Raw genomic sequence first — 72,089 nt, 5'->3', positions numbered from 1 at the left:
CCTCCTGCTCTACACACTCCCGAATGAACCCTGCCGCACTTTCAACATGTGTGGCTCTTCTGACCCCCAGACCGTGTATCAGTGGTCTTAGACCACCTGGGCGCCGGCTGAGACTGTATCGGTGCCTGACGCTGCTCCTTCAGCTGCAGCTCTATCTCCAACTCACGCCGTCTTGCGGCTTCCTGAAGATCCAAAAGAGTATCACAACGTTGTGTAGCCACAAATTGTCGAATGTCCGTCTTGAGGATACTCAGATAACGATTCATCTGAGATTGCTCCGACGCAAACTCCGGGCAAAACATAGCCCTCTCCGTGAACATCCGGGTAATCTACATCACAGAATCCCCATCATGTCTCAAAGTCAAGAACTCCTGAGCAAGCTTCTCTTGTTCCACGCGCGGAACGTAGCAGGTGCGAAACATATCCTGGAACTTCTCCCAGTAATAGCAGCCCGCTGATCATCAGTATACAACCCAATCGTCAGCCTCCACCAGTCCTTTGCCCCAAGCCTCAGCAGGTTCAGGGCACATCTGACCTTCTGGTCAGCAGGACATGAACACGTGAAGAAACATCCCTCCACGTCAGATAACCACCTCATAGCTCTAATCGCATCCTATGTACCATCAAACGTCGGGGGCATCGTATTATCGAAGTCCCAGTACTGGAAAGCCCTGCCGGCTCCTCCTCCAAACCCTGCCGCAGTTACAGCTGAAGTGGCTGCAGCGGCAGCTATCTCTGCTGGAGTGGCATATCGCTCGTCAAAATACTCAACCATCGCGGTCTTAATCGACCCAAACATCTCTTGAAGCTGCGCTCGGAATGCAGCAGCAATCTCATCGTGCATGATCTCCCGAATTCTGGCCTCCAACTCTTCGGTCCCTATCTGTACCACGGGTTTAGGTGCTACCGGCACCTCCAATCCTTCGTCTCTCGACCCTGATCCTGATCCTGATCCTTATCCGGATCCCGAAGCAACACGTCTCGTCACCACCATACTGCAAATACACTCAATATATCAGATAAATCATATAATGACGGAAGACCAATACCCTCAATCCCTAGGGGTTGTGACTGTTGGATTAATGTCTAAGTCCATAACTATAATTAGTAAGACTTGACCCAACCCGGCATGGTCCATTTGGGTTGCATGACATCATGCGCTTGGATAGACTATAATAAGAGAAATAACACTTAAGGTTGATTAATATATTATAAGTTCTAATATATTAACAGGATTATTTAATTAGTATTGATCAAGAATTAATCTAGAATTAATTAAGTGATCAAAAGAAGACTAATTAAATATATGGGTTGATTGTGTAAATCACCCATACTTGTATAGTGGGCTAATGCTCCATGGATAATCAAGTTGGGCTAAAACCCATAGGATGGTCCATGGATGCTCCGTGGTGTATTTGAACCCATGGATCCAAGGAAATGGAAGGCCATGACAATTAGGGTTTACCCTAATTGTAACAACTATATAAGATCATATTCTTTAGGAAAAATCGGCCACTATGAGGAATAAGAAAGGGCTAGCCGATTTTAGGAGTGTTTAAGTTTCTCTCAAGTTATTCCAAGTGTATTGGGTGTTGTGTGAACCATTTGAGGTGTCACACTTGAGGCACTAGGCACTCAAGCTTCATGAAGACATTCGACATAAAAGAGGTATGTATTCTGTCTTGTTATATTCATTATTTTGTATGCTAGATTAGGATAATACCTTGGATGTTCATAATTGCAAGTATAATAGAGAAAACATAGATCCAAGGTATTTAGGGTTGCATATACACTTAGGAGTGTTAGAATGTTCAAAACCCAACAGTGGTTTCAGAGCCTAGGCTTGTTTTCTTGTTATACTTGCAAAAGTAGCTGAAAAATCGAGTTTTGATGTTGTCTGCACAGCAGACTCGCCGAGTCCAAGCCAAAATGCATCCAACTCGGTTGGTTCATGCACTCGACGAGTTGGACCCCTAACAACATATATTCAATTGTTTTGGCTGGAATTGGAGTAGGAACATTACCCCAAGATGTTTTTGGACTTATAAACTTGTTTTTGATGTGGTAATGTTCATGCTAATCCAATTTCAAAGATAATTGTCAATAGATTCATGTTTTGTATTAGTTTAAAAGTTATGCTAATTACATGAAAAAGTTTGATTTGAATTATCTTGTTCTTATGAGTTGCTTAGATTAATAGGAAAGTTATGTGAAATTGTTGTTTTCAATCCAAATTAATCTAAGAGTTGATTCTAAAATGTGTTTTTGTAACTTTTCCTCAAGTTATATGAAAAGTCACATTTAAGTTTCATAAAACTCATAAAAGTTGGCAATTGTTACAAAAAATGAAGAGTCTTGTCTCATTGAGTGGTTTTATGACTCCATAACTTGTCCTCAAGTTATGCAAGTTCAAGAGTCACTTCATTAAGTAATAAAATGTGTAACCTTAATTAATTTCATAAGTTATAAAATAAAGAAAAGTAAATTCTTTTATTAGTTTAAAGTCTTCCATAACTTGTCCTCAAGTTATGGAACTTGAAAAGTTTTTGGATTAAAACTACTTTAAACACATAGGTTATGGAATTAATTAGTTTTGAATAGTTTCAAAACTTGCCCTGAAGTTTTGGAATTTGAAAAGTTTCACTTATGAATACTTTAATTCCAAGTTAGCCCTTAGAATTTTAAAAGTTAAAATTCAACCCTTATACTTTATATGTTATAAGTTAATAATATTTATATATATGTATAAGAGTAAAGTCAGTCTTACCGTTAGTAGGCCTCATTCACGAAGCCGGTCTATAAGGGGGGTATAAGGTTACTGCCTATAAAATGGCAGTTTAATGGGTGTCCACTCTCACCCACCGCTTCTGATGCAGCGCAAAAAAAACAACACAAAGATAACCAAGAATGAACCTGTTGATTCTAAAAGAATAGCCAGGACAATCTCTTCAAAACCACGTTGATTCTACGAATACCGTGGGATTGGCTTCAAAATCTGGGTTAACACACAGAATTTGGGAGAAAATCGAATGTTCATAAAATTGATGACTGACCATCCAAATTACATCAAAAACAGTTAAATAAGAAGCAGAAATTAAAATGAAACCCTAAAAGTCCATGGGCCAAATACAAACCCAAAAACAAAACCCAAAAATTAAGGAAAAATAACAAAAATTGCTCATAACTCCATTTAGAAAGCGATTTATGGACTCAAAAAAGGGTAAGTCCCCTTCGGGAACTTATCTAGACGTGCTCCTTGCTCCAAGCTTCGATTTGACTGGTCGTAGGCCCAAAACGGAGATTCGTAGCCAAAGTTATGGCCATTTTCGTGAAGCCCCTTTAGTCACACGATCGTGGGCCTCTAGGAACGCAAGGGCCCGATCCTCCACACTAGGGCCCGCATCATCCCCTCCCGGGTAGACAAAATTCGACCTCGAATGTGCACCATGGTCATCATCAGAAGAATCCCCATAATAAGGAAGCAAATGCTTTACATTGAATACATCGGAACAACGAATGTGGCTTGGCAACTGTAGACGGTAAGCATTGGAATTAATCTTCTCCACAATCTCCACTGGTCCAATCTTCTTAGCTGATAGCTTGTTGTACTCACCAACCGAAAAACGATCTTTAGTCAAAACAGCCCAAACAAAATCACCTACTTCAAAATCAACTTGTCTGCGTTTTTTATCTGCATCTTGCTTGTACTTGGAGTTAGCTCGGACCAAGTTGTCATGAACAGCCCTATGAACATCATGTAGTCCTCCAACAAAATCCTGCACTTTCTTTGGAACTACCCTAGAAACAGGCAGTGACATCAAATCAAGTGGTCCCCGTGGCTGAACAGAATAGACCACCTGGAATGGACTATATCCAGTACTTCGGTTGATAGCATGATTATGAGCAAACTCAGCTTGACAAAGCTTCTGATCCCAGGTCTTCACATGATCACCCACTAAACACCGCAAAATATTACCAAGGGATCGATTGACAACCTCTGTTTGGCCATCCGTTTGAGGATGATATGCACTACTAAAATTGAGCTGAGTGTTCACCATTTTCCATAGGCTACGCCAAAAATGACTCAAAAACCTAGTGTCTCGATCTGATACAATAGAAGACGGTAATCCATGCAAACGGTAGACGTCTCGAAAGAATAATTGGGCTACATTAACTGCATCTGTCGTCTTTTTGCATGGAATAAAGTGCACCATCTTAGAAAAACGATCAACAACCACAAATATTGAATCATTTCCCCGTTGAGTATGTGGTAAACCCAACACAAAATCCATACTGATGTCTACCCAAGGTTGTGATGGAACAGGCAAAGGCATATAGAGTCCTGCATTGGTAGATGTGCCCTTTGACACCTGACAGATTCGACACCGTTTAACATATCTATCCACCTCCTTGCGCATTGTAGGCCAAAAATAAGATGATTGTACCAACTGTAAAGTGCGATCTCGGCCGACATGCCCTTCACCATGCAGCTCCCTAATGATTTGAAGGCGGAGACTTGAATCAGGGATGCACAATTGATTGCCTTTGAAAAGAAAACCTTCATGCAGTAGAAAATCAGACATCTGTCCAGATTGTATACCCTGCAGAACAACAGAAAAATAAGGATCAACCGTTAGCTGCTCCATGAGGACATCCATCCCCGGCACACCAACCCTCATGGAAACTAGCAAATTACTCCTCCGACTCAATGCATCAGCCACCCGATTTGACATCCCAGACTTGTGTTTAACCACGAAAGTGAATTTTTCCAAGAACGACATCCACCTCCCATGTTTGTGTGACACCTTATCTTGACTGCGAATATGTCTTAATGAATCATGATCTGTGAACAAAACAAATTCCTTATGAAATAGATAATGGCGCCAATGCTTTACAGCTTGGACCACTGCATAGAACTCAACATCATAAGTGCTATAACGCAACTTTGGCCCCGTCAACTTCTCACTAAAATAGGCAACCGGTCGTCCTCCTTGACTTAGAACTGCTCCAATCCCAACCTTGGAAGCATCCGTGTGTAATTCAAACACTTGAGAAAAGTCTGGCAATACAAGAATCGGTGATGTAGTAAGCTTCTCTTTTACTAATTGGAAAGCTGATTCTGCTGCTTCGTTCCAAGTAAAGGTCTTCCCTTTCATACAATCAGTCACCGGTGCCATAATAGAACTAAAGTTTGGAATAAACCTCCTATAGAATGAAGCAAGGCCATGAAAGCTTCGAACTTCAGTGATGGTAGTTGGACTTGGCCATTGTCTGACAGCTGCTACTTTAGACTCGTCCACCTGTATTCCTTCCCCAGAAACAACGTACCCCAAGAACAAGACTTTAGGAACCATAAACACACATTTCTTCATAGCTGCGTACAAACTATCCCGTCGAAGTACAGTCAAAACCTGCCTCACATGGTTGACATGCTCACCAAAAGTAGCACTGTAAATAAGTATGTCATCAAAATAAACGACTACAAATTTACCAATAAAGGGCCTGAACAACTGGTTCATCACACGCATAAATGTACTAGGAGCGTTTGATAAACCAAAAGGCATCACCAACCACTCATACAATCCTTCACGAGTCTTGAAGGCAGTCTTCCACTCATCCCCAGGCCTAAGTCGAATCTGATAGTACCCGCTCTTCAAGTCCAGTTTCGTAAAGATAGAGGCACCACTAATCTGGTCAAGTAGGTCATCAAGTCGAGGAATTGGAAATCTATACCTCACCGTGATCTTGTTGATGGCGCGACTATCAACACACATACGCCAAGTACCATCCTTTTTAGGAGTCAACAAAGCAGGAACAGCACACGGGCTCATGCTCTCTCGAACATGACCTTTTGAAATCAAATCCTCCACCTGTCGTCGCAACTCCTCATGCTCTCCGGGACTCATTCTGTAATGTGGCCTATTAGGCAACTGAGCTCCTGGTTGTAAATCAATATGATGTTGGATGTCACGTAAAGGTGGCAAACCATCAGGTAATTCATTAGGGAAAACATCAGCGAATTCCTTGAGCAGAGGGACCATAGCCTCAGGAATTTCAACCTCCTTAGCGACTTCCTTCCCGAGCAATACAAAAATTTCACCTTCCGCCTCCAACTCGTCTTCAAACTGATTAAGGGTTAGTAGAGTACCCGAAGTTCTCGAAACTGGCTCATTTGGCTTACTGGGAACCAATGTTATCTTCACACCACCAAACAAGAAACTGTAAGTGTTAGTCCGCCCGTTATGATCTATGTTACGATCATACTCCCAAGGTCTGCCTAACAACAAATGACATGCATCCATAGAAACCACATCACACCACACATCATCTTTATACGTGGTACCAACAGAAAAATGAACAAGGGCTCGTTTAGATACAGTGACCTCGCCACCCTTCTTAAGCCACTGTAGCTTGTAAGGCTTAGGGTGATTTTCTGTTTTCAAAGCCAACTTTTGAACTGCTTCTTCAGATATAAGGTTATCACAACTTCCTGAATCAATAACAAAAGTACAAACCTTTCCCAAAATAGTACATGTCGACTGAAAGATGTTGTGTTTGAGCCAATCATCACCAACAACTTTTGGTGTAAAACAAGAGCGCCTTACCACCAAATTTACCCCCACATCTCCAGTTACAACTTCCTCCTCGCATTGATGCTCTTCGTCATACACAGGGGGATCTTCGTAATTTTCACCGACATCATCATTTTGCCAATCATCTTGCTCAGCAAACAAATGACGTTTTCCGACCTTCTTGCACTCTGATTGTCGGTGACCTGTCTCCCCACAACTAAAACACTTCAAGCTGCTACTAACAGTTGTCCTAGGGTTTGGTCCAACACTGTTAGATGTTGGTCTTTGTTGATTAGGCACAACACGGGGCACCATACCACCCGTCCCGGGACTTCCTCCAATATTGGCAGTTGAAGACGAACCGCCCACCCGACGACTTTGTTTCTCAAAAGCCAACGCCCGTTGGTGCGCTTCAGAAATAGATACCGGATCAAACATATTTACAGAGTCCATGATTTGGACCCTTAGACCCCCAATATATCGAGCAACGAGTTGTTCCTCTGTCTCCTGGATATCGTTTCGGGCAATCAATTGGTAGAACTCAGTTGTGTAATCGTCAACTGATTTGGCACCCTGCTTCAGATTTTGCAACCGTTGGTACATCAACCTTTGAAAATTATGGGGTAGGAAGTTGGATCGTAAACACTTCTTCATCTTCCTCCAAGTCACGACCTTTGACTTTCCGAGCCTGTCTCGTGTCAGTTTCAATTGTTGCCACCATGCAGATGCCCTACCACGTAGCCTGGTAGCAATCAATGACACTCTTTTGTTTTCAAGGACTTCTTTGAACTCAAAAACTTCCTCAACAGTAGCCAACCAGTCGATGAACCCCTCTGGATTCAAACTGACCCCATCAAATTCTGGGATATCAATTCTCATTCCGGCCTCCCAACGCCTATTGTCACCTCTATGATCACGCCTTGGCCGCCTTTCTAGATCATCTTCAGAATATGAACCATCACTGCCGCCGAACGGGTTCCCAAATTCACCATCTTCTACTTGAGAATGTGTTCGAGACCTTTGCCCTCCTCGATTCATCAGTTCGACCATCCTATCAGTCAGTTGGTCAACCATTTGATCCATCCTCTCCTCCATTCGTGCCATAATACGTTCTTCTAGTTCTTGCTCATGAACATTAGCGGGCGTCCTGTTTCTCCTCGGAGGCATTTTGAACCAGGAATTCGGCTCTGATACCAACTGATGCAGCGCAGAAAAAAACAACACAAAGATAACCAAGAATGAACCTGTTGATTCTAAAAGAATAGCCAGGACAATCTCTTCAAAACCACGTTGATTCTACGAATACCGTGGGATTGGCTTCAAAATCTGGGTTAACACACAGAATTTGGGAGAAAATCGAAAGTTCATAAAATTGATGACTGACCATCCAAATTACATCAAAAACAGTTAAATAAGAAGCAGAAATTAAAATGAAACCCTAAAAGTCCATGGGCCAAATACAAACCCAAAAACAAAACCCAAAAATTAAGGAAAAATAACAAAAATTGCTCATAACTCCATTTAGAAAGCGATTTATGGACTCAAAAAAGGGTAAGTCCCCTTCGGGAACTTATCTAGACGTGCTCCTTGCTCCAAGCTTCGATTTGACTGGTCGTAGGCCCAAAACGGAGATTCGTAGCCAAAGTTATGGCCATTTTCGTGAAGCCCCTTTAGTCACACGATCGTGGGCCTCTAGGAACGCAAGGGCCCGATCCTCCACACTAGGGCCCGCATCAGCTTCCTTGACTGGTGGAGGGTCGTTAGCCTAATGCGTAGGACAAGGACTATAATTCTCCCTTCATTAAAAGTATTAATGATAAATACTAAGTAACTAAACTCTTATTAATACCCAATCTTAGTTACTTAGGAAAATGTGAATAAGGTGCTAATCTATGAAATTACACTTTGCACTTTGCTTAATTCGTTAGTGGAGCGTGTGTGGTTAACCGGCACACTAACCTGGACTTAACAAGGTAGGCAAAGGGTAACTTAATATTTATCATAGTACCGGTGGAGCGTGTGTGGTTAACCGGCACATCAATTAAGGGGTAAACATTAAGGGTACCAAGTATATTTGCATGTTTATTCACACCTTGTTTTGTGATCCTTGGCATCTTAGTCACAAAACCCGAAGGGTACACTCGATATTGAAACATGCCATTGAACAGTTCAATGAATCTCAAAGATCTAGGAGTTTCAAATCCAATTAAAACCGAATAAATTATTTTGTTTTCATGGTGGAAATTGGTGAATCGTCATTCACCTACCTTCAAATATTTTATAGCTTGGATTACGGAATCCATCTTGTAAGTTATAAAATAGTTTGTTGGGTCATAGCCTTAATATTTCATATTGGGTGTCATATTAAGGACGTTAAATCAACTATCTTGAATATCTCCCAAAAAGATGTCTAGTCTAGACATTTATGATCTTCCCAAATCTCTTGAAACAAGTTTTCCTAAATGAAGATGATGTCCCATGGATAGCATACTTCTTTCATCTCCTCCAATTATTCTCCCTAACCCACAAGTTCCTAAAAAGTTTAAGGTCACTCAAGCCCTATTGGCAAGGCAAGGTCTAGGTGTGATCACATATTGGAGATGTAGTCACATATTGACAAGCCGGGAGAGTTGGTGTCAAAGTCTTGAGAAATTTGGTGGCTCAACTACTTTCTAAGTCATATAGTGAGTTCCTTTGGGACTCCTATGAAATAGACTATGACAACATCCTTAATGATCTTATTTATTTGCTAAGATCAACTTCCCAAAACTTTATGGACAGTGACAATGGTGACACGGGAAATCCAGAAAGAGCATTCTCTTCCCAATGGAAAGGGATCGGCCATAGTCAACCTGGTTGACCAAATGGTAGAGAGAAAGGCTAAGTCTGAGATAGTCCCATGTACCATTACCAAAGGGTTCATATGTTTATATTGCCAAAGGAAGGGTCATTGGTCCCGAAGTTGCCAAATTTACCTAAGGAAGTTAATGTCAATAAGTTTGGCTCTACTTCAGGTAAAGTCCATAGTCTAACTCTATTAAGTACATGTTGATTCTGATCGCGAAGATGGATTTCAATCGCATGGTTTGGTGATCAGAAGTTTGGGATATTACTTAAGAGTTATGATATTTATATTGCTTAGGAATAGATAACAACAAGGTTTTCATATGGATCGAAAGGATATGTTTTTCCGAAAAGTTTTAAAATAGAAGAAAAAGGTTTTGATTTTATTTATTTGAAGTATCCTTACAATGGAATTTGTGAAAAGTTGTTGCTTATAAGATTCCATTGATAGCAATATTGGAAAAATGGATTTGATTCTTTCGTTTGTGGTAGTGTCTAATATTACCAAATAAGGAAAGATTCTCATCACCTAAGGTTCAATTCGACCGAAACTTGGAATCATGCAAGTTGTATAGTATGATGACTGAGAACTTTCAACTTGGAAAATTAATATTAATTCCTTATGTGAATAAGGAAAGGACTATGGGATCGAGTACACATTCTTGTGCACTGGTCAAGTCCACCACAAAAGATCAAGAAGACTATTCGTCATGATTTGCTTAAGTTCAGTAAATATGGTTATACTTATAAGTTTAAGTATAAGTCTGTAGCATTGGAGAAGTTTCAATGTGAGACAGAACGAATAAGAAGAATCAAAGTATGGCAAAAAGATAACAGTTTCTCAAATCTGAAAAGATGGGAGAGTACTTTAGTATCATGTTTATGATCATCTTAATGATTAAGATACCATATCACAATTGATCCTCTAAAGTCATCTTAGTGCATTCTTATGACTAAGAAGAGGAGTCATGAATTGTTGAGATGGTTAAATCAAAAAGACGAGTCATACTTCGTTCCAAAACAATTCTTAGAGTCATACTCCAAGATTGTAACTTGAGTGACATATCTTAAAGGGGGTTTGATAACACTACTCAAATGTAAGAGTAAAAGGTTATCTACTCTTGTACATTTGAAATTGGTAAGTTGTGATGTTTTGGATAAAACAGAGACCAACTTAGGCTAATTGTGTAAAGTGTTAGTCTTGATAAAGAATCCGCACTATCTCTTGAATATTTGACAAGGGAGTCTTATATGTCAAGAGGACAGTGGGAGTCTTAAAGCTCTTGAAAGTTTCAAGACCTAATCAAGAAGAAAACCTAAAGTCCTTCACTAGCACACAACTTGAGGTTTATAACCTATCGTGTTGAAATTTTTGTGCCTATTCAAGTTGGCTTTGAACAGGAGTTCTGAGAGTTCTCAATTGGTTGCACAGCTACTTGGAAGCAATGGCAGGCACCTGAGCTGCCAAATGGCAAGAATTTAAGATTGCACAAGTTTAATCCATATGAGTTTGGATTTGTCACTAACCTTGTCTTGTGATTATGATTTTGACAAATTCATATGGGTAGGAACTCATACACCATAAAAATCTAAGTGTCATAAGGTTTCTCTCCGATTCATGAAAATGATGGTGAGGAAACACTTTCATTAAGTAGATTTTAAGTAGACAGCAATTGTGATATTTTCATTCTCAAAGTCGTTAGTGGAGCATGTGTGGTTTACCGGCACACTAACATGTACTTGTGAGAAGTGGCAAAGGTCTAAACAATCGAGACTATGATTATGGCATCCCTTTTCATGGTTCTTAAAATTGTTTAGACACACCTGTGAGCTATCTAAGATAAAGTGTATGATTTTGATAAAGTTTTATCAAAGCAATCTAGTATCAGAAATCTAAACTTTGGTAAGAAAGTCAGCTGATTTCTGAGTACATGTCAAAGCTAGTGGGAGCATAAGTGTTATGCTAATAATCATCATGTTAGTGGGAGCATGATAATTACGATAAAGGTTGCAAGTTAGCAATGTTAATTATAGAAAACAAAAGTTTCAATTCGTGAGGCTGCAGTGGTTGAAAAAGTTGTTTTGCTATAATTAAGGGAGAGGAAATTATACTTCATCTCAAATCTAAAAGCTTAGATTGAGGTTTTAATCGTATTTAGTCAAGAATATATATATATATATATATATATATATATATATATGAATTTCATGTTGGAATGGCTCAACATAAGGAAATTCTATATATGGGTCCATTATTTGCGTTCTAAAATGCGATTATGATTATGGCATCCCTTTTCATAATCTGAATTATGAGAACTTGGAAAATAGAAATGGAAATATTATAGCAAAAGACTGGTTTAATCTTTATGTGAGACATCATGAATCGTGTCCCATATGCTTCGGATATAGGATCGATTACATGTGATATATTCATTCTTTCTAAAATTTTCCAAATGCGTGGGGCGTTAAGAAGGGAAAAGGTTTAGAACTGGATATAACTAAAAGGATTAAGCAATTGTTGAGGACAATCTAAGGTTTACCAAAGATTGGTGGCTCAAGGACAATTGGAAGTATAATGTTAATTCTGGAAGAACCATATTGACATAATATGTAAGGAGGCAACTCTTGTTCAGAAGTGATAGTCAAAATGGAATATGGAAATGTTTCAAAGTTAGAAATTATTCAATCTGTGTAAGATTAGGAGACTTAATGCAAGAAGGATGTTTCCAAGGAGTTGGTCTCCTTTGGAATGCTCTGTAATGTTTGTTGTCAAGTCCTTGTGACTTTGTGCATAGAGGATCAATGCATATAAGTTTAGAATCTAACAGATTTTAGTAAATAGCATGAATTTGGAATTCTTGCATTTGCAGTAACGAATTGGGAATGTGAAATGAGAATCATTGGATTTATGTTCAATTGATCTATTTCACAAAGTAAAGACCATAGACAAACATAGTATGCATACTTGGTGTATGGCATGACTAGTGTTTAGAAAAACATAGTGTACATGCTTGGAGCATGGGACAACTATTGTTTTAAATTCAAGAATAAAGTTGATAGCTGAAACAGTATACAATGAATAATGTGTAATCATATGGTGATAAATAAAAGGTGTTTTATTTATATTCATAAGTTCTGAGACCATATTGGATTCGATTATTATTGTGTTTCACTTTGCATGTTTTGACTTCCAGAATAACTAGGTCATTGTTCTGATTGACTAAGTTATTCAAACCATCCATAGTCGGTCATATGTTGGAAGTAGATATGAATCAAGAGTGTCATGGGTTGGCTAGTAGAGGTCTAAGTTGTTGGACAAAGGGCTACAACACTCATGAGTGCTCATAAGTTCTGAGTATTGGATTCAACCCGCGCTCATTGGAATCACATCATGGATTTTATCACAAGTGATTATGAGACGATAATATCTTATATTCTTCAAACCTAGAGATATGAGTTGTTACTATGAGTTGATTGTACATTGATTGCACGAAAACGCATTGGTAACTCGATGTTATAAAACGTGCCTTTGTGTATGATTCAACAAGTAGTAGAACAAGCCATATGAGTCGAAGTTTATCCATTCCTTTTACCTTCAGGGATAAAAGCGATAACTGTGGGTCCCTTGATGATTTAATGATGATACAGACTCATTTGATTTGTTCAATCAGTCAGTCATCATGAATCGGAAATCGGGAAACAACAAATGGACAGAGAGAATGATTGATAATCCATGTCTCAGTCCATATGATATCCAGAATGGAGGAATATATGATCACTTATCTAATGGACAAGTCATTGACAAAGGTCAGAGTTCATCGACAAGGTTAGAGTTTGACGGAAGCTTTTGAGAGCTACGATTGCCAGTCGGTTCTTGAAGTCATACTTGCAATAATAGTTTTAGACTTATCCAAGTGGGAGACTGTTGGATTAATGTCTAAGTCCATAACTATAATTGGTAAGACTTGACCCGACTCGGCATGGTCCATTTGGGTTGCATGGCATGATGCACTTGGATAGACTATAATGAGAGAAATAACACTTAAGGTTGATTAATATACTATAAGTTCTAATATATTAACAGGATTATTTAATTAGTATTGATCAAGAATTAATCTAGAATTAATTAAGTGATCAAAAGAAGACAAATTAAATATATGGGTTGATTGTGTAAATCATCCATACTTGTATAGTAAGCTAATGCTCCATGGATAATCAAGTTGGGCTAAAACCCAAAGGATGGTCCATGGATGCTCCGTGGTGTATTTGAACCCATGGATCCAAGGAAATGGAAGGCCATAACAATTAGGGTTTACCCTAATTGTAACAACTATATAAGATCATATTCTTTGGGAAAAATCGGCCACTATGAAGAATAAGAAAGGGCTAGCGGATTTTAGGAGTGTTCAAGTTTCTCTCAAGTTATTCCAAGTGTATTTGGTGTTGTGTGAACCATTTGAGGTGTCACACTTGAGGCACTAGGCACTCAAGCTTCATGAAGACATTCTGCATCAAAGAGGTATGTATTCTATCTTGTTATATTCATTATTTTGTATGCTAGATTAGGATAATACCTTGGATGTTCATAATTGCATGTATAATAGAGAAAACGTAGATCCAAGGTATTTAGGGTTGCATGTACACTTAGGAGTGTTAGAATGCTCAAAACCCAACAGTGACTTCCTTGCTACGCGTATGGTTCATGTGCTTTCAACAGTATGGGCCCCTACTGCCTTCCACACCTACCCCTATTTGTCTCAAGTATCGCCACAATGCCCTAATACTATCCTCAACATAATATGCGCTCAACCCTCACCAACAGGGGACATCGCCTAACTAGCAACTGATCTTGCAGTTCCGTACCACTCCCACATCCATGAAACTTCCATAAACCCATGTAGCGCTAGTGTACACTGGCTGCACATAGCGCTGGACCCGATAGACTTTCGAATATTCGATCCTACACTAAGGTCGAATCAGACATTCTTAGGCTATAAGATCTTGACTACACACAACCGTGGTGCATACACTAAACATCTACAGTTATGATGTCAATTCCATATACAATAACCCTAGGCTAATAGGCATCATATAATCAGGCAATTCTATCATGCGATTCCTGAAGATCCCTAGCCTAGCACTAGCATGTTGTTCTAACATATCAGAATATCAAATAACTGTATGGTATTTTGGGGCTTACTTACAGACTCCGGCTGATCGTACCCCTTGCATCCTCCATCCATATTTTGAAAACCATTTTAAAATTTTATTTTCCGAAAATCTCCTTGATTTGAGACTGGATTCACACAAGTGTTCCTCCAATTCACTCAAACCAAGGCTCTGATATGAACTTGTAACATCCATAAATTTTTCGCCAAATTTAAACTTTTTCAATCATAAATAAAACCAAATAACATTGTTTACAAAATATTTTCAATTCATTTTCCATCAGAGCGTCCCAAAATTCATAACATAAGGATGAGGGGCGGTACGGTCACTCCTTCGCCTTCCATGATCTCCTGAAGTACCTGAAACCATAAACTGGAAACTGTAAGCCCGAGGGCTTAGTGAGCTACCCCCAAAATACCAGTACCATACTGACAGAAACCATATCAATAACAATCAATCAATCAATCAACATGCATACTCGGCCATCGACCTGACTGGTCCGCCCTACTGCGCCTATAGTCTATCTGGATCTATCTCGAGCCTTCGGCATGATTGGTCCGCCACATGGACCTACAGTTTCCCCGGACCGCTCATAGGGTATGTTGGCCTTCAGCACGAAGCAGGACCGCCTCAACCCAACCAACACGCAAATAACCATGTGCGCATAATTATCATATGCGGGCATATACAAATATCAAGCATATCTATCTCGCTGATCATCAATCATGAAATGCTCTAGACACTGACCCAGCAGGTCACTAACCTACTGATCCCTACAGATCATAAAAGCATACGTACTGTCTATCCTGATTCCAGTCAAGCAGATCATAATCACATGTAACATACCATAGCTATAACAACCAAAGGGTCGGCCTTGGTGCCATAGACCCTATCGATATAGTGAGGATAACTCACCTTGCACTGTCGACTCGCAGAAATAAGCTCCAACCCTCGGATCGCTGTCTCGAAATCCTCCACCTATATTTATCACGAACCATACACGTAAATGCCTAATCTTTTCCACTGTTCTCAAAAGTCAACGGGTAAAACCATGATCAGTAGTCAAAGTCAACGGTCTAGGTCAGCAGTCCGTGTTGACCTGACTCGCCGAGTTCCATCAACTACTCGCCGAGTTTCTTGGACTACTTGCCCACTTGCTGAGTCATCGAGTGACTCGTCGAGTTTCCTTCATTTAGCGATCGGACTCTAAATCCACTCGTCGGGTTTCCCAAACAAAACTCGATGGGTTCACACTTAATACGTAACCTTGGGAAAACTCATCCGACTCCCCGATTTGTTCTTCAACTCGTCGAGTTTTATGACCATCATCATCCAATTCGCCGAGTTGTTCATCCAACTCGTCGAGTTCATGGCTTTCTTCATCCGACTCGCCGGGTTTCTCATCCAACTCGTCGAGTTCATCCAGTCCTTTTTCCATACAGACCTTTTTTGAGGCATGCAGCGGGTCAAATTCACAGATCCAGGTTCCTAGAGCATACTTATCACGTAAAGTTGCAAACTTTACGTACATGCATTGCTTTAAAAGCTCTGAATGCCAAAACCAAGCTCTTAATGGGTCTTCATGGACCAAGGGAACCTTAATCTCGACCAAATCTAGAACTTTATGCTTCTATAATCCAAAGAGGGTCCAGATCTGAAGTTACAACTTCAGATCTAGCCCATATCTTGTCATACCAACTTGATATCCTTATAAAAACCCTAAAGCTCACTCAAAAGGGAGGTCTAGACTGAAATAAACAAGGGTAATAGCTTAATACCTTCCCAAGAGATGTCCACAGAAGTAGATTCGGATTTCCTCCCAGCTTCTTGCCTCAATCACTTGCTTCCCCAAACTCCCACACCAAAATCTTCTCTCAAAGCTTCAACACACAATGGGCACACACACATACAAGTTAGAGATGCAAAGGGGGCTGCAATGGGACTGAAAGAGGCTTGAGCTTCTTTAAATAGGGGTGCAAACCCCGTAAATTAGGGCTTTTCCTTCCAGCTCCTACTCACCGAGTCCCACAAAGGACTCGCCGAGTAGATCACTTAATTCGCGATCCCACCCGCTGCTACTCGACGAGTAGGGCAACCAACTCGTCGTGTAGGGCCAAAACCAAGAAGTTTTTATTTAAAATAATACCTGAGAATTGGGGCGTTACAACTCTCCCCCACTTGAACTAGACTTCGCCCTCGAATTCTGCCGGGATAAATAACGACGGATAATGCTCGCGCATCTCCGCCTCCGGCTTCGATTTCCATTCGAATCCCTTTCGATTTTCCCACTGTACCTTTACTAAGGGTATTTCCTTGTTCCGCAAAATCTTCTTCTTCCTTTCGAAAATGGCGACAGGCCTCTCCACATAATTCAGGCGCTCTTCGACCTGAATATCATCCAACGACACCACTGCCTCCAGGTCCATAATGCACTTTCGCAATTGCGAAACATGAAATGTGTTGTGGATCCGGCTAAGATCCTCCGGAAGCTCTAACCTATAAGCCACCTTGCCAACCCTGGCAACAATTCTGAACGGCCCAATATAGCGGGGACCCAGCTTTCCCCTCTTCCTAAAACGGATCACACCCTTCCAAGGTGAGACCTTCAGGAGAACCATGTCACCCTCCTGAAATTCCAACTCAGATCGGCGTCGGTCAGCATAACTCTTCTGCCGACTCTGAGCGGTCTGCAGCCGATGTCTAATATGTTGTATCATCTCGGTAGTTTGTAGAACCACCTCAGTCCGGACCATCACCCTGTGCCCAACCTCACCCTAGCAGACTGGGGTCCTACACCTCCGGCTGTACAACAGCTCGAAAGGCGGAGCACCAATACTAGAATGATAGCTATTGTTTTAGGCCAACTCTGCAAGCGGTAGGTGGGAATCCCAACTCCCACCGAAGTCAATGACACACGCCCTAAACATATCCTCGATGGTCTGAATCGTCCGCTCACTCTGCCCATCAGTCTGCGGATGGAACGTCGTGTTAAAATGCAGTATGGTGCCCAGTTCCTCATGGACCTTGTGCCAGAAACGGGAAGTAAACCTGACATCCCGATCGGAAACAGTGGAAACTGGAACCCCATGGCAAGAGACAATCTCGCTGACGTATAGGTCAGCCAACTTCTCAACTGACGAACTCTCCTGAATGGCTAAGAAGTGGGCACTCTTGGTCAATCGATCCACGATGACCCAGATAGCATCGAACCCCTTTGCCGTCTTCGGCAATTTCATAATGAAATCCATCGTGATCTGTTCCCATTTCCACATAGGAATTTCCAGGGGCTGCAGCTTACCATGCAGCCTCTGATGCTCGGCCTTGTCCATCCTGCAGGTCAGGCACCTCTCAACATACCAAGCGATATCTCGCTTCATACACGGCCACCAATAGCTCACACTAAAGTCGCGGTACATCTTCGTGGCATCTGGGTGAATAGAAAAATGAGACTTATGAGCCTCCTCCATCACCGTCTGCCTGACTCCTCCGATCATCGGAACCCAAACCCGACCGTATCGGGTCAATAGCCCGCGGATATATTGAAGAAACCGCGCGCTTTCGCCCTTAATCCTCTCTAGCTTCCAATTCTCCGATCTCATACCCTCAACTTGGGCGTCCCTGATCAAACTCACGAGCGGGGAATCCACCGCTATCCTCATACACCTTGCTGGGGTAGAAGACCCAGCTGTCTTGCGGCTCAAAGCATCCGCAACTACGTTCGCCTTACCAGGATGGTAAAGAATCTTGCAATCATAGTCCTTGACCACATCCAGCCACCTGTGCTGCCTCATGTTCAGGTTCGGCTGATCTATGATGTTCCTCAAACTCTTGTGATCCGTGTATATAGTACAACGGACCCCATACAGATAGTGCCTCCAAATCTTGAAAGCAAAGACCACCGCCCCCAACTCGATATCATGCGTAGGATATCTCATCTCATGCTGCTTCAGCTGCCGCGATGCATAGGCTACCACTCGTCTCCTATGCATGAGGAAAGCCTCCATGCCTGTGATGGATGCATCACAAATTCCTCTACTCCCTCGGGGAGTATCAACACCGGCGCCTCGCATAAACACTGTCGCAGGGTCTCAAACGCTCTCTGCTGCTCCGGACCCCACCGTAAATCCACCCCTTTCCTCGTAAGGCTAGTAAGGGGTACCCCATTCTTGGAGAAATCATGAATGAATTTCCGATAATACCCTGCTAAACCCAAGAAACTCCTGATGTCCGAGGGAGGTTTCGGAACCTCCCACTGCATAACTGCCTCTACTTTGTCCGGATCGACCAGAATCCCCTCCTGGTTAACGAGATGTCCGAGGAACTGGACCTGTCGTAACCAAAACTCGCATTCCGAGAACTTGGCGTACAACTGTTCTCGCCTCAAAACCTCTAGGAGCTCCTTGAGATGCTCCTCATGTTGCTCTCGGGTCTTGGAATACACCAAGATGTCATCTACGAACACAATGACTGAGCAATCGAGCATCGGTCTGCAGACTCGGTTCATCAAATCCATGAACACTGTCGGCGCGTTGGTGAGCCCAAACGGCATCACCATGAACTCGTAATGACCATAACGAGTCCGAAACGCGGTCTTTTCCATGTCTTCCTCCCTCACTCTAACCTGGTGATATCCGGACCTCAAATCGATCTTGGAAAACCAAGATGCACCCTGCAGCTGATCGAAGAGATCATCTATCCTAGGGAGTGGGTAACGGTTCTTCACCGTTAACTTGTTCAACTCCCTATAGTCAATGCACATCCTGTGCGAACCGTCATTCTTCCTGAGGAAAAGGATCGGCGCTCCCCAGGGTGAACTACTCGGATGAATGAACTGCTTACCCAGTAGCTCCTGCAACTGAGATGATAGCTCTTGCATCTCAGGCGGTGCCAAACGGTATGGCGCCTTAGCGATAAGGGCCGCACCTGGCACTAGATAAATCTTGAACTCAACCTGCCTCTCTGGAGGCACTGCGGGTAACTCCTTCGGAAACACGTCAGCAAATTCCCTCACCATCGAGACCTCAGAAACGGAGAGCTGCACTCCAACCCGCGTATCTACCACATACACCAAATAACCGGCACACCCGTGCTGAATATACTGTCGAGCCCTAGCTGCCGAACAAAACCCTGATCCCAACCTGGTGCCCTCACCATATACTACCAGTTCTCCCCCACATGGGGTTCGAACCACCACCCGCTCTCCCTCACAGTCGACCATGGCGCCAAAACTGCTAAGCCAATCCATCCCTACTATCATGCATACATCTCCAATGGGGATAGGAATCAAATCTATCGGGAAGGACACCCCGAAAATCTCCAACTCTTACCCTCGATAGACCGAAGAAGCAGAAATCTCATGCTCGTTGGCGATCAAAACACGCAACGGACACTCAAGATCATCTATCGGCACACTGAACCCTCTAGAGAAGGTCTGAGATACAAAAGACCGACTCGCCCCCGAGTCAAATAATACCAAAGCGGGCAAAGACTTTACTAAAAACGTACCTAATCACAGGTACGATCAATAAGCATAACACGTATACAATAACTTAGACGGAGAATAGAAACGTACCAGCAACCACATCTAGTGCTGACTTGGCCTCCTCGGCCGTGAGTTGGAAGGCGCGACCCTGAGCCTTCGGAGGCTCCACCTTGACTGGCCTCCCATCTCCAATCCTCGCGGTAACTGGCGCGGAACCCCGCGCCGGCTTGACGGTGAGCTGCGAACAGTTGGTCTTCACATGACCAACCTGATGACAATGGTAACAAATCCTCATTTCTGCGGGAGGGGAGGACTGACGACAGTCCCTGGCATAGTGCCCCTCCTTGCCACATTATGGCACCCACCTCCTGCTCTACACACTCCCGAATGAAACCTACCGCACTTTCCACATGTGCGGCTCTGCTGACCCCCAGACCGTGTATCAGCGGTCTTAGACCACCTGGGCGCCGGCTGAGACTGTGCCGGTGCCTGACGCTGCTCCTTCAGCTGCAGCTCTATCTCCAACTCACGCCGCCTTGCGGCTTCCTGAAGATCCAAAAGAGTATCACAACGCTGTGTAGCCACAAATTGTCGAATGTCCGCCTTGAGGATACTCAAATAACGATTCATCTGAGATTGCTCCGACGCAAACTCCGGGCAAAACATAGCCCTCTCCGTGAACATCCGGGTAATCTCCATCACAGACTCCCCATCTTGTCTCAAAGTCAAGAACTCCTGAGCAAGCTGCTCTCGTTCCACGCGCGGAACGTAGCGGGTGCGAAACATATCCTGGAACTTCTCCCAGGTAATAGCAGCCTGCTGATCATCAGTATACAACCTAGTCTTCAGCCTCCACCAGTCCTTCGCCCCAAGCCTCAGCAGGTTCAGTTCACATCTAACCTTCTGGTCAACAGGACATGAACACGTGAAGAAACAGCCCTCCACGTCAGATAACCACCTCATAGCTCTAATCGCATCCTGTGTACCATCAAACTTCAGGGGCTTCGTATTATCGAAGTCCCGGTACTGGAAAGCCCTTTCGGCTCCTCCTCCAACCCCTTCCGCAGTTACAGCCGAAGTGGTTGCAGCGGCAGTTGTCTCTGCTAGAGCGGCGTATCGCTCGTCAAAATACTCAACCATCGCGGTCTTAATCGACCCAAACATCTCTGGCAGCTGCGTTCGAAATGCAACAGCAATCTCGTCGTACATGATCTCCCGAATTTTGGCGTCCAACTCTTCGATCCTTATCTGTACCATGGGTTCAGGTGCTACCGGCACCTCCAATCCTCCGTCTCCCGACCCTGATCATGATCCTGATCCTGATCCAGATGGACAAAAACCGAATTTTGCAATCAACAAGCAATCAACCAATGCATCAATTCAATAGAAACCAATCAAGGCTCTGATACCACTGATGGGTTTGACCCATAAGAACATTCCTATGTGCACATACAAACCCTAATGCTTGGATCTAGGTTTCTCTAATTGAACATGCAATGTATCCAAGACTTTGATTGATAGATCTTATGAAAACATTCAAATCATAACACACGAAATCAGATCTGATGGATTACCTTGAATTGCTTGCTTGAATCTTCTTGTCCTTGGAGCTTAGAGTCACAATTGTCACTCCTCTAATGGCTTACAAACACCAACTAGAAAGAGGATCATTATTGAGAGAGAGAGAGAGAGGAGGGTAAGAAATCGGCCAGGGTTACTCCAATAACAAGGGTGCCGATTTCCTCAACCCTATGGGTCTATTTATACTAGTGAGCTTCCTAGGGTTTCACCCTTAAAACCCTAATTAGATAACTTAGGCCCTAAGCAATCCAATATCCCTATTGATAAGCCTTTGGACGATTTCTAGGCTCTTCCAAATCCTAAAATCGTCCACCCCTTATCCATAAGGATTCATAGCCCAAAAATATAACTATCATACAATTTACAGTTTATGCCCCTTTATTTAATTAATCTCTTTAAGTCACCAAATTAATTTATGACTTATATTAATCAAATAACAATATTATTATTCCTTATATTATTCTTATAATATTTAATAATATTTCTACTCTCATTATAAATCATCCTGTCAAGTTGCTATGGTGAAGGCAACCCAAAAGGACCATGAACAACCGGGTCAAATACTTGCTAAATATAGTTGCAGCCTTAGACACTATTCCAACAGTCTCCCACTTGGATAAGTCTAGTAACTATATATACAAGCATAATCCGATTAGCAATCGTAGCTCTCAAAGACGCTGTCAAACTCTGATCTTATCAGTCCTGTCCTTTAGATAAGGGATTGTATAGTCCTTTGTTCAGACATCACGCAGACACAATCATTGTCCAGCGTTTAGTTTCTCGATCTCAGATTTATTCGACATAGAACTTAATCGAACACATCAATTTAGTTCTGACCGGGACCGGTACATAAGTCAAATCAAATCATCGAGTGGCCGCGATATCGCTTTTACCCTCTTAGGATAAAAGTAACAGATAAACTTCGACTTATATGCATTTACTTATTCACTAATCAATTATACACAACAATGTGTTTTATAACATCAATTTACTGATGAGGTTTCGCATCATCAATGTACAACCAATTAACAAATAACAAACCATATATCTTGGTTTTTATATCTTGGTTTTTAAGACCATATGATATTATCATCTTGCGATCACTTACAATATATATATATATATATATATATATATATATATATATATATATACCTTAAAGTGGTTCCAGCAAGTGCGGGTTTGTTCCAATGCTCAAAACTAGTTCATAAGCACTCATGAACGTTGCAGCAAACTCTTGCTATGTCTAACACCATTTACACAATCTACACACCAATTCATGACAATCTTCTTTCATATCTATTTCCAACATATGAACGATTGTGGACCATTCGAATAATTCGATTATTCTTAATAACTCAATTATTCAAGAAGTCAAAACATGCAAAGTGAAGCAATAGTTAAACAATTAACATATGACAGTAACTTTACTCACAAATAATACTCCTTTATTTAATCATCAAATGTCAATTACATTTATCTATTACAAGTTTCAACCGGAGTTTCCTCCTCGGGTTGATTGCCAGCGGTAGAGGTTCCTTCATCTATCGATTCTTGAATCTCTTCAAGTTCGATTTACCTCCCACTGTCTCCTTGGCTTATGAGTTCTCGCTCTCGGAAAACTCCTCTCCTCGCAACGAAGACTACATTGTCCTTCGGTATATAGAAGAGATATCAAAAGGATTTATGCGGGTAGCCGATGAAAATACATCGCTCACTACGAGGTTCGAGCTTGTCGTAAGTATCTTGTCTTACGAAAGCCTCGCAACCCCAAACCTTGATATGTGCCAACGAGGGAGCTTTCCCTGTCCACATCTCGTGAGGTGTTTTGGCAACCTTCTTTGTAGGGACTCGGTTAAGGATATGGGCGGCAGTCTCTAAGGCATACCCCCAGAATGAGATAGGTAATAAAGCACGACTCATCATAGAACGAACCTTGTCCAACAAGGTTCGATTACGCCTTTCTGCCACACCATTCAACTGCGGTGTCCTAGGTGGCGTCAATTGCGAAACGATTCCGCATTCTTTGAGATAGTCGTGGAATTCAAGACTTAGGTACTCTCTTCCTCGATCGGATCGAAGCATCTTGATTTTCCTGCCCAATTGATTCTCCACTTCATGTTTGAATTCTTTGAACTTTTCAAACGTTTCTAACTTTTGCTTGATTAAGTAAATATACCCATATATACTATAATCATCGGTGAAAGTCACATAGAAGTGGTTCGCATCCTTTGTGGCGGATCTAAAGGGTCCACATACATCGGTATGTATGAGATCCAACAAACCCTCACCCCTCTCACATGTACCAATGAAGGGTGACTTGGTCATCTTTCCAAGCAAGCAAGACTCCCACGTGTCATCTTCCCTAAGGTCGAATGACTCCAACACTCCATCCTTTTGGAGTTGGGCTATGCGCTTCTTGTTGACATGTCTAAGACGACAATGCCACAAACATGCTTTATCCATACTATTGGAAGAATCCATGTATAAAACATCATTTCCTAGGTTATCTACAATCATAACAGTTTCATAAATTCCATTACATGGCATTGCTTCAAAATATAAGACACCATTTAGATAAGCATAAATTGAACCATTCTCATTATTAAACGAAAATCTAAATCCTTGTCTAAACAAACCATGAAATGAAATGATGTTTCTTACCATATCTGGCGAGTAGCAACAATTATTCAAATCTAAACTTAATCCATTACTAAGCACCAAAGAATACACTCCAATCTTGGTGACAGGCGATGATCTTCTGGGTCCCATGATTAGATTTATTCTTCCATGCTCCACATCCCTATTTCTTCTTAGTCCCTGCAATTCAAAACAAATGTGGTAACCACACCCGGTATCAAGAACCCAAGAAATAGCATGAGATGAATCATTAGATTTAATTGTATAAATACCTGCGAAAGACGGCTTGATCTTTCCTTCCTTGATGGCTTGCAGATATTTTGTGCAGCTTCTCTTCCAATGCCCTGTTTTGTGGCAATGGAGGCACTCTGCTTCCTTTGGGTTAGGGTTGGGTTTAGCAGGATCAACCTTGGTCCCACTAGAAGAGGAACCATCTCGGGACTTTCCCTTGCGGTGGCTCTTTGACGGAGCCTTCCTCTTCTTTCCCCTTCCTTGCCCAATAGCCAAAACAGGAGCAACGGGTGGATTGGGAGTTGGTGCAACAGACTTGTCCTTGAGGTTGCTCTCAGCAACCCTTAGGAGTAAACTTAGGGTGACCTCTTCCTTGTTCATGTGGTAGGTCATCCTAAATTGGTTGTAACACGGAGGCAAAGAATGAAGTACCATGTCGATAGCCAAATCTTCCCCAAAGTCGACATTCAACTTGCGAAGACGATCGACATACCTTTGCATCTTTTGCAAGTGTACGGTTAGAGAATCTCCATGTCCTATTTTAGTAGTGATCATGTTAGTGAAGATCTCGTAACGTTCCTGCCTCGCGTTTTGATGGTATCTCTCCAATAAGTCTTGATGCATCTCGTACGGATACATGTCCTCATAGGACTTTTGGAATTCGGCGTTCATTGTGGCTATCATGATGCAATGAACCTTCGTTGCATCATGTTCATGAGTCTCAAAAGCAGTCATTTCAGCCGGAGTAGCGATTTCTGGATTGATCTTCTCGAGTTTCTCATCAAGGACATACTCCTTGTCCTCGTAGCAATCAATCGTGCGAATGCATCTTATCCATTCGCTAAAGTTCGTTCCATCGAAAGTCACTTTTTGGCAAAGGCTCATTAGCGTGAATGAGCTAGCAGCAGCGTTGTTCACGTTTGACATCTACAAATAGAAAGGACAAAGTTTGATTAGAATTGAATCCCTAATTATCACCCAATATGAAAAATTAGGGCTAGGATCCAACAACATTATTTACACATTAGAAAAGGGATGCCTTAATCCAACATGCAAACAATTTGAAGGTAAGTGAATGACGATTCACTAATTCTCCACCATGAAAACATAACCTTAAGTTCTAAATGTATTGAGAATTCCAAGGTTTCGATGAGATTCATTGAACTTTTCAATGGCATGTTTAAATCTCGATATGCCCCTCTCGTTTGTGACTGGGATGCCGAGGATCACAAAGTGGGTGTGAATAACCATGCAAATCTACACGGTGCCTTCATTGTTACAATCACCTATTCAATGTGCCGGTAAACCACACACGCTCCACCGAACTATGATAAACAATGAATCACCCTTTGCCACCTTTGCTTAGAACCAATTAGTGTGCCGGTAAACCACACACGCTCCACTAACTTCTTAGCAAGGGTGCAAAGTGTAATTTCATGGGATTGCATCAATTCACTTTTCCTAAAGTAACTAGGAATGGGAATTTGAAAAACATGTAGTTACTTTGTATTTTGACATTATACTTTTAATGAGGAGATAGAGTTGCCCTATCCTACCCGTTCGGCTAACGACCCTCCACCGGTCAAGCAAGCGGTAGGTGTGAGTGTACACCTATTAAGCGCCATTTTATAGGCCGCAACCTTATACCCAACTTATAGACCGGCTTCATGAATGAGGTCTACTAACGGTAAGACTAGCATTTTAATTATACATACATACATACATACATATATATATATACATATATATATATATATATATATATATTAGTCTTGTAATATTATATTAGTATAGGGTTGAATTTTAAACTTGTAAAATTATAGGGTTTGAAATTTAAGTTGTCCAAATTAAACTTTTAATCCCAAAACTAAATTTCAAAACTTGAGGGTTTGTTTTAAACTTTTCAAAACACAAGGGATCAAATAACAAATAATTTAAATTAACCATTTAATCTCATAATTATCCATATTTGATTTATTTAAATGTTTCTTGCAAAACAATTCACCAGTTCAATTAAAATAATCAATTAATATCATATAAGGAAATTATTATTCAATTAATTGGTAAATATCTTTTGTTAGGTCAAGGATATACTCAAATATATGTTAAAATCGGATTTATATTGACCCATAAAGATTAAGGCAAGTTTCCATAAGAAAAACAGCAAGAAATCCCGAAAATAGCTCCATCTGACGCTCGAACTCGCCGAGTACCACATTGTACTTGCCGAGTTGAGGCCTACTCGCCGAGTACACTGTGGTACTCGCCGAGTTCATCAGGCAGATGGACAAAAACCGAATTTTGCAATCAACCAATGCATCAATTCAACAGAAACCAATCAAGGCTCTGATACCACTGATGGGTTTGACCCATAAGAACATTCCTATGTGCACATACAAACCCTAATGCTTGGATCTAGGTTTCTCTAATGAACATGCAATGTATCCAAGACTTTGATTGATAGATCTAATGAAAACATTCAAATCATAACACATGAAATCAGATCTGATAGATTACCTTGAATTGCTTGCTTGAATCTTCTTGTCCTTGGAGCTTAGAGTCACAATTGTCACTCCTCTAATGGCTTACAAACACCAACTAGCAAGAGGATGATTATAGAGAGAGAGAGAGAGGAGGGTAAGAAATCGGCCAGGGTTACTCCAATAACAAGGGTGCCGATTTTCTCAACCCTATGGGTCTATTTATACTAGTGAGCTTCCTAGGGTTTCACCCTAAAACCCTAATTGGATAACTTAGGCCCTAAGCAATCCAAAATCCCTATTGATAAGCCTTCGGACGATTTCTAGGCTCTTCCAAACCCTAAAATCGTCCACCCCTTATCCCACCGAAGTCTGCAAGCGGTAGGTGGGAATCCCAACTCCCACCAAAGTCAATGACACACGCCCTTAACATATCCTCAATGGTCTGAATGGTCCGCTCACTCTGCCCATCAGTCTGCGGATGGAACGTCGTGCTGAAATGCAGTCTCGTGCCCAGTTCCTCATGGAACTTGTGCCAGAAACAGGAAGTAAACCTAACATCCCGATCGGAAACAATGGAAACTGGAACCCCATGGCGAGAGACAATCTTGCTGACGTATAGGTCGGCCAACTTCTCAGCCGACGAACTCTCCCAGATGGCTAAGAAGTGGGCACTCTTGGTCAATCAATCCACGATGACCCATATAGCATCGAATCCCTTTGTTGTCTTCGGCAATTTCGTAATGAAATCCATCGTGATCTGTTCCTATTTCCACATAGGAATTTCCAGGGGCTGCAGCTTACCATGCGGCCTCTGATGCTCGGCCTTGACCATCCTACAAGTCAGGCACCTGTCAACATACCAAGCGATATCTCGCTTCATACACGGCCACCAATAGCTCACACTCAAGTCGCGGTACATCTTAGTGGCACCCGGGTGAATAGAAAAATGAGACTTATGAGCCTCCTCCATCACTGTCTTCCTGACTCCTCCGATCATCGGAACCCAAACCCGATCGTATCGGGTTAATAGCTTGTGGCTATCCTGAACAAACCGGACGCTTTCGCCCTTAAGTCTCTCTAGCTTCCAATTCTTCGATCTCATACCCTCAACCTGGGCGTCCCTGATCAAACTTACGAGCGAGGAATCCACCGCTATCCTCATACACCTTGCTGGGGTAGAAGACCCAGCAGTCTTGTGGCTCAAAGCATCCGCAACTTCGTTCGCCTTACCGGGATGGTAAAGGATCTTGCAATCATAGTCATTGACCACATCCAGCCACTTGCGCTGCCTCATGTTCAGGTTCGGCTGATCTATGATGTGCCTCAAACTCTTGTGATCCATGTATATAGTACAACGGACCCCATACAAATAGTGCCTCCAAATCTTGAGAGCAAAGACCACCGCCCCTAACTCGAGATCATGCGTAGGGTATCTCGTCTCATGCGGCTTCAGCTGCAGCGATGCATAGGCTACCACTCCTCCCCTCTACATGAGGACAGCCTCCAAGCCTGTGATGGATGCATCACAAAATACCACAAAATCCTCTACTCCCTCGGGGAGTGTCAACACCGGCGCCTCGCATAAACACTGTCGCAGGGTCTCAAACGCTCTCTGTTGCTCCGGACCCCACTGGAAATCCACCCCTTTCCTCGTAAGGTGAGTGAGGGGTACCGCAATCTTGGAGAAATCACGAATGAATCTCCGATAATATCCTGCTTAACCCAAGAAACTCCTGATGTCCGAGGGAGATTTCAGAACCTCCCACTACATAACTGCCTCTACTTTGGCCGGATCGACCAATCCCTTCCTGGTTAACGAGATGTCTGAGAAATTGGACCTCTCGTAACCAAAACTCGCATTTCGAGAACTTGGCATACATCCGTTCTCGCCTCAAAACCTCCAGGAGCTCCCTGAGATGCTCCTCGTGCTGCTCCCGGGTCTTGGAATACACCAAGATGTCATCTATGAAGACAATGACCGAGCGATCGAGCATCGATCTGCAGACTCGGTTCATCAAATCCATGAACACTGTCGGCGCTTTGGTGAGGCCAAACGGCATCACCACGAACTCGTAATGACCATAACGAGTCCGAAACGCGGTCTTTTCCACGTCTTCCTCCCTCACCCTAATCTGGTGATATCCGGACCTCAAATCGATCTTGGAAAACCAAGATGCACCCTGCAGTTGATCGAAGAGATCATCTATCCTCGGGAGTGGGTAACGGTTCTTCACCGTTAACTTGTTCTATTCCCTATAGTCGATGCACATCCTGTGCGAACCGTCCTTCTTCCTAAAGAAAAGGATCGGCGCTGCCTAGGGTGAACTACTCGGACGAATGAATTGTTTTTAGCCTTAAAACAACAAAATTATAGTTGTCTCCAAACATGAAACATAAAATACAAATTTTCATTCAAAAAAATACAGTAATTATTAGACATCTTTATCTGAATTCATAGACCCTCCTCCTTCCTGCTTTTCATGTTAAGTATTCATTTGTATTTTAAAAAAAAATTCTTAACATATTAAATGTTGATAATACTCTCTCCGTCCCAAAATTATTGTCCACAGACAAAAAAAACATATAGATTAATAAAAGCAATCATTAGTTTTGTCTTTTTGAGTAAAATGACTCACTTGTCCTTTTCTAAAACTAATGGGAAATGTGTGTTTGTAATTATTCAAATTTATTTTATTAAATGTTAGGGATAATATGGTAAAAGTGTATATCTACTTTTGGTAGTGGACAATAATTTTGGGACAAACTAAAATAGTAAGGTGGACAATAATTTTGGGACGGAGAAAGTATTAAGCTCAATAAGTTAAAAAGAAACACCATCTATATCCTCATTTCAGAACAATAGAATTATGTGTGTTTGGGATGTAGAAGAAGAGGAGGAAGGTATTTGAGAAAAGCATATGATAACAGTCAACTATGGATTATTCGATTGTTCTGAAATTGTTTTTTGTGCAGAATAGATTCAATTGTTTACCTTATGAGAAAGAGAGTTAGAAGAAGATAATAAAGAGAAATCTACTCAATTGTTTACCTTATGAGAAAGAGAGTTAGAAGAAGATAATAAAGAGAAATCTACTGATGCTATTTAGATAACATACAAGCTTAATAGGTTTTAAGGATTTAATTATCACTTATCATAAAGTAATTGAATTATGTTTGGAAAATATGGACCCAAATAAATAAAAGTCTAATTGACAAGTGAAGAAGTAAATACAACCAACCAACCAACTATATCGCTACATGGAATGTTGTGAGGAAACCATATTGGATGTAATAAAACATTATTCAAGTTTTGCAAAAAGCTAATAAATTATAAGGTAGTTTTTAAAATTTATAAAATACACCTTAAATATTTTATTCTTTCTTGTCTTAAAAAATGGTGTAATGGATTGGAGAAGATTAAGTATTTGTCCCATTTTTTACACCACTAGTTGTGAAACCCGTATATTATACGGGTTAATTAAAACATAATGTTAAACATGAGCGATTAAATGAAGAGTTTATTTGAATTTGAAATATGAAATAAGTGAAAAGAAAAATGCAAAAAATAAATTAATTAAAATTATGTGTTTAATTGTTAGACATGTGTACTAAACGATTTATTATAATAAAATGTTAAATACAAATGTTTAAAGTGTAAATTTATTTGAAATTTGAAATTTGAAATTTGAAATTTGAAATTTGAAATTAATAGTTATTATAGTAGGTTTAATTTATAGAAACTAAATTAATGATATAGTGGAAATAAATAATGAAGTAATTGACAAGTGGAAAATAAATATATTTCAAAATTATGACAAAATTACATGTGGCCAAATAAATGAAAGAATGACAAGTGGCAATAACATTTTCATTTATTAGGGTAGATGTTTATCAATTTGATGTAAAATAATAATTTATGTATAGTTTGATCCCAAAAGTCATATACAAATGGCAAGTATTTGTCCCAAAAGTCATATAAGATAAGTATTTGTCCCATTCTTAATCCATTTAATTAGGATATAGTTTGGTCCCAAAAGTCACATACAAATACTTCTTTTTTAACTCAATACATAAAGAACCACTAAGTAGAAAAAATCAAAGAAAATGTATTTTCTTCTCAGTTAGGTCGCAACTTTTTACAAGGCTGTTCTCATTTATGTGATCCTTTTATTTCCCTAATTAAACCATCATTTTATCAAATATTTTTAAACATCATTTCTACCAAAAAAAAAAAAACACACACACACACACACTTAATATAAAATAGTGTAAATTACTTAAATCGTCCCTATGGTTTGATTAAAATTGCACGTTTGGTCCCTAATTTTTATTTTGCACTCGGATCGTCCCTATGGTTTGATTTTGTTGTGTTTTTGGTCCCTATTGTTCGGTCAAAATTACACGTTTGGTCCCTAGCTTTATGTATACGAGGGACGAAAAACACAACAAAATCAAACCATAGGGACGATCCAAGTGCAAAAGAAAAGTTAGGGACCAAACGTGCAATCTTGACCAAACCATTTACTCTATAAAATATACAAAACAACACTAGCCTACTACTTGTGGCATGAGTTTGTAAAAAAAATGGTATAAAGTAACAACTAAGAGTTAACAACAATGAGGGGGTATTTGGGGTTATCTCTTGAGAGGGCAAAAGGACTTTTGGGAAAAGTTCCAAAAAGCCAGGTTTCCCTGACTTTCAAAAAGTCAGTTTTCCTTCTATAAAAAATCCAAAAGGAGCTTTTAAAGAGCTTTTACCAAACATCATTTCTCTTTCTCTGTTATCTTTTTCCAAAAGTCATTTTACCCTCTCAAAAGATACCCCAAACACCCCCGGAGTGGAGCCCTTATGAGCCTTAAACTTGTGGGTTATAAATAGCTTTTTGCTTCGGTTTAGGCTATGTTTGTTAGCTCATAGCTAAAAAACTAGTTGGGAGTTGAAAAACTAATTGACAGCTAAAAAACTAACCTGACTGCTGATAAGCTGGTTTATAAAAAATAACGTTTGGTAAAAACTAACGGATAAACTAACTGGAAAGTGTAAAATGACATAAAATGGCCTATAGAAAAATGCATTTACTATAATTAACAAGAGAGGAGGGAGTCATTCCCTCCCAACCCACTGCCACATCAGTTTTTTTTTTTCATTTTTCTTTATCTTTTCCAACCCATAACACACGGAAACCCTATCTTTTTCAACCCACTCAACTCATTCAATTAAAAAAAATACAAAACAATCAAGCTAAAATCTTAATTAGCAATAGAGTTACCGTCGGTATCTCTCTCTTTTCAGCGGGTTGTTTAATTGGTTTCACTAACCAACCTCATCCTCTCTCTCTCTCTACTTTCTCTCTCTCATTTTCTCTTGTACAATGTGTTTTAAAACTTGTACCTTAATTGTTTTGTATTTTTTTTTTAAGTAAATGGGTTAAATAGGTTAAGAAAGATAAGATTTCCATGTTTTGTAGGTTGGAAAAGATAAAGAAAAAAAAAAGACAGATTAATTTATGACTCACTGGGTTCAATGGGTCGGGAGATAACGACTCACTACTCCCTAAAAGTCCTAAAATCCGATAAAAGTTAATTTATGATTTTTTCGTAAACAAAAATTAATTTATGACTAAAACGTAAACTGGGCCAAAATTTTAGGATTTTATTGGAGATTTCCGTATGAAAAATGGGAGAACTTCAAAAAGTAATAATTATATTGGCTAGTTGAAAAGCTACTTCTAGTAGCTTTCTAAAACTATTTTTTTTCCTTGTCAACCATGGCAACCTAAAAAAGCTCAAGTAGTAAAGTTATATCGTAACTTATAAACTAGCTATAACGCGCCAAGCATAGTCTTAACTTTTTGAGGCTATCTTACTATTAACTATTCTACTACAATAACAGTGTTCCACTATTAACCAAATATCTCAAGTAAAAATGTAAAATTAAAGAAAAAAAAATGTAGCAAAACAGAAGAATGGGAAAGAAAAGTAGTTCAATTAAACACAATAATCAAACATTAATGTTACACAATGGATGCATAGAAACAAACCAACAAGTTGAAATGAGATCAAAATTCATAAAAAACCAAAACAGAAATTTCACCTGATTTTTTTTTTTAATTTTTCTCATGAATCTTGAGAGGAAGAAGAAGCTTGTTTAACTCTTCGTTGATGAACATCCCAATTGTACACCCGAGCAATCGTAACCTAATCCACACAAGTAACATCCACATCAGCGCCACGTCATCAAATGATACAAAAAAAATCATAATTTAATGAAATGGGTTGTATTAGTATTACCTGTGTAATGGTAACTTGATCTCTTAAGAACTGTAGATCACCAACTAAAACTTCTAAACTTGCTTTTGCATTTTCCAAGTTCTTTTGCAAGAGTGATGTAGCCTGTATTAATATTATATTATTAAATTATATTATATTAAATGGGTCAAATTTATAAATATATAGATATAAATATGAAATGGGTCAAAGGTCAAACAAACGGGTCGCATTTACAACCCTCTTAAGATCCGATCGATTTTAGACTATTCATTTTGATGATGTTGTTTAATCATGTTTAACTTGTTACTCATTTACAAAACTAAAGGTAAATTACAATTTTCGTCCTTGTAGTTTGTTGATTTTACAGATATAGTCCCTGAAAAGTATTTGTCTCCGTGAAGTGGACACCGTTTATTTTAAGCCCTCAACCTCATGTAAAATGACCATTTTTCCTTATTTTTACTTACTTTATTATTATTATTAATATATAACAACAATAATATGTAGCTGATTGTTTCAATCTTGATCCTCGCAAAAACATTCTCTTGCAAGTTTAGTCCTTATTTGATGTTTTTGTAACATTTTTGGTCCCCGTTTCAAGTAAAATGACTGTTTTTGTGACCAAAATTGCAAAAACAAGTTACACTCAAGGACCAAAAATGTTACAAGAACCTCAAATAAGGATCAAATTTTGAAGAGAAAACTTTTTGAGACCAAATTTTCAAAAACCAGCTACACTCAGGGACCAAAAATGTAATTTACCCTAATAACAACAATCATCAATAAAAATTAAAAACTAAATGCAAAATAGTGATTTTACATGTGGTTAACACGGCATCCACTTCACGGACCAAAAATGTGCCAAAAATACTTTTCAGGGACAAAAAGATGAAAAATACTTTTGGATGGGACATATCTGTGAAAACCCACAAACCACAGGGACAAAAAGTGTAATTCACCCAAACTTAAACCTAGAGGAAATATTTAAGAAAAAAATAAGCACCTCTTCACATGAGTATTCCAGCATTACATTTGCTCCCAACCATAAGCACACAGAATCTGTATTATCAATCCGGGCCCGCGAATAGATGCCTTCAGATACTTCAAAATCTGTAAGAAATGCCTGAAAACAAAATTAAATAAATAAAATATCTCACAATTCAATGCAAGAAATAGCATCATAGTTTTATTTCTTTTTATTATAGAATTGTATATTGTTATAATTGGGAAGAATATTTTTGTGTACAATGTTGTAGCAGAAAAGAACATTTCTCAAAAATATCAATCAACCATAGAAAAATTAATCAATCCAAGAAGAAAAAGAAAGGATTTAGTTTTTTTTTTTTTTTTACAATAACTGACCTCATCACTGTCCTTTTTAGCTTGTAAAGTAGCAACAACATCTAAGCACTTTTCAATATCTGGAATCTTTGCCTACAAAGCAGAAAGCAAATATTTATATAGTTTTGATTAAATGAATAATATTGTTCATTTTCAGTTTATAGGTCATTCAGTGTGTATATTACCTGAAGATCTCTCTGTTGTGCAAGAAGTTTCATCTCAACCACTTTGTATTGCTGAAGCCTGAATATACCAAAAAAAAAAGGAATGGAATCTGTCAAAGAAACTGGAATCTGTTAAAATAAAAGTTTATTTCTCCATGTTAAGTTTTTAAACTTTTCACATCTAGTTATCCTATATACAACAGGATCAGAAATTGACGTGTAGAATCAATTCATTCTTTTAGTTACAGATTACATTTATCCGAAGGAATTTAGAATTGTAGATACTTCTGTAAAATCAATTTTAGTTCAAATCGATTTCCTGGATTGTTATCCCAAATAAAACACATCGGACATTGTATTTAGCTTAATTAGAAGATTCAAACTGTTAGTTAATCAAAATTTTAACAACGAAACAGCGCATTTCTTCATTGACGCTTTGCACACAAAAACCGCTCATAAACCCTAATACGACAGTTGCTGATCTGATCTGAGATTTTCTAGAACGTTGACACAAAGCATAGTAAAATTGAACTATAGAAAACAAGCTTAGATATATGGAATGAAAATGAGAGACCTTTCTTGGAGGAAGGCGAGGGTGGAGTTGACATCAAGACCTAATTGATTCAAATAAGCTTGCACGTCTTTAACAAAAGAAGCCGCGGGTATTCCCCTCCGTTCCGCCACCACTTCACTGTCCGACTGCGGCGGCGATGATGATGTAGCCATTGTCTTCTCCGAGCTCACTGATTCAAATAGAAAGAGTAAAAGGGAGGCTGAGTTATGTTCGAGAGAGGTTTTGATTGATCAAAGAGGCGAGTGAGACATTTTATGTCCTTTCCGAAATATAAATATAAAACTAAATTAATTTCTTGCTAATATATTATTACTTAAGGAAATAGTCTAATTAACTTTTTGGTTTGTTCACATCTGGGTAAATATTTTTTTTACACGTATAGGTAACGAACTTTTTTTAGTGTTAACATATGACCATTATGACCAGCTCTAACATGTTATATCTGGTCATATGTGAACACTTCTAAAAAATTTGTTACCTAGATGTATACAAAAAAAGATAGTTACTTAGATGTGAACAAACCGAAAAAGGTAAAAGTAAATTACACGAATGGTCCATGTGATTTGGGTAATTTGTGCGTTTAGTCCCTAAATTATTTTTTAACTCGGATGATCTCTACTGTTTATTACGCACAATAAAAATAAATAGTATGGATCATCCAAGTTAAAAAGTAAGTTATAGACCAAACGCACAAATTACCCAAATAGTAACGCCCTGTTCTGAATTGACTCCTAGTCTGGGGCTGTGGCCCGAACGCCGGTCGTCATAAGGATTATGACTTTTGAAAGGGTAAGATCTAGGCCATTTTGGGTGCGAGTGATGCATTAGAAGTGTTCCGGATGTTCGGTTTGTGTTTTGGAGCCTAAGGGTATTTCGGTAAAGTGTCAGTTTGGGCTTTTGTGAAAAATGGACTTTTGTTCGGAAAGTATTTAGGAAGATATGAGTTTATAGAAGTGTAGGGCTTCTCGTTACCTTTTTGTGGATATAAGGATCGTCGAAAACGGATTTATAACGAAGAAGTTATGGTCTTCGGAAGTTTAGTGGTTTCAGGCTTAGCCGAGTACGCTCGGCGTACTAGTGAAAAAGGCCATACGCTGGGCGTACTGACCAGGATGGTCACGAATGTTCTTCGGAGTACGTTGGGCGTACCATATGAACGTTGGGCGTACACCAATCAGACCTGAACACTATTTTAGGGTCTTGGACCCTATTTAAGCTCCTTATCTCATAACCTAACCCTAATATCTTCAGCCTCCACCCTCTAAACCCTAGAAATTGACCCTTAGCCCTCATTTGAGTGATTTTGGACCTTGGATGGCCATTAGAGGAGTATTTTGGTGTTTTTGAAGAAGAAGGTGTTTAGAGAAGAAGCAAGAGATTGAAGTGAGCTTGTAAATCCAGAGGTTTTACATCAATTCCAGCCTATTGAAGGTATAAAGTTCTCATCTTGGTGCTTCTACATCATAGATCTAGGTTCTCATGGATATTGTCCCTTTTGGTTTCAAGAATGGATTTTTATGATGCAAATCCGTTTCTGGACTTAGGGTTGCCACCCATGAAGTTATTTGAGTCCCTTGAGCAGTAAAGTTGCAATCTGTAGGCCCTATTTGCATCCATGCAAGAGATCTAGCCATTTCCATGAAGATAGTTGTTATTTTTACAAGTTTGATCTCATTTGGTGAGGTGCAAGCCACCAAGTGATCAACTGCATGGGTTAAGAAGGGCTATTGGACTCATATCTGTAGTTTGGAAGTTGTGTCTTAAGGGATTAAGCAGTTTTGAAGAATATGGTTTATCAGAGGAGTACGTTGGGCGTACACGCCAGTATGCGCAGCGTACAAGCCATGCAAGCTATACGCGCAGCATACAGAAGAGTACGCTCAGCGTACACTCAGACTGTGTACTTTGCATTATTGGGACTCGGTTAGGGGCCAATCCTTGGGTTAGCAGATGTTGGGTCGTGATGGGCCACCAGGAGACAGTTAAGGGCCTAAGGGCTAGTTTGGGTTTAGGTGGAAAGCCCATTTAAGGAGTTGGGCCCAATTTAGAAAATTGGGCCATTAGAGGACTTTAAGGGCCTTAGTGAGTTTGAAAAGACTAGAAAGGATTGGGCCTCGGTCATGGTCCAATTTAGATCAAAAGGGGTAAAATAGTCATTTTACCCTTAGATGGATTCTCAGTTTTTGACTAAGTGTTTATTTTTTGTCATAATAGTCAGGGAGTCGTTGGAACAGTTGACAGAGACACCCTCGCCCAAGTTTTCAGCATCCAGTTTGAGAGGTGAGTTTTCCTCCGGTAGGAACGGGTCTAAGGCACCAATGACGGCCTGTTTAAGTAGTAGAGTATGTCGGGGTGAGCCCGATGCCGAGGTTAGACCGATGCAGTCTATATGTTTCCGGACTTCGGTCCGCAGCCGGGGCGGTCCCAAGAAGTAGTTATGTATGCTTGATGTCTTTGTGATTCATGCATGATTATGTGTTATGTATTATGTGTTCCGGACTTCGGTCCGATGTCGGGCAAGTCTGATGCAGTATATGTGATTATGTTATATGTTATATGTTCTGGGGTAAGCATGATGTAAGTTAGTCATTATGCCATGTATTATGTATTTCGGGGCAAGCCCGATGTATGCTAGTTTATGTGTTATATGTATTTGTTCCAGGCTTCGGTCTGATGTCGGGGCAAGCCCGATGCAGATTATGTGATTATGTTATGTGTTTTATGATATATTTTATGATGTGTATGTGTCGGGGTAAGCCCGATCCCGAGGTGAGCCCGATGCTCGATGCGGTCGGATGCCAGGGTGAGCTCGATGCCAGACAGGAGTTCGATGTCGGGTAAGCTAATGTCGGGATTCATCTCGATGCAGTGGGAGTAGTCCCAGAGTTATGTTATTATTGATATGTGCTTTGTATGGTATGTGGTAGTTGGGGGAGCTCACTAAGCTTCGTGCTTACAGTTTCAGTTTTGATTTCAGGTGCTTCAATTTTCAAAAGAGGAGCTCGGGAAGATTGTAGTGTACACACCATTTGTTCAGCCTAGGATGTGTATACTATGATATATTTGACAGATGTTATGTTATTCTTGAGATACATAGTTTATGATTTTTATATGTTGAAAGATAATTATGGTTTTATTAATGAGTTAAAAATGAAATTTTTTGCATGTATTTTTGGGATGTTTCAAGTTGGTATCAGAGCCTTGGTTTGATGGATTCGGGCACACTTTCAGGTGTGTCTGAACTCAAACTAAGGAATTGGTATAGAAATTTTCAAAAAGGAAAATCAATTTTTGTAAAAACGAATGTGTGAAAAGAAAAGAGTTTTAGAAAAAGCCAAAAGCATTTTTAGAGAAAAGAACTCTGAAAAGAGAAGAAGGGTGTGGTGCATGCAATCAGCCGAGCTCAAGTAAGTACTCCCAATATACCCATATAAGTTTATGTTATATTATGATTATCTATTTAGAATAGCATGCTAGATTAGGACTAAGGATCTAGGAAGAATGCCTTATGTGCCTGCTATATGTGTTTCAACTTTATGAGAACTGCATACTAGTACAGATTAGTCAAGATGATAGCCTGAGTAGTATATGCTTGATTATGTATACTTGATGTCCGAATGCTGCTTGCTTTGTGCTTTTAGGAGTTATAGTTGTCTTTCGCTAACTAGTAAACGAATATGTTAAGTTACATATTGCAAGGACTAAATAATTTCAGAAGGTTAGGTCTAGCTTTGTTTCGTAGCTCTTGTCTGAGTCCAACCGTTGTAGGGTAGGATCTCTCATTCGAAGAATTATCTAGTCTGAGTAGTATGTAATAGTATTTGCGACCTAGTTAGGGAAAGAAAGCAGGGACTTCTATATGCTTATTACCCTTGAACCTTTGAATCCCCATGCATCAAGACCCAGATTTCACCATTCTTGGAGTGTGTACGGCCGTACACACTTGGTATGGCCGTAAACACATCCCATTGGCCGTGAACTTCCCTTTGATCAATCAAATGTGACTCTACACTTCATTCAAGTGTTCCTTAGTCCCTTAGGTTGTTTCCTTGCATTTTAGTCGTGTTAAACACTAATTACATGCCTATATATGTCGTTATATGTCATTTAGGACTCGTTTGTGTCTCGGGAATTTATTCTTGGAACTCCTCATCCATACACGAATCTGCAGTTGAATCACCTACATAAGGTGAGTTCATACCCCTATAATCAATCTTTTAAATGTTTTTAAACGCTTTCAGGGGGAATACAAGTTGAACACAATGATAAATTGTGTAAATGTTATTTGTGATAACCATCACATTAAAAGGATTTCTTATGGTTTATAAGTGATCAAAACCATTTCAAAAACTCTTTTTAATTTATGTTGATCTATTGTTTATAAAACACCGTTTTTAAAGTACAATCATAACTAAGTAGATAAATGAGTCTTTTATTCAAATCAATAACAGTTCAAACAAACATACTAGTAAACTATAAGGGGTATAGTTTAAGAGTTCAGAGCATACTATAACGAGAAATAGAAAGAACATACTATAAAGAGAAACGGGGAGGAACATACTAAAACAAGAACAAGATAACAATAATGTGAAACCACTACTTCACGACTTAGCAATATACTTGTTAGGACGCGTTTTGTAAACAAAGTCTCCTGGAGGGAGAGCGTGAGTTTGTGTATAGATCTATACTAGATTGACCATCATACACCTTGTTGCTAGCTACAGTGGAACCTGCAGGTCTATGGGTGACAAATGTCATACCATTTCGATGTCTTTGGAACGTCGTGTCTTATACTAGTCAATCAAGCATGGTTACAACCATCTCACATTTAAACCTTAATTAACAAACTGGTTTTAAGGTAGTTAATACATTCAGTTAAGAGGGGGCCTATAATGCTAACTTTATGATTCCTTAGTTTATACATCAGGGATATATATTAATCGGCTCTAACATATAGTAGGATGTGTGCTTTTCGCTTCATTTCCTGTTCCTTGTTTGGTTGTGGGCTTAGAGCAGATGTACCTAATATACTATTTATTCAATCTTATATATATATATATATATATATATATATATATATATATATATATTCCGTATACACCAAGTAATCATAAGGATTACCAGGTATGGGTCAAGTCATAATATACAAATTCAATACATCGTTTTCTAGTACAAAAACATACTTTTTAGATAGAACATGTAGTAGACTAAACTAGAAACTTATCAGTAAAAGGGTTTAATCCATTTTATTAAACCAGTATAACTTAAAGGACCTTTAGTGGTTAATTATATAATACCTTAGTTTATACATCAGGATTATATATGATTAATATCTGATAGGCAGTTGGATGTGTGATTTCCGCCTTACTTCCTGTTCCTTATTTGGTTGTGGGCTTAGGGCATATTCATACAATTAACTATCCGTTCGATATTAGATTATATATAGCTTGTATAAAATAAGTGATTATAGAATGAACTATTGTGGTTACCATTTTTACTAAAGGAAATAAGGGTTTTCCTTAAAGAATGTTTTCATCAAATATAAAGGAACTATTACAGTTAACTCCATGAGTACCAAGTGAATACACCAGGGTTATATACAATGGAGATCTAACAAACAATGGGATGTGTGACTTCCGCCTCATTTCCTATTCCTTGTTTGGTTGTGGGCTTAGGGCAGATTCACACAATCGATTGTTTGTTTGATCTGGATTCTATATAACTTGTATCCACTTAGCATTCATAGAAAGGATTGTAGAGTCATTTTACTTATCTTTGATCATATCAGAAGATATAGGATCTTCTGGAGGAACAAACGAACTTTTCTAAAAGAACTTACGATTTACTTAACATCACTAAAATACTTATGAACTCACCAACTTAAATGTTGATCAACTCTTTCAAAATAACTTGTATTCTCAAGAAACTAGTAGACAGGTACGCGCTCTGGGATTCAGAAGATGAAATATAGTAGCTTCATGTCTTGTTTTGTTATTTACTTTTGGAGTTAATCTTTTGTGAAACACATCTTTGTAAACACTTAAATATTAATGCAATGGTTTTTTATTACTATGATTACTATGATACATGTGTTGTGATACTAAACAAGACGTCCTCCGCCCCGGAACGTTTCCGTCGTTCCGGTTTGGGGGTGTGACACTAGCCTTGGACAAATTCTTATGGGTTATCCATAAGATTTCGTCTACCCCTATCTTTAGGGATCCTCAACCCATTTTGCAACTATCTCATAATTACAACTTCAGTCCCCTTAATTCAATTAACCTCTTTTGACCATAAAATTAATTCTAAATTAATTCTTGACCAATGTTAATTAAATAATATGATTTCTCTTTTAATATATTATTCATATAATATGTTAATAAACCATAATATCCTCTTTCTCCATTATTCATCCAGTCAAGTTGTTTTGGTGAAGGCAACCCAAAAGGACCATGCTACAACCGGGTCAAGTACATACCAAATATAGTTATGGCTTAGACACCTAATCCAACAGTACTGGTGTGTGGGGTAAATGTTTTATGATAGTTCTATGGATTGGAGTGTTACTACATGAATGTTGCTTGCTTTGTGCTTTGTGGAACTCTTGGATGATGGGAGTCAACTACTAAGTGAATAGGAAGGTATTCATGAGGTGCATAACTGGCATTATGAAGAGTTCTTCAGCACCGTAAGTCACACATCATAAGCATATGCCATGCTTAGCACCATATATTTGGTTCTTTTCTTATAATCAACATGGTCTTCCTATGCTCAGGCAATCGATAAGGTGTTTCCTATATTACATCTTACTATAGCAAGGTTACTCTTCAACAAGAACGTTATCACGATAGCAGCCCTGCTACTTACAATCCCTCAACATCTTTGTTGCTTGGCTCTTGCCAATAGTTTTGATGTCTATTATCATGAAAACAGCTTAAAGATGTACCTTCTTATAGAAACTATTGGCAAGAGCCAATAGTTGCTTGGCTCTTGCCAATAGTTTCTTGTTGTACATTCTTATAGAAACCTTGCCATATGTACCATAGTCTGATACGACTACCTACACTACCCACATCAACTAGGGGGAAATCAGCTATGTATAGCTTATATAAGAAAAACCTTAAAGATGGTTAACAATGCTCATGCAAAACAGAATATGTAAATGATTATCGTTGACATTCCACCACGACGATAAGAAATGTCACACCATCCACGTTTCATATCCATATAGAAGCCTTGTTGTATACGTCATCATTATCAGCATCCCTTCTTTGCATGATCGTAGCAACATCTACACTGCATCACACCGGCTGGATCATATCACAACAAGGAAAAACGAATTCAGTCATACTCAACCCAGGGAAAGCTAAGTGTCACATGGGAAGGCCTATACAAGATAGTGGAGAAACACTAGAATGGAGCTTATGTCTTGGAAGCACAAGATAGGAGGCCCATCCCCCGAACTTGGAACGCGTACAATTTACGCCAATTTTACTCCTAGAGCGATGAGAAAAGACAGAATAAGACACATCAAGGGCGAGGGCAATGTGATCTAACTCCTAGCGGATAATCACACCCCAACAATTAACACTTGTTTTAGGCCCATTTTGTGTCAAAGTTTAGTTATTTTTTCCCTCATTAAACAGTGTTGATATTTCCAGAATATTATCACTAGAATGATGGAGGTCGACTATTTTCAAAAACAATTTAGATGTTTATCATTATTCAAGCTTGATATCCTTTCAATAAGAGGTTGTGGACATTTACCAATTGATAACAAGGACTGATCATCTATGTCACTTGAGTGAATTCGATGCAAGGATGCAACCATAGGCGTTGAAGGCTCATAACCTTTCCCCAAACATGTCAATCAAACTCAAAGGACTATTACCTTTTCCCATGACATGAACAAAGGCTTTAAAGGTTCATAACATTTCTCTTGATATCAAAAAATACCTAAGTCCTAAACAACTCGAGGTAACGATCTCGACTTAACTTAGATGACTAGGGACAGAGTGCAACTCTCATGGGCCCAAGAATTAGAACAAAGTCTTAAAGGGTAACTAGAAAACTTTACTTAAAAGTGAATATCCTAATAAATGTGAACCAGCCAAGGTCCATAAGAAAAGGCTAGCCAACGCCTTAGCCTAAAAACATAGGCTAACGAATCGAAAAAGGGCAAACCCCGAGATCGCGAGCACGAACTCTCGAGCCAAAACCAAAAAGTTTGGTTAAGTATAAATCCTCAAACCACAGCTCGAATCAACCTAGTAAAGCGACTAAATTGTTGAGCCAAATAACTTCCACCTATAAAACGAAAGAACTTTTCGAGTCTTAACACCCCACAAAGCAAGTAAGGGTCATTCCTAATCAATTCCTAAGGCCAACACAAACCTTTGGAAAAAATCACTCCAATGGGAAAAAACATGAACAAACACACCTCATAGGTCAACATTATCCTTTGAGAATAAACCAAACCAATATACAACATAAACCATCTATGACTAAAGCAACCAAGCTTAAAGAAAAAAAATACCACACCACAGCTCACATGGGCAAGGTTTGGCCGTTCTTTTTTATTTCTTTGATGTATTGTTGATATGTCTAGTCTGATCCGATCGCAACGGAATAAGGGGACTTGATGACGCACGGCTTGTATGACTTTGTCCAGTCCAATGTTATTGTCCGCCTACCAATCACATCCAAGGGGGGGGGGGGTGGACTTGTTAATGTCAAGTCCATTAGCATGGCCTAGAAAACTCCAGTGTGCCAACCTTGTCTGGCGCTCTCCTGGTGCTCGTCTGCCATCCTTATCTGGTACCCCCCTGTGGCCTCACCTGGTGCGTTCCTCCAAGTTGTGCATGGCGCCCCTAGGCGGCCTTGCCCAACTCCTTGCTAGCTGAGCCCGAATTGGGTTGGCCCAATGCTTGACTTAATCCCATTTGACCTAATTGTCCCCTATAAATAGAATGTTTATTCCTCCATGAGGAAGGAGCTTCTAATCAGCTACTTCACCTTTAGCCTCATGGCCAACCTCACACCCAACACAGTCAGGTGGTTCCTTCCTTCCAGGAGGAATCATATCCTTTCACCAACCGATCTAACTTAGTCATCAAAGCTTGCTTGACACAGTTCATGGGGCAACTTTAACGAATTTGTTGTGATAGCAGCTAGGTATCTCGTGGGGGACTCACTAGCGGCACCACCTCCAGATCTTCGGTCCATATCCGGGACACCAAGACCCGGTAGCCTGAGCACATATCACAATAGTAACCATTAAAAAACGTCAGAAATGATGTTTGCATTGCAAGGAAGGTCATGTAGTAAGTAAGTAGTGTTGTTTATTGTTTGGACCTACCTTTGGTATGTCACACCCCCAACCGGTGGTGAAAACGTCGGGTTGTACGACATCTTATTAATCATAGTCATTGGACAATAGAAAAGTATAACATAACCATGATAGTAGTATTTCTAAAAAATGATTACAACAATATTCAGAGTTCACAATAATCTAAGTTTCAATTGTCAAGCTACAAAATACAATACTATTCCATAGGAGTAATCAACTTTATATCTTGGTTTCTGGGTGTGCAACTTCCATCTCTTGGTTTCCTAGAAATACATGTAATTTTGAAAACGTCAACATAATGTTGGTAAGCTCACAGGTTTTAGTGGTTTATATTGAAATTATCAAGTATTCTTTTTATAAGCATTTTAAACTTAGTTTACTAGTCAAATTTTTAACCAAAGATAATGTTTTACATATATAAGTGTTATCTTAACTTATATAATTAGGGAAGCACCAATATTCCAAGGGTGTTTTACCGAGTATTGTTTTAACATTGTACCTTTATCCCAAAAGGTAGATTTTGATCATAGTCTTAACATTGTACCTTTATCCCAAAAGGTAGATTTTGATCATATATGAGTATTATTTAAGCTTATATAAATAATTTTTATTCCAATATGGTGTTTTACTATATATAAGTTTTATTACTAACTTATTTTAGTATTTTCCCTTTAGGCGTGATGGAGGTGGTGTTGAATTTGAGTCCCCATAATCAAGCGAGTGAGATGGCGTATTTCCTCCATCCATCGACACTTCATCAGACGTTGAAAATAAATATTTAGACAGTTATCACTGCCGTGGCTAATGGGGAGCTCCGTCCCCAATAACTAATGGGGCCTTTGAAATAATAAATTTAGAGTGATATAAAGTTAAACGAAATAAAACGAATAAAAATAGATTAAACACAATAAACAAGGGATTTCAAACCAAACATTGTTAATGGGGAAACAAGGACAGGAGCCGAGCGGTGCTGGGAAACGTTGAGAATTTGCACTGAGAAATTTGAGGGAAGATGCAGGGAATGCTACTTCCTCCGCTGGTTGATCCCATTAACATCACTAGATTTGTTGTCTTGAATAAGCAACTACGATAATGTCTATTATTAATGAAACAGACGTCCTCGTGGGCTAAATTTTATTTCTTTAACATGTGCCATGAACAATAAATAATATCTCAAACTCGTTCTTTTCTAGAAAACTTCTTGCTTGATTTCGTTCATCTCATCCTTTTGCTTCTTCTCTGTGACCTATTTTTTAGCACTAGGTTTAGCAATATTACTGCTTTTTTCCTCCTATAATTCTTTTTTGCAGGTGGTCAGTTTTACTTGTAATTAAGCCTATATATGGCCACTTTTGTTGTACACCTCTATTTTTATCCACCTGCAGTTTACCCCACTGAAGCTGAAGATCAACTTTGCATTTTTTTTTAATATGTTGGGTTAACTAACTACGACGAGAATCTTAACCATGGTTAAAAAATGAGTCCGTCTTTTTTTAATCTTAATCATCCATCATTCAACAATATGATATATGATACAATCTCAAACTAGTTTTTTATCCCATTTTCCCATAATGTAATATGAGAGCTTTATGTACGTACCATAGCTGGGTCCAAACAATAAACAACACTACTTACTTACTACATGACCTTCCTTGCAATGCAAACATCATTTCTGACATTTTTTTAATGACGATGTTTCTTTTTTTCTTCTTCTTCTATACACGTGATTGATTGATTGACACATGAAACCAAAACAAAACAAACCTAGGAGGAGATGAGACAAAGACATGTTTGGTTTTATTTGACACGGAAGTCGTGTCTAAATATTGTCAAATTTTGAGTAAACTTGTCTCGGTTCTTGGAATCCAAGCTTCTTGAAATGTCCGCCATTAGTTTGTCGAAGCATAACGACAGCCTCTGATGCTGATCCACTGGCTGCAATACCAAATACGTCTCGTTGTCAAAAGACGAAAATGCCCTCCTCGTCCTCGTTGTCAAAAATAACCCTATCTAGTGAGACTGGACAAGCTTTCTAAGGCTATTTTTGATGACGAGGCCAAGAAGGGTATTTACGTCTTTTGCACAAACGACAGATTAAGAAAATTCAGTACAAGTATAGAAAAGAAAAGTAGAAACCTGTGAGCCTAAAATATGAGCTTTCAGATCCGAAAATATCTGTGCAATTAAATGGTGGTTAAGAGGTTAGTTGACCTACTTCAGTCAAAGATCAAATTACACCCAAGCATAGGTGTTATAAGACACTACTCAAAACGACGTAGTTTTGAGTAAAAAAAAATAACCCTCGTGTGGTTATTTTAGAATTAAGAGGGTGAGTTTTATTTTTATTCAAAACTACGTTCGTTTTAGGTGGAGTTGTAACTGTGAATAACAATCAGAAAAAACATCATATGGTGTTATGTATTCATGGGATTTTTAATTTTTATGTATGTACTAAAATTGAAAAGTAAAAGGAAAAAAGTGATAAATTAATGACCTGTTCATTGATTAGTATCAGACTGAGCATTGGTCTACTAAGGCTCCACTGATTCCCACAGTCTTCAAACAAAACAATCTCAAACAGCGTCTTCAGTATCTGGGTTTAATTGAATGTAGAAAATAGCAACATAAGTTACTTTGATTTTACATTTATATTAATTTTTTTTAAAAGAAAGTAGTTTTACTTCTGGGAACAATGTGGGGCCCTCTGCAATATGGCGAGCGAGGTTGACTGCAGCAGGTGAAGTTGGTGCCTCCGCAATGGTGATGTTGTTGAAATAGTAAGCAGCCAAATTATCAACCGCTGATGCAGCCTAACAAAACAAAAAAGTAAAGTAAGATTTTTATTTGTTTATTATTATTTATAGACATTAATAAAGAAAAGTCGAAAATATAATAATATACCTGAGTGGAGATGCTAGTATCAAGTCCTTTTAATCCGGATTCTAGTGAGCCAACTATATGCATGAAAGTGTTTGTATCAAGGTTCAACATGTAAACAATATGGCTGTTGAATAGAACCTCCAAAAATGCATAATATGCCTTTGTAAGCTACAAAGCACACACACAAAATAAGAATTAGCTGAAAAACAACATTAGATAATAAGTTAAAATTATTATTATTTTAAATACCTTCCTGTAAGCCAAAATATCTGCCAAAGGAACTGATAGTGTCATTTTTAGAGCAATATCAAGTGCATCAGCAAGAGCTCTATCTCCGTATAGTTCAAACACACCAAAATTTACATAGTTTCCAGACAAGGCTGTCGATTAATTATTATGAAACATCACAATCAACTTTTTTTTCTTATTAAAATAATAATAGATTAAAAAATGAATGAATGAAAGTATGTTGGTATGTACCCCTTGAAAGAACAGTCAATGCAATCCATATGCCTTTGTATTTGAAGGCATATATATCAGCAGCATTAGGGAAAGTTAAGATTCTTGATCCATAAGCTACAAGAAGCTTACTAACTTCTCGAAAAAGAAGGATCCCATTAGGAGAAGAGGAATCAAAAGTTAAACGTTGAGCCTTGTTTAAAACAAATTCAGCCATAAATTTCAACAGTGGTGTAGTAACCTGCAAAATTACACATCTTATTTTGAGAAAACTTGAGATAACATTTGCCTTTGCTTTTTGTTGTTTCATGTTATTATGATCATAAAATCATAAATTGTTTGGAGTTGTTACCAAATTTTGACTATAGAGCTAATAGATAACTTGACTAAAAAAGTCTTTTCTTGTATATAAATTTTCTATCACAAGTAATTTTTTTATAAATAATTTTTTTTAAAAAGAATATTTGTGAAACTCACCTCCGGAGTGTCAGCCCAATGTGAGATGCCTTTTAAAAGGATTGGCATGTGAGCAGGATATAACCAATCAAATAAAAGTCCGTATGTTCTTCGGCTGAAATTGATCAGATATAAATGCCATTTATAAATTATAACAATCCAATAATAATCAATATAAACACAACTCAAACTATCTAGTAAAAGAATGGTTATGAAATAATTTACCTATTAGTAGCCATTGCAATTCCTCTTAAATCCCTCATTAATCCAATTAATGCATATTTTACAGTGTCAGTGCGAAACATAGTATCAGGGATTGACTCCAAATTGATAAAAACCTATAAAAAAGTAAAAACAATCATCAAACTCTTGTTAAAAATTTATGATATATGATTTATGAAAGTTGTGAAGCTACCTGTAATAGTGGATCCATTGAAGACTTGAATTTAACAGGGCTGTCTTCCATGAAAATTAACCAACCAATAGTGTAATAAAATGTTGTTCTGCTACGAGAGCATCTATATTCATGCAAGAAAGGAAAGTGCTCCCTCTACAAATAAAAATAAAATAAAGGGTTTAATTAGAATTAGTAGGTGATTCAGGCTTTGCCTAAACCATTTTTTTTAACTAAAAAAAAAACAGAAGTGGTCCAAAAGTGGTTTTTGACTTACCAAAACTGAATAAAAATTAATAAGTGGACCAAAACTGACAACCTTAATAAAGTTCAAGGACCATTTATGTCAAAAAAGCAGCTCCTCACATACTTTACTGTTCATAAGGCTGTTATGCCTTTAACATGTATATAAATGATAGAATCTATCAAAAGAATTAAAATCTGTTGTTTTGGTAGACATGAAATGGAAGAGTTCAATTCCGTTTGTAGTTTTCTGTTTGGTTTGCATCTCTTTCAAAAGTTGAAATGTAAATTATGGAAAATGACCAAAATGCCCTTTTACTGATTTTTTGTTTTTTTTTGTAAATTATATAAAATGACATGATTTTTTCCATGAAAAATCAGATAGAAAAATTACTGTATATCTTCCAAAGGATTGGAATGTAAATCATGGAAAATACCAAAATACCCTTTTACTGATTTTTTTTTTTTTTTTTGTAAATTATATAAAATGACATGATTTTTTCCAAGAAAAATCAGATAGAAAATTTACTGTATATCTTCCAAAGGATTGGAATGTAAATTATGGAAAATGACCAAACTACCCTTTTACTGATTTTTTTTTTGTAAATTATATAAAATGACATGTTTTTCTCCAAGAAAAATCAGACAGAAAATCACTGTATATCTTTCAAAGGATTGGAATGTAAATCATGGAAAATGATCAAAATACCCTTTTACTGATTTTTTTTTGTAAATTATATAAAATCACATGTTTTTTTCCAAGAAAAATCAGATAGAAAATTACTGTATATCTTTCAAAGGATTGGAATGTAAATCATGGAAAATGACCAAAATACCCTTTTCTGAATTTTTTTGTAAATTATATAAAATGACATGTTTTTTTCCAAGAAAAATCAGATAGAAAAATTACTGTATGCCTTTCAAAGGATAGGAAGGTAAATCATGGAAAATGACCAAACTACCCTTTTACTGATTTTTTTTTTTTTTGTAAATTATATAAAATGACATGATTTTTTCCAAGAAAAATCAGATAGAAAATTGATTGTATATCTTCCAAAGGATTGGAATGTAAACTATGGAAAATGACCAAACTACCCTTTTACTGCTTTTTTTTGTAAATTATATAGAAAAATCAGATAGAAGATAATTACTGTATGATTTGCAACAATGAATTTGACAGTGTCCAACTTCATAAGTAGCTTTCCTGATGAATATCTGCAAGAATATTCATCCCAAGGTTAAGAACTAAGAACATTTCCTATAGAAAACACACACACACACACAAATATAAATCATAAACAGAACTAACCCAGATGCAAGTTCCAAAAACAGACTTAAGGTGTGACCAATAACTTCCTCACTCTGTAAGTAAAATGGCAAATGAGAGATCGTATGAAATTTTCCAATATTGTTTAAAACAAGGGAGATTTTAGTAATTTACCTCTGTGTAACACTTGAGGTTTGTTGCTATTTTTCCAACTATCAAATTTAACGCCTGAAGATGATCATTAAGTCCAAGCAGCTCAGATAGTCGACCATAAAGCTGCTGCAACAAAAATCGATAGCTTTTTAGTTGAACTGAAGAAATAGCAATGTACTTTCTCTACTTCATTTATTATAGCATCTTACTTTCATTTTTACTTTGAAGAACAATGTTGTTATACAAAGAAATGAAAGTAGAATGATAGAATACACAAATAAATGAAAGTACATTGCTATTTTGTTGCATGTAGGCTGTAGCATGAGTATTTATATTATTTCATTACCTTAGAAGAATGCATAGCTTGATCACCTACATAAGATTTTCTGAAGTGTTGGAAGAAAGTCAAAATTGCTTGGTCAAGTCTCTGTTTGCTAAGTTCACCATATCTCTGTCATAAGATATTAAATTAATAAGTTCTTTATAATTACTCATAGTTGATGTTCTTCTTGTTCCATTAAGTGATCTCTGAATAAAGATTTGTTTTGCTTAATGATGTTCAGAGAATAATGTGGAAATGGAAGGAAAAAACAAATGAGGAAATATTTGTAAATAGTTAGGACTTAATGCATTAAGACAAAAGAAAACAATTAGTGAAAGGCATTTTACTGATTTACCTGACTATGTAATCCACTATCAGTAGCATTTATAATACGCAAAACACGAGCTGATAATTCTGCATCAATAGCTTCTTGGGAATCCGTGCTAAATTGAAAGAAAAATATAAAAATTACACATGATCAAATGATAAAAAACTATTTCAACAATGTAGAAAAAGAATATATATATATATATACATTTAATTTGTGTTACCTGCAACCACTACACTGTTTAATCTTTAATATAGCTGCCACAATATGAACAATCCAAGCTAATTTGGCTTCAATGACAGATAGTTCATTTTTATCACTAATCTGATGTTGTGCCCTTTCCTATTTATCCAGAAAACAAATATTAAACATCATGTCATAATTCATAAATACCAATATTTACAGGAATGCCATTTCACATTTGAACTAAAACATACTGTATACAGTTGTAGGATTGGCTCCAAAATGTTTATGATAAACAAACTACTTCTTTCATACTGAAATGCAGAAAAGATATCGATTAAATATGACAATATGTATCACTCAAATTTCACACACACACACACACACATGTGACATGTTTACCTGAAATCTGCAAAGATATGGAAAGCACTCAAGTTGGTCTTGAAGAAGCTCCACATTGTCAAGAGGGTTTTCAGAGAGATCATCTTGGGGAGTAGCCTATAGTTCAAATTTTAGGCTTTTAAACTTTCACTAATTTTTAAAAATATAAACTTGATGAATTATACCTGTACAGAATCAAATCTTGATGTGATAAAACCTTCACTAATTTTGGGCACAAACTCATCAAGAAGACTAGGTGCATCAGCTTTCAAGTAGGGCACAGATGTCACCAATCTTGACCACAGCCCTAAAAGATAGTATACACTGCTACTAGCCCACTGTAAGAGGCATGAAATGATCAAAGTAAAACATATGTTGTTGCATTTAGTAAAGAAATAAAGAAGAGAAAGAGTCTTATTTATTTATTTATTACTAGAAAATAGTACAAAGAAGATTGTTAGATGATTATTAATTTATTATATCATATTATCTGAAAGACTGAAACAGCAAAAGTCAACCTGCCATGACTGCAATGATTTCAAAGTAAACTCTGCAACCAAACGAATCCAATCACTGTAGCCTTCCACATTTACAAGTTCTGATAGCTGTAAAAATCATAAATAAGATTAAATTTTATCAGAAGAGATATATGTTTAGATATTGAAATTATTCAAAATTACCTGATAGTTTACTCTAAAACGTCCAAGAAGACGACAATACTCATGGTAATTATCATGATCAGCAAGACCTGATACAGGATTCACAAATAAACTTTTATATTAGGCTGTTGAATAGAATCATAATTGTTGATATGGGACTATTTCCACATAAAAAGGGAATCTTTTGTTAAAGGGAGAATTTCATATATGCCCTTCTACAAATCTTAAAGATTAAAATATTGAACTCGCCCGATTTAATTTCTTAATATTTAACCTTCGTAAACGTTTCATCTTCAAACCTCTTCATGGAATGTATGCATTGATTGTTTAGTTTTTGTTGTTGTTGATTATTTTCATGTTGTAGATGGAGGGTACTTTAGATATTACCATTGATTTTGATGTTTTAAAAGGGTATATATGATATTTTGATATTTAAAAAGGGCATATATGATACTTTGAAAGTTTATGAAGATATTTAGAAATTAAGTTGGGCAACTATGATATTTTGATGTTAAAATAGAAGCGGAAGTGATGTGGGTTTCAAGAATCGAAGTCAATTTGCTATATGAAAAGATAATGAACTTGTATGACTAGAATTACCATTATCATTGGTTAATAATTTAGTAATAATAACTCGAATTAAAAATTTTCAAAATGTACCTTGTCCAGCTTGTAGTATCTCTTTGGATCCAGTCATTAAATGGGCCAAGAACTTAGAACGTGCAGCATCATTTGAGAATAAAGATCGCCTTACTGAAGCCAATCTCACTAAGCATTCTAGAGCCTATATATAAAATACAACACCAAAGTTGAAAAAAAGATTTCAAAATCAAACAAACAAGCTAGAAATTCACGAATATATATTTGATAAACGAGAGAAATGACTCGCCTCTTTTGACAATGGAGGCTTTGTGATTGCATAGTAATCAAAAAATATTTGTAGTGTTGAAGGATCTTCTAAAACAGGCTTCCATCCAGATGGAATCTGCAAATGTTCATTCAAAATATTAGTGATAATGACATAAAAACCCTTAAGTTTCCAAGTGTTTGTCGGTTTTACCCTTTTGTAGATTTTAGGTTCATTAAAACCGGATGTTTGCAACTTTTTTTTCAATTTTACCCTTTGATTTATTAAAGCCCTTATGTTTGACAGAAATGTTCGGTTTTACCCTTTTTCTGGTTCATAAAAGCCCTTAAGTTTGGTAGAAATTTTCAGTTTTACTGGATAAATTTGCAAAAAAGGTAAAATTGCAAACTTGAGGCATTAATGGACCTAAAATACGACTTTGGGTAAAACCGACAAAAACTTGCAAACTTAAGGGTTTATATGGTATTTACCTAAAATATTAATAGGAAAAGAATGAGTTAATCAAGTGTTCTTGTTCATATGTTAATCAAGATTCAAGTGTAGAAGACTAAAAGTCATACCTGAACAGTGCCAAATTCATCTGAGCTTTCATCAATTGATGTTCCAACAAAATCAAATGATAAACATTTTAATGCCAGAGTAAGTGCCAACTCAGGCAACCGGCTTCCAACTGCATGTATATAATTGTTTTTTTTTTCAGAATGATTGTGAAATAGAAAGGTTGAATTTTTTTACCAAAATTGAAGTGAAAAAACTTAAAAACACTATCACATTACCATCAGTTTTCAGCTGTTGCAGTGAAGTAAGAGATATTTGGAAAACTTGAAAAAGACATTGATCCCTAAAGGAGCATGCAACTCTCCTATGATGTGTAGAAGGCAACCCCGGATTTGGCTGTTGAAAAGAAACAGGTAGGAATGAAAAAAGTAGGAAAACAGAAAATGATAAATCACAAAACTCCATTTAAGTTACAACAATATTGACTAAAAAGTCCATATAAAAAGATTCTTCCATGAAGTGATTAAGGAGTAGGAATATATTAACCAACCTGATTCATCTCACTAACAAGCTGATTTAGTATCTTTAAACCAATAGAACAATGCTCGGGTGATGCCTGATAAAAACAGCAACCATGTAAGTAAAGTCTTAAAAGCATGAAATTCTTATGCATCAAGAAAAGATTTCATGCAGCAAATAAGTTATACAAAGAACATTAAGATAGAAGGGATTTGCTAATTGCTATTCAAAAAGTGCAACAGAAGACTCTGTAGCTTTTGATTCTTGAAAACTTTCAGAATTCTTGGAAATACTCCCGACTGATTCTAAAAACTATGAAGCAATCAAATGCCCTTTATCATCTATAACATAAATCAAAACTCGTAGTTTTTTGTTCAGTTTCTTTTCACTTTGTTTTTTTGGGTAATGTATAACATGGTTTTCTACAAAAATACAAAAAAAAAAAAAAAAAAAAAAAAGCAACCACATAAGAAGAAAAAAGTGGAAGTTTATGCTAAAGTAGCAGATGAGATACTACCTGGATCAAAAAATTTGTGGAGTCTTTGACTACATCTCTGAACCTATCATCATCAAACCAACCAAACTTTGTCACCCGACACAAGAGCTGGATTAAAGATCCGATCACATATGGCTGAAGTTCATGTCCCCTTTTTGCCAAATAGGTAATGATGTAGTTTCCTTCATTAGATGTCCACAAGTCAGGAAAGTTGTATTGATGTGTAAAAGAAGAGGGTTATAAGAGTAATTACTTATATCAAGTCGCAGCTGCAGTGATAGTGTATGCTCAGTCACTTGCTTCAAAAGACTTGAACTAGCTAGCATCAATGCATAAGGAGTTGAAGCATTGTCCAATATGTATTGACACTGTGAAATGTAATCGGTATTTGCAGAAAAGACTTTAAGGGTGTTCTCAGCATGGGCTCTTTCAACTGAGTCTTGTGAATTGTAGAGTCTCTCACACAAAGCTTCCAGCTGTGCTAAGCTCTCCATTCTTGATTAGAATTGATGTTTTTCAGGTGTCAAGAACCAGCAAAATCCAATTTAGGTCTACAAAATATATGATAAGAAGAGGTCATGAATCCTGACAGAAAAAGATAAGAATGTAAGTGACTCACTTAAATCAGATATAGATCACACACTTATTAACATAAAGTAAACCCATGTATCAGTAACAGAAAGAATCAAGATTTGGCCATATAAGCAAGAACTACAACTCTACAGCATATGAGTTGAACCAGATATTATAACATATATAGATGTTACATTGTTCATCATACAAGAAAAGCATCTCTCATTGTCAAACTATTTCCTATTACATATGAGAGGTCAAAAAGAAAAAAGAAAAATAGTACATATATATATAAAGGTTATGGAAAGAACGCTATGATTGAGAACCATGAGCTGATCATCACCAATCCGTGCTATCTATAAGACGTCAACAATCCTGTAAAAAGAAAATGAGCAAGAAGAAGATTAACTGCCATCAGGTGAACCGATATGGTTTAAAGAAACTAAAGGAGCATAAGTCAATTTCTTTTTGATCTTTTATATCTAATGTTCTCCGATCTCCATTTTGCAGTATCACACATACATAAATTCTCAATATGGATATAGGAAAGGACTCAATAAAACGGAAATGAGATATAGAATCAGTCTCCAAACAACTGCATACTCAAATCAAGACGAAACTGACGTCAATCTTGAGAGATTCGAACTAGTCGATTGAGAAACAGAGATCACACGAACATCGACACGAGGTAGCTCGTAAACCAAGACTACCCAACCCTCCTATCCGAATCCCCATCCCTACACCTAGTACAGCAGTTTACGAACACCTCTATAGCCCTAAAATATCAAGAAATTAGATCAAAACCGAATCAAAGTAATTCAATAACGTAACGTAAGAATCATCAAAACATGTCATTTTCATTCCCCCTAATCTTCTTCACATTACATCCATCCAACAGAAGAATCCCCATGGTATGGAAATTGTTTTCTGGTATGAACCGTGACAGATTCTTAACATGAAGAACTCAAAAAGTTACAACACGATGCAGATGGATAGAACAAAAACAAAATCAGCTGAAGAAAATCATCATTTACACTGATCAGTGATCAAACACCTTTGCAACTTCTAGAATGAGGATTTTTTTTCTTCCAGCGGCACAAGAGATACCCCTGAGATCCAAATTGAGTAGATGAATGTAGAATGAATGGGATTAAATCGAAAAATTGCATAAAGAAATGCAGAAGGGGAGTGGCTTACGACTAAGAGGAAAGAGCAGAGAGTTTGGCTTGATAAATACTCCAATAGAGAGATATAGAGAGACGAGACGAAGCCCAACAAAAGCCCTAGGTTTTCTCACCAATTCGATTCGAGTTTGCTGCTATGACCTCGGTCCCTGTATTCATGGATCACCGTAGAAAACGGAATACGTCTCATTATACGATCACGTTGACACGCTTAGACCCGACCGGCCCAAAACCTTCATCAATTAAAATCTATACAAAATTTACGCAATCAGCCCTATGGTTTTTCAAAATAGACGTATTTAGTACAATTATGGGAACGTCTCTCCGCTTGGTCCTTATGGTTTATAAAACTTGTCGACCTGGTATTTTTTGCCAACAATGTCTACTTGAAGTTGTTAGTCGTCCTATAGGTGGCATCCCCTTGCCTACGTGGCTTGTCAATTGTCATGTCACTAGTTTAATAAGACTAATTACTTACGTGCTTTGCCACATAGACACCGACCATTTTGACCCTTTACTTTTCCGTTGTCGATGTTGTTCACGCTTATAGAAGGCGAACAAATCTCTATCATTCCCCCTCAATCAGCCAATGTATTCAGTGTGATTCGAATAAGAGTTGTGTTAGGTCAAACCTAAAAATTTGATAAGGGTCAAACATTTTTCATGTTGATCACTTATTTAGCGTTGCATCATACTATGAACACCTTCGGCTCCAGCATGAAGGGTTTTCTTGTACACTAAGTTTAGTATCCTTTATCTTTGTCACAACTAGCATTTTTAGCTAGGAAATTTTGTTTTCATGTAAACATCAACTCTTGTAAGACTTGTAATCTAAGTGGATATCACGTATTATGCTCAATCAAAAACATCCATTTAAAATCAAAAGTCCTGAGTGAAGTCCAAAACCTAATTTAAAACATCTCAGATACTCAAATTTGGGTTTGAAACCGTAATGTCCCGGTTCAAACTTAATATGGACTAGGATCCTCTTATTGGGCCTAATGGGCCAGTAAAACTTTCATTTGATGATTTAGGGCCAAAGAACCCCATTTGGGCTCTAATTAGACTCACATTCGTCAAACCATGGCATTTGGGCCTTATTGGGCCTAAAATGTCTCACCTTGTTATCATGGGCCATGATGGGCCGTGAACCACACTATCGAACCATGATGGGTCGTAAACCCATCTTTTTATTGTAATTGGGTCGTAAACTATCTTTTTGGGCCTTATTGGGCCATAAACCCTCATAAGGGCCCAATGAGCCGAAAATCTAAAACTTGGGCTCATAATTTCGAAATATAAGCAAGCATGACTCAAACCCTTATCTTTTCTTTCCTTCTCCCTCATTCTTAGCCCTACTATAAAAAAAAAAAAAAGATGAGATAATTAAGCATGTGACACCTCATAATTATCTAGTGGATATTTAGGCGAATTATACAAGTTAAACCTTAATCCTCCATGTAATAACCTCATGTCAAATCACCCTCTTTCTTTTTCTTCTTCTACTTCGGCTGAGAGCCCCCAACACTCCCCCACCTCTCTCATTTCTCCAACACAAAATGCTCACTAAGCCCTTATTTTCCAAGGAAAAATCGTGTGGGATTGCGTATGTGTTCAAGAACACATCATCAAGGTTCATCATCAACTTGGTAAGATACCTTACATTCTAGTGATTAACTTCATCATATGACAAATCTTTCATCTATTAACACTTCATTTCATGATCCATGCTCTTAGAACTTCATAGATCTCGAAAATCTCTTCAAGGAAGCTTGTTAAAGCCGAAAACTTCTTCAATCTTCATCAAAAAAACAAAACCTTCAAAGCAAGGTGAGTTCATACCCTCTATTTTCGGTTTTTACTATGTTTTGGGAGAGAATACAAGTTGTTTTGTGTAGATCTTTGTATGTATGCATGATTTTGTGTGTTTTACATGATATATGTGTGATTATGTGATGATATTTGTAGAACATAACACTTATTTCAACTTATTATGCAAAGAAAAGGTTTTAAAATACATCAAAGTTACTTAAAACTATGAGATTTGCAAAAAAAAGGGGCCAAATGTGACAAAATAACCAAAAATGGGGTATTTCATGTAACTCACTGTTTTTAAGGGACCAAAAGGAATGTATTTTGATAAATATGAATCTTTTTATATTTGTGAGCTTAAAAAGGGCTAGAAGTGTAAAAGTTCATAAATGGGCTACTTTTGGGCTTTTTCGAGTTTTTGGGCCAAGTTTGTAAATTTTTGGACTTTTGTGGGCTTAAATGTCATTTTCAACAAAGTTATGCCAAAAATGTAAATTTTTGATAAGAGGAACAAAAAATGTAAATTTATTAAAACTTGGGCCAGAAAGAAGAATTTATTTATGAATGGGCCGAAAATGCACATTTTCATAAAAATCAAGCCAAAAATAATATTTTTGACAAAAGTGAGTTAAAAATGTTATTTCTACCTAAAACTAGCCTAAAATACAAATTTTGTCCTTAAAGGACCTAAATTTTCACTTTTACCAAAAAAAATGGGCCACAATTGTAAATTTATGGTTTCTAGGACAAAAAATGACATTTTACAAAAAGGTTAGCTATTTACGTCACAATAGTAAACAATGTAGCATAATCAACCAACGTAACAAACCACAGATCGATTTCGGTATTCAAGTCCTTATTGGGCCTGGAAATAATATAAATGTTAAATGGGCTTTAGTTGTCCTTTCTCATGTGTATTGGGCTTGGGACATATATTCTCATTCTTGTTGAGCCTGGAAATAATTTACATGCTTAGTGGGACTTAGTGTCCACTTACATGTTTATTTGGTTTGGAATATACTTTATATGTTTTCTCTTTCGCGTAAATTCGATTAAGGATCTAGTGAGACGTGTCGGTTGACACCTATTGAGTGTATAATCGTAGCCTGTAGTTGTAACCAGAGTCTCCTGGAGGGAGAGCGGGAGTTTGTGTATAGATCTATACGGGTGACACCCCACACCTGAGTTGTTCGCTACAGTTAGACTAGGCCAGTCTAGGGTGACAAAAACCTTACCTTATTCCGTCGGCGTCCAAAAACGTCATGACAAGCGAAATTGTCATTATCTAGTATGATTGTAACGACTCACTTAAAGGAATTAACGTTATAAAATTTACGGGAAACCATCCTTATGATTCATAACACATGATAAAATACTCGCGTTGGTACTCAACCACGGATGTTGAGATTCCATCATTCTCTTAGGCAGACAACATCAAGTTGTCTGGGATTATTCTCTTTATACACTCACAAACATTAACACACATGCATTAATACAAGATCAGACACAAACATATCAAACTATTTTTCAGAAAATATCGGATTTTCTGGCGTTTACAAAGTAATACAAAACATTTTTTCAAACATGCTTATGAACTCACCAACATTTTTATGTTGACCTTTTAAGTTACTTGTATTCTCAGGAAACCGTTGAGCGCGTTGGGCAGAAAGAATTCATGGATATTTTGTTATATTTTGTTTCATCATACTTTGAATATTTTAGCATGTAATATTGAAATACAATATTTGATGTAAATCAATGACAGTTGTAATATTACATGTATGATGACGATGATGTTATGTTTCAATTATTATAGTTTGTGATGATACTACAAGAATGAAGTCACCCAAGCCCCTGGAACGTTTACGCCATCTGGTTCGGGGGTGTGACAATCTTAGTGATAAGGATTTAAGTTTTGTATAGATTTCATAAATCTTTGTGTAACATCCCAAAATTTCAAGCCAAAAATTTTGTTTTAAAAGAATTACTTAAAAATCATTTCCCAAAACATAGTTGATAATGTATCAAATCATAGTATCATAAAAGCCACATTCCCAAAATCATGTTCTCATGTAGTAATAAAATCATAGTATAATCCCATGAATCACAAAAATGTGGAATCAAGTGTGCATGTGATGTGTTGCTACTGCGCCGACTCCTTCCCCTTAGCTGAAGAGGTACCTGAAACAAAACTGAAAACTGTAAGCACGAAGCTTAGTGAGTTCCCTCATCATACCACATACCAATCATAACACATACTGCCAGGCATATCTAGGTGCCTGACCTACCCTTTCAGTCCTCTTGACCGGTAACCTTGCCTAGCATACCTGGGTGCTGGCCTACCCCTTTCGGCCCTCTCGGCCAGTAACCTTGCCTAGCATATTTGGGTACTGGCCTACCCCTTTGGTCCTCTCTACCGGACTTTGGGGACTATTTCACCCCTACTACTACCATATAATATCATATTGATGGGTTTTGTACAAACAAACATATGTGTGCATGCAACGCTATAATTGGATCTATGTTTTCACTATTAGATACACAACATTATGAACACATAATGAAACCCTAATGTGGTCTACTATTTTCGAAATTCACCAAGAAGGATAGATCACATACCTCTTGTTGTTATATTGCAACAACAACTTAAATATTCAAACCCTAAGTCTTGAAAGCAAGCACCACAAGTGTAGTGCCTCTAATGGCTCACGAACACCACAAGCAATTAGAGAGGCTATATAGAGAGAAGGAAGGAGGTAGAAATCGGCCCTAAGAACCCTTTAGGAAGCATGGATGAATTCTTATGGCAAAGGGGTGTTTATATAGGTGTGGAGATTAGGGTTTCAATCCTTATCCGTATCTAGTTGCTTGCCCACCAAGTAACAATAAGATAAGCCTTGAATGCCCTTATCTTTGGACGATTTCAAGGATCCTTATCCTCTTGATTTCGTCCAACCTATATCTAGGATAATCATTACCCTACTTTGTAACTATCACATAATTACAATTCAACCCCTCTAATTTAATTAATTACACTTGATCACAAAATTAATTCTTAATTAATTATTGACCAATATTAATTAAACAAATATGATTTCTCCTTTAATATATTATTCTTATAACATATTAATAAATCATAATAACCTCTTTCTCTATTATTTCTCCAGTCAAGTTGCTTTGGTGTAGGCAACCCAAAAGGACCATGCACAATCGGGTCAAGTACTTACCAAATATGGTTACGGGCTTAGACACTAATCTAACACATATCACATGTAACATATTTTGTCTAGCATAGCTGGGTACTAAACTACCCCTTCGGCCCTATCAACTGGTAACCAGGGACTATTCTCCTTACTACCTCTAACACATAACATCATATCATGCTAATACATAAAACATATCAGGTAGTAGCAACCTAGATGATTATCACAAAGACGATCATTTATCATACAACTCCTACTAGTGGGCCGACATTGTGGCCTTAGACCCACTTCTACTAGAAGGTAACTCACTTCGATAAGCCGAGTGCAAAAGTCTCGGGTGAGGGATCTCCAACAGCTGCTCTCTCGGCTCCCCGACTAATAATTCCACAAGAACACCCGATCAAAATCTGATAATCCCCTCCTAGGGTAAAATGACCATTTTACCCCTGGTCAAATTCAACGCCCGGTCAAGGTCCGAGTCTAAGTCAACTCCCTGTCAGCTCAACTCATTGAGTTACCTTTCGACTCGGCGAGTTTCTATACTAATTTGACTCGTGATAACTGAGTTAACTCGTCGAGTTCCCTCGCCGACTCATCGAGTTGCACCTGATGCAGAATCAGGACTTCGCGACTCGACCCATCGAGTCTCCCTCTGGACTCGCCGAGTTCCTCTGTCTAAATGACTAACATTACGGGTTAAGCCCTTCTATTTCAGATCCAGGTCCCACAAACCCTAAAAATGCTCTTTTAAGGGTAAAGCTTCCAGCTTTACTGTAGCACCTGGCTCTTGGTACGTATTCTGTTATTAAATCTTCATTTTTTTTTTGCATTTTAGCCTTGGACTCGGCGAGTCGAAGGACTGACTCGCAGAGTAGAAGCGGGATGAGGCACGGAGTTTAAGCTGTGGACTCGGCGAGTCGGGTCCTGGACTCGGCGAGTAGCTGCTGTTTGGACAAAAACCCTAATCCAGGGATTTGCACCCGATTTAAACGACCTTATGCAGCCTCCATTCCCCCTTTATGCTCCCAAACACTTCTCATAGCAAACCCTAGCCGTTTTTGAGGAAAACCAAGGCTTTTGAGTGATTCTTGTGAGTTTTGACCTCAAGGAAGAAGGAAGAGCATAGGAGGATTAAGAGGAGACTGAAGGATTCGAGTTTGGTTCACCATTTGCAATCTACATAAGGTATAAAGTTTGAACCTTGCTCATTCATTTGTTAGATCCCTCTTTGGGGTGATTTAGGGCTTTTATAAGCCATTTTTGGTGGCCAACCATGTTTGCAAACATGGTTGGGGGTTTGAGCTTCTGGATCATGTCATTATTGGAGTCACAAGACAGATTTGGGATGCTTTTGCACTCAAGGAAGGCCCCATGCAACAAAGAACCATTTTAGAGCCTTTTAAGCTCAAAAGTCCCATGCATGCACGTAAAGTTTGTAACTTTACGTGCTAGATCGAGTTTAGGGGCCTGGATTTATTCTTTGGTCAAGTGTTGTACATCAGAAATCGAAGTTTTTAGGAAGGGATGTGACCGACTCGGCGAGTCTATTTCTGGACTCGACGAGTCCAAGGGTTTTGGTCCCATATCAGTGAGGGTCAAAAGGACCAGATGAGTGTGGAAGGGTTTTAGGGAGTCCCAGGGAGTGACCCAACGTTCTGGACTAAGCAAATTGTTTTGGAAATTCATGGTACTCAGCGAGTGCATGAATGGACTCGGCGAGTACAAGGCAATCTTCATAGAACTCGGCGAGTTGTTCATCAACTCGGCGAGTCGAGGACAGAACGTGTTCATAGGATGAAGAGTAACTCGACGAGCTGTTCATACAACTCGGCGAGTCAAGGCAGGACATGAGTATCAGTTGATGATGAACTCGACGAGTTGTTCATACAACTCGGCGAGTCGGATGAGGATTCAGTCAGTGTTCATTTAGAAGGAAAACTCGTCGAGTCATCGCCTAACTCGACAAGTAGAGACGGGTGACTCATTGGGAGCCTCGGCTGTTGAGGCTATGACTTGGTCGGACTCTGTGACCAGGTTCAAGGCATAGTTTGTGCTGGCTGTTGAGCTTCAGCAACTGGGCAGGGAGTTTTTAGATATGAGGCAGACGACAGAGACCGTTGCGGAGATCACCGCCAAGTTCCGGGAGAGGGCATTGCTGGTGCCCCAGTATGTGGGAGACGAGGATATGAGGAGGACCCGCTATCATGACTTGTTGAAAGCCGACATACGAGAGCATGTTAGTTTTTCATCTTTCCCTACACTGGAGTCTATGATTGCCAGGGCGAGAGAGAGGGAGATTGATCTGGAGCATGTCCGGAAGAGGAAAGTAGAGGAGGGGCAGTCGATGGGGGCTTCGGGGAAGAAGCCCAAGGGATCAGATGGTAGGCCGAAAGGCCAGTCAGGACCGGGCCGCTACAGGAAATGTGGCAGGCCACATGAGGGGGCATGTAGACTGGGATCGTGGGGCTGCTACAAGTGCGGCAAGATGGGGAATTTCAACAGGGATTGTACTGCCCCTGCATCAGTTATTCAGACGTATGAGTTGTTGTGTTTCCACTGCAACCAGAGGGGCCGTAAGAAGGCCAATTGCCCCCAGTTGACAGCAGCATCAGCGCCGATGAAGGCGCCAGCTCCAGCAACCCTGCGGATTACTGATGGTCGGCAAGGCAAGGCAGAGGCTCCAGTGGTGAGGAACCAGACATTCCAGTTGACTACCGAGGAGGCACGCGCTGCACCCGATGTGGTGACGGGTATGACTTCTTATTTATGCTATTATGATATGCTGCTGTGATTTTGATATAATATGTATGTGCTTTGTTTAGTATCGTTCCATGTAAACAGTATTCCAGTTCAGGTATTGTTTGATTCGGGCGCTACCCGATCGTTTGCTTCTCTTGCGCTCAGCAAGAGATTTTCCGAGTCTTCAGGCATGTTGGATTGCCCTCTAGACGTAGAGATTGCAGATGACTGTTCGGTGCGAGCATCGACGGTGTTCCGGGATTGTGTGTTGAGGTTATTTGAGGAGCGTTATCTAGTGGATCTGGTTCCCATACCTTTGCGGGGGAACAAGGTTATTATTGGTATGGATTGGTTAAGCCCCAATGGGGCAGTGATCGACTGCGCATAGTAGTTAGTGCGGATCAGGACCCCAAGTGGGGGAGAGCTGGTGGTTTAGGGCGAGAAGCCATAGCGAGGACCAACCCTATGTTCAGCAGTAAGAGCTAGGCGTTACCTCCAGCAAGGATGCACAAGTTATGTCGTGTATGTTATGGATACCCGGGAGGCGGGTGGAGCGACGGTGGGCGAGGTGCCCGTAGTACGAGAGTTCGCAGACATATTCCCTGAGGAGCTGCCTGGGATACCTCCGGAGCGCCAGGTGGAGTTCAGGATCGACCTAGTCCCTGGTGTGGCTCCGATAGCCAAGGCACCCTATCGGTTGGCTCCTCCCGAGATGCAGGAGTTGTCTATGCAGCTACAGGAGCTGCTAGACAAGGGATTTATCAGGCCAAGTAGTTCGCCTTGGGGAGCCCCGATTCTGTTTGTGAAGAAGAAGGACGGGTCGCATCGTATTCGTATGTGTATAGACTATAGGGAGCTGAATAAGGTAACGGTGAAGAACCGTTACCCACTCCCGAGGATTGATGACCTCTTTCACTAGCTACAGGGAGCATCTTGGTTCTCCAAGATTGATATGTGTTCAGGAAATCATCAGATGAGGGTCAGGGAGGAGGATGTGTAGAAGACTGCGTTTCGGACGCGCTATGGCCACTACGAGTTTGTGGTGATGCCCTTCGGGCTCACCAATGCTCCTGCCGCGTTCATGGACCTCATGAACCGCGTGTGTAGACCGATGTTAGACCGGTCAGTGATAGTGTTTATTGATGATATCTTGGTTTATTCCAAGACGCAGGAGGAGCACCTGCGGGAGGTGCTGGAAACTTTGAGGAGGGAGAGCTTGTATGCTAAGTTCTCCAAATATGAGTTTTGGTTGCGCGAGGTGTAGTTTCTTGGGCACCTTGTCAACCAGAACGGGATTTTGGTAGACCCGGCCAAGGTGGAGGCCGTGATGAGATGGGAGGTTCCGAAGTCTCCATATGAGATTCGGAGTTTCCTGGTATTAGCGGGCTATTATCAGAGATTCATCCAGGATTTCTCCAAGATAGTCGTACCATTAACCAGGCTAACAAGGAAGACTGTGGTCTTTCGTTGGGGGCCTGAGCAGCAGGCAGCGTTCGAGACACTAAGACAGAGATTGTGCGAGGCGCCAATCTTAGCTCTGCCAGAGGGCATGGAGGATTTTGTTGTGTACTGCGATGCGCCCATGAAACCGCAGCCCTCTACGCATCCGAATATGACCCCGTGGTCAATCTCCACCAATCCTTCGTCCCGAGCCTCAACAGGTTCAGAGCACACCTCACCCTCTGATCAGCAGGGCACAAACACGTGAAGAAACACCCCTCCACGTCCGACAACCATCTCATAGCAACAATCGGGTCCTGAACTCCATCAAAGGTAGGAGGCTTCGTATTATCGAAGTCCCGATACTGAAAACCTTGACCGGCTCCTCCCCCTGCCGCTGCTACAGCCGTTGTAGCCGCCGCGGCAGCCGTCTCTGTGAGAGCTGCATATCGCTCATCAAAATACTCAATCATGGCGGTCTTGATCGACCCAAACAGTTCCGGCAACTCGGCCCGGAACAACGCAACAACCTCATCATGTAGGATCTCACGAATCCTAGTGTCCAACTCGCCTGTGCTCATCTGACCAATAACCTTAGGCGGTACTGACCCACCCTGACCGCCCTCTCCGGCTCCCGATCCTGACCCGAATTCGCTCCCAGCATGCCTCGTGACCACCATACTGAAAAACACCACAAGATCTCAGATACTTCTCACTATCCCGGGAACCAACTCCCAACCCAACCCTAGAGGTCATGGTTTCCCTGATACGCGTATGGGTCCTGTGCTTTCAGTAGTACAGGCCCATACTACCTTCCACACCTACCCATATTTGTATGAAGTACTACCACAACACCCTAGTGAAAAACATACATAACAAGCGCTCAATCCTCACTCCTAGAGGAACACCAGAAATCTCCCACAGAGGAACCCTAGGCTAGCAGGCATCATAAATCAGGCAACATTATCATGAATTCCTGAAGATCTCTAGCCTAATACTAGCATGTTGTTCTATCAAAGCTCAAAAACAAATATCATGTATGGTATTTTGGGGTTACTTACTGACTCCGGCTGATTGTACCTCCGCGTCCTCCTTTTACTCATTTTGAAAACCATTTTAATTTCTCTTTTAAAAACTCTCCCTGATTTGAGATTGGATTCACACGAATGTTCCTCCAATTCACTAAAACCAAGGCTCTGATACCAACTTGTAACGACCATAAAATTTCAACAAATTTTAACTTTTCAAAAACAACTCATTTTCATAATGTTATTACAAAAAGGTTTTCAATACAATTATTATCAGAGTCTTCCCATAATCACATCATAAAACATAATCATGAGGAGCGGTACGACGGTCTCCTGAAGAACCTGAAAAACATTAAACCACAACTGTAAGCCTGAAAGCTTAGTGAGATACCCCCAAAATACCAACCACGTATACCATACACGCATAACATGCCATATCATATCAGAACAGCCATGCACTTCGGGTGTACTGTGTGACTGGTCCACCGTACCGGCCAACAGCCATGCACTAGGGTTTTGTGCAACATTTTTATTCCAATACTCTAGGATAGTAGAGTTCATTCCGAGAATAAAAATATTTTCTGCCAAAAATATCTCAGGACTATAAATAGAATTCTGAACCAAATTCATTCATTATTCGCATTTCCAACTAGAGAAAAGCCATTTTCTCTCTCACGGATCTTCGGGTTTTTATCCCAAATCATGAGTACACTTCTCAAGTTGTCTTATAATGCTTATTATGTGCTTAATAACTTAGATTACATATCAAATCTGTGAGATTTGGGAGTTTACCGCCCAAGAACGTTCTTGGAGAGTAAACTCCAAAATGAGGCTTAAATGCTACCTAGTCTTTTCCCCATGATAAGTAACGAACTTAGGCTTATTTATAAATGTATTTGGGACTAGAAAACAATCCAAAACCACAAGATTTAGGAGTTTACCGCCCAAGAACACTTGGGGAGTAAACTCCATTTTAAGGGCCAAAAGTGTCCCAATGCCCCTCAAAGCCATGGAACTCGAACTAGGACCTACCATTGCATTTTTTAGACCACAAATCAATTAAGATTCATGGCTAGAAGTGAGTTCACGGCCAAGAGAGTTCTTGGGCCGTGAACTCCATTTTTAGGTGCCAAAACCCCCTAAAAACCTTCCTTAAGCCAAAAGAGTAATTTAGACAAGTACCCTAATGTGTTTTGGACTAGCTAACACACTTAGAACACCAAGAGTAAGGTGTTCATGGCCCAAAAGGTTCTAGGGCCTTGTACTCCATAAAATGGTGCCAAATGGTGCCATAAACTTTTCTAAAGCCAAGTACAAAAGCCTAGTTTAGTTCCTAGTTAATTTAGAGACTTGAAAACACCATAAACACCCTCCCAAGGGAGTTTACGGCCGCAAACTCCTAGGGAATATGGTCCCAGTGCCGTAAAATCCTAAAAGGAGTTATATTATGCCCTAAACTCTTCCATAAACCAAGCCATTAAGTATAAATGCTTATTAGGGCCTTATAGAGCATCAAACATCAAATGGACACATAAGTATGAGTTCTCGGCCGTAAACTCATGAGTTCACGGCCGTAAACTCATTTGGTAGTGTTGTTAGGGTCGTGAACTCCCTTATGGAGTTTTCCTTGAGCCCTACACACAATAGCTTCCCCTACAAACACTTAGATGCAATCCTAGAGGCTAATAACACTTGATAAAGGTGCTTAGCATGTACTAGGGTGTCTTGACTTGTTTATTAGTTGTTTATAGACTAATTTGTTACATATATGTGAAATTATATGTTAACTAGGATCATAAGTGTGTTCAAGACTTCACTTGACACCTAGCGGTCCTACCTCTTCAGTTCATCCGTATCACCCACAACAGGTGAGTTCATACCCCTTAATCAATGTTTTAACTATTTTTAAATGTTTTATGGGGGGGGGGATACAAGTAGAATCATGCTACTTATTATATCAATCACATGTGATTAATAAGCAGCATTCAAATGATTTACTACTCATTAGCCGTTTTACCAAACAGTTTCCTTCAAATGATTTTCATAAACACTTTATATGTTTAAAACTCCTTATTACACTGTACATTTTACTCTGTATATTACATTTCAAACTTATTTACAATTGTGTTTCAAACAAATGTTTCTTTATACTAAACCGTTTTATCAAACCCATGCCTTCAAAACCCTTTTATAGATTGACATCAAGTTGATCTTTTCTTAGAAAATATTTATGTTCAAAGGTTTTTACAAAACTTATTTTATGCTTTTATTATAAATTCTATGCCTCTATATGTATGGTTATATAAGAAATGTTTAAAAGACTTAGGAAGGCTATCCACCCTATTTCCTTTTCGCGCTTGAGATGTGGTGTGGTGGGATATCGGGTACCGTTCGAAGGTCGTTTAAATATTAGTTATATATCATGTGTACATATATAGTCATAAAAGGTCTTTCCAGTTCATCCAATGCCCTTGGATCGCAAGGGTATACATCCATGTTCATACGTACCAGTTATATTACTAGTAAGCTACCATATGGGTAGTTTAGGAAGATATTAGAACTATTACTAGAACTATTACTAGAACGCGATATCATACAATGAGTCAGTTCATTCATGAGTCAATACTTGCTAGATAGAGAAAGAACACACATTACAGCTAGCACACGCAGAACATTACAGTACATTACTTTACATTTACATTGATACGTTTACATAGAGATCCTATTATAAGCATGCCTATATATGTATAATTATATAAGCAATGTTTAAAGGACTTAGGAAGGCTATCCACCCTATTTCCTTTTCGCGCTTGAGATGTGGTCTGGTGGGATATCGGGTACCCATCCGAAGGTCGTTTAAACATTAGTTATATATCATGTGTACATATATGGACATAATAGTTCCTTTTAGTCAGTTCAGTACCTTTGGGTAGCAAAGGCATACGTTCATATACTTTTACATGATTACGCTTACACGAGTATGCTTACATATACATAAAACAGACATCACTATGTGCTATAGCATGGAACCAGTTTAGGATCTAACTATACCGATGAATCACAACGCAATTGTGATCGTTATATCGAGTATACATGATCATAGTAATGTGGATCCTCATGGCTTGCATACATGCAGGGGTCATGGGTAGGTCCCAAAATCCCTTTGATAGGGGAGCGTATAGTCTGGGATCTAGACATCACATTATACCTTATCCCTCAAATAAGGCAGTTGAGTACCGATGTAGTTATTTATTACAAATGCTACAGTACTTAGAAGTATTACCCTAGACTTAAGGTAATTGGTACGGTTGTAGTTCGGTACTACACCATAGTACTATTTCATTTTCCTATTACATTCACTTCGTGTATATTCACACGACGCACTGTAATGTAGAAAACTATATTTTTGTTAATGATAGTCAGACTTAGGAAATACTCACTCTTACAGGAGACACACACAGACACTAGATGCCTTGGTAGAAGGCTACGTATAGATCGGTTAAGTCTTGGTAGAAGACTCCCTGTTATAATAGGAATCATAGGTATTTCTAGGGTTTTTCAAATGTTTACAGTTGTTTTACAAACATTTTCATACTTACAATTCATATAAATACAAATTAAGACACTAAAATACTTATGATCTCACCAGCTTTAAAGCTGATACTCGCTTTCAAAATTACTTGTATCCTCAGGTCATCATAGACAGGTACCGATGCAAGGATTAGGGAAGATGGAACTTGTTCAAGACTCATCTTTCATTTTGATTTATGCTTTAGTGTTTATCAAAATTTGACAGAACACAATTGTATAATAATTATATTATTAATGCAATGGATAATGTTGTTGCTTGTTTACTACTTTTCATTGTTGTGATACTGTACATGACGTCCTCCGCCCCAAAAAGGTTTTCGTCGTTCTTGGTTTTGGGGTGTGACAATAAGGGAGGCCACAAGGGTGTTATGTTCCTTTAAATAGGGGTCTAAACCCGTAAAATTAGGATTTCCATCAGGCAGTCCTACTTGTCGGGTCGAGATACCCGACTCGTCGAGTAGGTCATTAAAATGCCGCGTCCAAAAACTCTTCTGACTCGCTGAGTAGGGCCGCCTACTCGTCGAGTACCTCTATAATCATGAATAAATGTTTATTAAAATACATACCAGGGACCGGGTATTACAAATCTCCCCCACTTATTTTAGACTTCGTCCTCGAAGTCTGTTGTTGCATCCACAAAAAAAGCTCAGGGTTGTGCTCCCTCATCTCATCCTCCGGCTGCCAAGTCCATTCTGAGCCCTTGCGGTGCTGCCACTGCACCTTTACTAGATCCACTTCCTTTTTTCTTAGTGCCCTCGTCTTCCTATCGAGAATGGTTATCGGTCGCTCGATATAATTCAGACTGTCATCTACGTGAATGTCCCCAAGAGGTACCACCGCAAAATCATCTACCAGGTACTTCCGCAGCTGGGAGACATGGAAAGTACTGTGGATCTGGCTAAGCTCAGCTGGCAGATCCAGTCTATATGCCATCCTGCCCACTCGGGCAGCCACTCTGAAAGGGCCAAAGTACCTGGGGCCCAACTTGCCCTGTTTCCTGAAATCTAGCAAATGGATGTCAATACCGCTTTTCTTAATGGAAAGTTGGCTGAGGATGTTTACATGAGTCAACCAGAGGGTTTTGTCAATGCAAAGTACCCTAATAGAGTGTGTAAGCTTGAGAAATCCATTTATGGATTGAAACAAGCATCTCACAGATGGAATCTTTGTTTCGATGAGAAAGTCAAAGAGTTTGGTTTTTCGAGAAGCGAAGATGAGTCCTGTGTATATATCAAGGCTAGTGGGAGTATAGTTAGTTTTTTTTTGTCTTGTATGTTGATGACATACTACTCATAGGAAATGACATCTGGACCTTGCAGGATGTTAACTCCTGGCTTGGGAAGTGTTTCGTTATGAAGGACCTCAGAGAAGTTACCTATATTCTAGGGATAAGGATACTGAGAGACATGAGTAAGAGATTAATTGGAATTAGTCAAAGTACCTACTTGGATAAGGTGTTGAAAAGGTTCAGCATGCATGATTCCAAGAAAGGTGACTTACTGATCCAGAGCAACGCCAAACTGAGTAAGACTTATAGTCTGGGTATAGAGGCTGAAATAGCTGAGATGAATCGAGTACCATATGCTTCCGCTGTAGGCTCGATCATGTATGCTATGACTTGTACTCGCCCTGATGTGGCCTTTTCTTTGAGCATGGTCAGCAAATATCATGGGGAACCCTGGCAGGGCTCACCGGAATATAGTAAAGAATATT

At 38.8% G+C, this 72,089-nt stretch overlaps 2 protein-coding genes across 18 annotated transcripts; both read right to left on the bottom strand.

Moving 5' to 3' along the window:
- Positions 1–32,969: 32,969 nt before the first annotated feature.
- Positions 32,970–35,595, bottom strand: LOC111881837 (prefoldin subunit 3). Its single transcript, XM_023878230.3, has 6 exons — positions 35,352–35,595; positions 34,799–34,856; positions 34,635–34,706; positions 34,276–34,395; positions 33,294–33,395; positions 32,970–33,200 (listed from the first exon to the last, which is right to left on the bottom strand). Exons 1-6 carry the CDS (start codon positions 35,501–35,503, stop codon positions 33,120–33,122), a joined length of 585 nt encoding a protein of 194 aa, XP_023733998.1. The 5' UTR covers positions 35,504–35,595; the 3' UTR covers positions 32,970–33,119.
- Positions 35,596–46,228: 10,633 nt separating this feature from the next.
- LOC111881709 (uncharacterized) lies at positions 46,229–56,724 on the bottom strand. Of its 17 annotated transcripts, none has more exons than XM_023878125.3 (31): positions 56,577–56,724; positions 56,414–56,488; positions 55,663–56,155; positions 55,060–55,357; positions 54,828–54,988; positions 54,342–54,407; positions 54,070–54,187; positions 53,854–53,963; positions 53,315–53,410; positions 53,086–53,209; positions 52,447–52,514; positions 52,285–52,371; positions 51,952–52,104; positions 51,788–51,883; positions 51,640–51,699; positions 51,426–51,544; positions 51,230–51,317; positions 50,899–51,003; positions 50,574–50,678; positions 50,442–50,494; positions 50,284–50,347; positions 48,911–49,045; positions 48,721–48,833; positions 48,517–48,610; positions 48,061–48,280; positions 47,830–47,960; positions 47,602–47,748; positions 47,382–47,510; positions 47,195–47,293; positions 46,837–46,875; positions 46,229–46,635 (listed from the first exon to the last, which is right to left on the bottom strand). In XM_023878125.3, exons 4-31 carry the CDS (start codon positions 55,298–55,300, stop codon positions 46,498–46,500), a joined length of 3,159 nt encoding a protein of 1,052 aa, XP_023733893.1. In that variant the 5' UTR covers positions 55,301–55,357; positions 55,663–56,155; positions 56,414–56,488; positions 56,577–56,724; the 3' UTR covers positions 46,229–46,497. The 17 variants fall into 17 exon arrangements, with proteins under 17 accessions (XP_023733893.1, XP_023733918.1, XP_042751579.1 ...); XM_023878150.3 differs by having other exon boundaries at positions 55,663–55,754; XM_042895645.2 differs by having other exon boundaries at positions 55,706–55,754.
- Between the last annotated feature and the right edge of the window lie 15,365 nt (positions 56,725–72,089).

The sequence above is a fragment of the Lactuca sativa genome, chromosome 1 (genome assembly GCF_002870075.4).
Source record: "Lactuca sativa cultivar Salinas chromosome 1, Lsat_Salinas_v11, whole genome shotgun sequence".
NCBI lineage: Eukaryota > Viridiplantae > Streptophyta > Magnoliopsida > Asterales > Asteraceae > Lactuca > Lactuca sativa.
Note: the sequence above shows the minus strand (reverse complement) of the source record. Positions and strands in the feature narration are given on the sequence as shown.

What these genes read in the sequence shown, in the direction of transcription:
- LOC111881709 (XM_023878125.3), bottom strand. Translation starts at nt 55,300, where the DNA reads ATGGAGAGCTTAGCACAGCTGGAAGCTTTGTGTGAGAGACTCTACAAT. An exon ending in ACCTCAAGTGTTACACAGAG is followed by an intron (nt 50,495 to 50,573) that starts GTAAATTACTAA and finishes TTTTACTTACAG; the next exon opens with AGTGAGGAAGTTATTGGTCA. An exon ending in CAATGGATCCACTATTACAG is followed by an intron (nt 48,834 to 48,910) that starts GTAGCTTCACAA and finishes ACTTTTTTATAG; the next exon opens with GTTTTTATCAATTTGGAGTC.
- LOC111881837 (XM_023878230.3), bottom strand. Translation starts at nt 35,503, where the DNA reads ATGGCTACATCATCATCGCCGCCGCAGTCGGACAGTGAAGTGGTGGCG. An exon ending in CACAACAGAGAGATCTTCAG is followed by an intron (nt 34,707 to 34,798) that starts GTAATATACACA and finishes TCTGCTTTGTAG; the next exon opens with GCAAAGATTCCAGATATTGA. An exon ending in ATCAAGTTACCATTACACAG is followed by an intron (nt 33,201 to 33,293) that starts GTAATACTAATA and finishes TGTGTGGATTAG; the next exon opens with GTTACGATTGCTCGGGTGTA.